At 34.1% G+C, this 56,626-nt stretch overlaps 4 protein-coding genes, 1 long non-coding RNA gene and 2 other non-coding genes across 12 annotated transcripts; 1 reads left to right on the forward strand and 6 right to left on the reverse strand.

The window, feature by feature from the left end:
* Positions 1-9,647: 9,647 nt before the first annotated feature.
* Positions 9,648-11,015, reverse strand: LOC126656343 (uncharacterized protein At4g13230). The gene is made up of 3 exons (XM_050350887.2): positions 10,840-11,015; positions 10,091-10,216; positions 9,648-10,008 (listed from the first exon to the last, which is right to left on the reverse strand). Exons 1-3 carry the CDS (start codon positions 10,957-10,959, stop codon positions 9,793-9,795), a joined length of 462 nt encoding a protein of 153 aa, XP_050206844.1. The 5' UTR covers positions 10,960-11,015; the 3' UTR covers positions 9,648-9,792.
* A 1,027-nt stretch (positions 11,016-12,042) lies between these two features.
* Positions 12,043-12,868, reverse strand: LOC126657444 (uncharacterized). The gene has a single exon (XM_050352134.2). It carries the CDS (start codon positions 12,819-12,821, stop codon positions 12,126-12,128), a length of 696 nt encoding a protein of 231 aa, XP_050208091.1. The 5' UTR covers positions 12,822-12,868; the 3' UTR covers positions 12,043-12,125.
* A 4,809-nt stretch (positions 12,869-17,677) lies between these two features.
* On the reverse strand, positions 17,678-17,750 carry LOC126658968 (small nucleolar RNA Z101). The gene has a single exon (XR_007634532.1). It is a non-coding gene; the product is annotated as a small nucleolar RNA Z101 (small nucleolar RNA).
* Positions 17,751-17,857: 107 nt separating this feature from the next.
* On the reverse strand, positions 17,858-17,937 carry LOC126658983 (small nucleolar RNA snoR14). Its single transcript, XR_007634546.1, has one exon. It is a non-coding gene; the product is annotated as a small nucleolar RNA snoR14 (small nucleolar RNA).
* Positions 17,938-28,936: 10,999 nt separating this feature from the next.
* On the reverse strand, positions 28,937-30,544 carry LOC126657145 (uncharacterized). The gene has a single exon (XM_050351785.1). The coding sequence runs from the start codon at positions 30,542-30,544 to the stop codon at positions 28,937-28,939; it is 1,608 nt and encodes a 535-aa protein (XP_050207742.1).
* Positions 30,545-47,988: 17,444 nt separating this feature from the next.
* LOC126657146 (S-protein homolog 74-like) lies at positions 47,989-48,465 on the reverse strand. The gene has a single exon (XM_050351786.1). It carries the CDS (start codon positions 48,463-48,465, stop codon positions 47,989-47,991), a length of 477 nt encoding a protein of 158 aa, XP_050207743.1.
* A 1,225-nt stretch (positions 48,466-49,690) lies between these two features.
* On the forward strand, positions 49,691-53,225 carry LOC126654827 (uncharacterized). 6 transcript variants are annotated; one of them, XR_008789587.1, is made up of 9 exons: positions 49,691-49,842; positions 50,023-50,054; positions 50,124-50,170; positions 50,613-50,729; positions 50,885-50,916; positions 51,017-51,336; positions 51,792-52,164; positions 52,588-52,644; positions 52,770-53,225. It is a non-coding gene; the product is annotated as an uncharacterized LOC126654827 (long non-coding RNA). The 6 variants fall into 6 exon arrangements; XR_007632715.2 differs by having other exon boundaries at positions 51,060-51,336; XR_007632717.2 differs by lacking the exon at positions 50,885-50,916 and having other exon boundaries at positions 49,692-49,842; positions 51,060-51,336.
* Positions 53,226-56,626: the final 3,401 nt, after the last annotated feature.

Raw genomic sequence — 56,626 nt, forward strand, 5'->3', positions numbered from 1 at the left:
CCCTCTTACGGTGCTTTCATTTATTTCTGGTGCACTTTAGTGGACTCCCAGACCCAAATTATCCCATGCACATCGTGAGTTATCAATATGTATTACTTATTTCATATATCCACTAGAAAAATATATAAACTATATGAATCATGAACCAAACCAGACATAAAGATTTGCATGATATTATACCACGAGGGGGATTAATGATGAAATATCCCAAAATCCCACATTGTTACTTTATAAGAAAGCCAATTCAAATAATTTTCTATATAAGTCAAGTGAACCTATTACTATACCAACTTAAGTTTATTACCTCTTTTATATAATACGCTTCTATAGTATATGAAGATGAATACAAACTTAAGTTTCAAAGTGGATTAGACTAAGAGTTTGATACCTTATCTAACCTTATTTGTCTAGTAGGACATAACTCAGAATTCACATATATAACAAGTTTGTCAAGAAGCGACTGGAAAGATAAGACGATTTCAAACCGAATCCATCATTAAGATTTTTAAATGTTATGGCTTAAGTTGGAAGTTAAGTTTTAGAAGCCAAATAAAACATTTCTTTGTTAAAACATTTATAAAAAAACAGCTCTCTCGCTATTTGTCTATAAAAGTTTACTAGAACCTTTCTTTAGTAATTTTTTAAAATAGATAGTACCTTTTTTAAGGGTATTGTTACATAATTTATAAACTAAATATACATGTGTTGTCAATTTAATTACGAACTTTAAAATGTCTCAATTGTATGCATGAAGTTTTTCTTTTTCTCAATTTAATACACGAGTTCATAATATGATGACATGACTACCCAAGATGATGTTCACCTCAGCAAAATCACACATATGAATGAGTTCCACGTCAGCATATGTATCGAATTGAGAGAAAATGAAACTTCAAGCATACAATTGCGACAATTTAAAGTTCGTGATTAATTGAATATATATATATATATATATATATATATATATATATATATATATATATATATATATATATATATATATATATATATATATATATATATATATATATATTATAAATTTATTTAACATCACCCTTTTTTTGTTATTATTTTAAGTGTTTTAAATTTCAAATTATATTTTTTTATTTGATTTAACTATTATTTAAATTCATCTACCAACAACTATAACTCAATTACCACATATACCATTATCTTCATATTTTATCAATTTAGTTTTGTTTTTTTTAATATTATCACATTTATCATGCCTAATTTGAAGCTGACACGGCGTAATGTTGTATGTGTCAAATAAGATAAGGTTTATATATGTGGACATATAATATCACAATATTATTTCTAAACTAATTGTATATATATTTAGCAAAAAACAATAATAAAAAAAAACTAAACTGACAAAATTTAAAATTCATGTAATATTTGCAAAGTGAATATATTATTTGTAAATAAATTTATCTTACCTATGTAAAATTAACATATGCATCCAAAATGAATAGTTTCCAAACAAAGGTTTTATAATTGTTCGATTTTGTTTGAGCGGGGGTTATTTTCAGAATTTGGAGGCTCTCTTTTAAGTTATTATTCCATGGTATTATTATTGTCACTCTATATGAACATTTTGTTTAGGTTTTTTCTAGCAGGCATTCTAAATTCTGCATGGACAAAGGAGTTATTTTTATTCATCGGAAATAACTTAGGTAAATCAATCTATGTTCATCCTTCGTTATTAACTAAATAATGTATGAATTCGGGTTCGGTGTTTATTTCAGTTTCTTGTGGTCGAATTGACTGCAATATTCCAATCACGATTGATGGAGAGAAAAATCTTATTCATGCACATGAAACTGAATTTCCTGTACTAGGTAGCAGCTCCACTTATTTAGAGGAATATTTTGCCTCAGAATTTTAGACAAATTCTGTTGCATCTTCACCGGCTGTTAACACAGAAGACTGTATCATAACGAATACGATATACTTGGAGACAAACGGTTAATTAGGACTCGTTTCCCACCCCCAAACTTGAAGAATATAACTCAAAGAAAGAAGTAGGATATAGGTTCTCGTTCTACATATGTTTTTATCATGAGAAAATGTGACGGTTCAAACAAAACAGTGGAGCAATCTGAAGTTGTGTAGACTTTTCAAATAGGAGTTAAACTAGATCTTTTTGACAAGCAACATGAGGCAACAATTTTGAACCTTATAATCAAAGGTTTAGCCATGGATTCTCAAAATCACTCTTGAAATGGTTTCTTTTTAGGTTTGTCATTTTTTAATGTCGAGATCTCTTACCTTTATTACTTGGAATTGTTGTGGTGGTATTGGTCATTTTTGTAAGCAACGTTCTATTCGATCCGCCGTTTTTCAACATAATTTGGCAATTGTGGGTTTGATTGTGTCACTATCCGATTTCACGGCATCGCAACCGGCGCTAGGAAACGGGAATGTTTGCTCCACAACCTGTAGCAATCCTTAGAAAACGACAAGCAAACATAAATGATATAAACATAAAATCGCATGATTGGAGGCAACCTAAGACTCCAACTTTCATCTCACCGCAACACGAAAAATAAATAAGGCGCGAGATAATAAAACAAAAACATTTAATATATAAAATAAAATCGTTTGAAATAGAGTGCGGAAATTCAAAACACCAAAAGTTGAAATACAACAACAGACTCTAAGTCTAAAGACTAACTGCGGACTAAGAAGTAAAACGATACGACTTTTTTCTTGAAAACAGTGCCTCCGAAGAAAAATGGAAGTCCGCGTTCTACTCGATAAAACCTGAAATTTTGAAATAATAACAGGGCCAGCCGAAACTGAGTGAGTTCTATAAATTATATCTAAATTATCAAGATTTAAAAGCAAAATATTATACATATTATAAAATTAGTACGGAAATCCTAAATCTCAAATTCTTGATATCCCATAATATCATCGAAACTCCAAGTGATCGCGGCTCCAAGAAATTAAACCATCGAGATGCTCCGCCGATCGAACACTTAAACCTTAATTAATTCCACAATCCAAGGAGTCGTGAATCCTGAGAAATTAATAATCGAGTACATCATCAACTTCACTTAATCCCTGGTTATGAAGCCCGACTAGGAACAAGAGATAACATTAACATCTAATTACCAGAAAAGACCCCGTCTAAATCTGGAATTCTAAACAACCGAACTCAGATAGGCAAAACACACATAAGGCATACAATCGATAAACCAACATACGCAAATTGAGCAAACAACAAAACGTCAAACCAAAAGAATTTATGAGTTCCGATCACGCTCCAATTTTTAACACTTATCCTTCCAAAAATAACCATTTAAAAACAAAGCCCATATTCAAAACCTTTAAACAGAAACTAGGGAGTCGACACGCTCATTTCGGCTGAAACATCGTTTCTTGGCCCGAAACCTAGATTCCCGTCAAAAGAGTACTAACATCCAAAAATATAGTTGAACTTCTGATTCTTCCAGAAATGTACTTTCACACTTCCATTTTGAGAACGAGTTCTAACTTTAAATGATTTTGAACGAAAACCATGTTATTCGCAAAAACACCAAAATACATCTCGGAGCGCGTTTAGACTCTAGGACATAATCCAAAAACAACTTTAAACTCTTTTCCATGAAAACTGTATGTTTAAACAGCCATTAAGGCTGCAAAATTGATACTTGACAAAAATGCCAAAAACTCCCTGAAATATCGGAAATCGTTAAAATTGTTATTAAAGCAAAATTCTTTCAAAAAGATTTCATAAAACTAAATAAAATATTTTTATCAAAATATTTTATCGAAATAGCCCACTGCAAAATTCTCAAATTTGGTCAAATTACAAAATCATTCCTTAATTTTTGTAAAAAAACTGCTTTAGTGCTATATCTTTAAAATGAATCAAAAAAATTCAAACCAAACCAAATTTAATCCAACTATCCAAATCACACTTCAAATATTCTAAGCAGCCCCTAAGGCACATAAATTACAGATTATGCAAAATTACAGTTTAGTCCCCTAAATTGCCAACAATGCAATTTGGTCCCTGAACTCTCCAAATCACCAAAACACACCAAGAGCATGCAAATCATGTAAAACCATGCACATCAGCCCCTAAAATTATTTCCAGCAACTAAACATGCCACAATTTAGCCAAACATGCATTTAGATCCTCAAACTTAGCATATATGGTAATTAAGCCCATAAACATACAATTCAAGTTAAAACCATCCAAACCAAGAACCAAACATGCATTTAAACCATATATAAAAGATTTCCAGAATTCATACAAACTCCTAATCACCTTGCATGTCATGGCAAAAATACCAACAAGTCACCAAACATATAAATCTTCCATTTTAGCCATAAACAACATATAAACAAGCTCTAATCATCCCTAAGCCAGCATGCACCATAAACTCAAATTTTGACATCTTATTAAAACGAAAACCGATATGCAACTATTTCAAAACTCGATTAAAACCCGATGCACCCTAAACATGAAAACACATATAAACACTTTGAAACCTAAATCAAAGCATAGAACAAACATCAAACTATAAAAAACAAATACATGTGGACAAAATCTACACGTAAATTAATCAAAACCGTTCCGATACCAAAACAAAACCATTAGAAAAACTACCGGAAAACCTATAATATTACAGATTGAAACAAAAAAAGATTTATTGGATGATTAGAAAGAGTTTGAGGGATAGATGATTGACAAAAGAGATTTATAGTGGTTCGCATCACAAATCAATCATACTCCACTACTCAAACAAAATTTGAGATTTACAATCCACTAAATGAGATTCACAAGTTCTATAAGCTAACTTCAAAATTAGTGCTTTTTAGCTAAACACCAATTATAAAATTTTCCAAATTTTATCTCTAACTTACAAAAGTTGAGTTTTCTCGAAACTAACTCTATCTTACAATGATTTAGGAGTTTACATGCTTACTCCAAAACTACAACAAAACAAACATAATTTAAAGTTGTGTGTGTGTTGTTTCAAGGTTTGTAAATCATTAACCTTGAAACATTGCAAATGAGTTTATATTTATACCCAAAACAAACTACAAACAAAGCATTTACTTTGTAGAAAATAGGCATGTCGCGCCCACTACAAGAGGAGTCCCCTCCGCAATATAAGCCATGTCAGCAATCCTTCAACGACTAGTGCCACATGTCAACTTCTCACTAGTGACACATGCCACATATGTCGCGCCCGTGACCTGTGTTTCCCGACCGTGATCCTCCAACGGTCAACTAGGGATTAATCATGTATGAATGTCGCGCCCGCTACATAGCATGTCGCGCCTATACGACTCAAGTGTAGCGCCGCTACTCTTGTTGTGTAGCGCCCGCGAAAATCCACTGGACGGCTTGAGTTCCCAAAACTCGATTCTCGCTATAAGGCTCTGAATTGAAGTGAGTGTTTCCATGTGTTCCTATACGGCTAATAATTACCCATGGTTGGCCCCTGATTTTTAGGGTTCCGATCACAAAACCCCCTGATGTTTAAAAACGATCACAAAACCCCTTGATTATTATGGCGGCGCTCACAAAACCCCTTTAGACCAAAAAATCGACGATTTTTGTAAAAAATGGTGACATGGCAGCGATTTCAAATGCCAGACCCAACAAATTCATACCCCATGACAGGTGTCAGGTGACACCTCATGAATTGTCAAAAAAACAAAGGTGACACCTCATGACTAAAAAATCCAAAAACCCAAAATACTCCCAAAAATTCAATTAAAAAATTACAAAATATCCAACCCAAACCCAATTAAACCGAACCCAATTAAATTCAACCCAACCACTACATCCCGAAACACCGGCCACCTGTCTCTGGCCGCCACTACCACCTACCTCCGGCCACCATCGTCTCAATGGCCGGAATCTTTTTCCGGCCATCTTCTTCTTCCATCTGTTCTTCATTAAGAACATACCGTCTTTTCATGATGAAGAACAGATTTGTTCTTCATCAAGAAGAACACACCCGATCTGGGTCTGTTCTTCTTGATGAAGAACATATTCGTTTTTCATCAAAGAAGAACATACCTGATCTGGGTTTGTTCTTCTTAATGAAGAACACATTCGTTTTTCATCAAAAAAGAACAGGTGGAAGAAGAAGACGGCGGACGGAAAAAAATTCTGGCCGTGGTGGGTGACCGAAAAATGGTATGGTGGTGGGTGGTGGTTAGGGGTGAAGTGGTTTGGTTAAGTTTCATAAATTGAGTTTCTTTTAATTGAACTTTTAGGGGTACTTTGGGTTTTTTTGGATTTTTTTGGTGAGGTGTCACCTGACACCTGACATGGGCTGACATGGAGTCAGAATTTGTTGGGTTTGACATTTGAAAATCGCTGTCACGTCACCCTTTTTTACAAAAATCGCCGATTTTTTGGTCTCAAGGGGTTTATGAGCGCCGCCACAAAAATTCCGAGTTTTTGTGATCGTTTTTAAACATTATGGGAGTTTGTGATCGGACCCCAAAAAGTCAGGGTTCATGGGTGATTATTAGCCGTTCCTATACACTTAAAATTAATATTAGAACACTTATAGTTGATTGTTAAAGTCAAAATAAAAGAGTATGAAAAGATAAAGATCCAACAATATGCTTATTTTTTGAATTAATGTCAAAAAAATCATAAATTTTATAAGTTTTCTCATTTTAATCACATTTTTAATTTTTTTATTTTTTGCACGAACTAGCACTTTTTTTCAAATTTATGTACGGTGCTGAGGTGACACTCATTTATTATTGTAAGATGACCTTCACATCAGCGAATTATATCAATGGAGCCATGACAACTCAAAAGAATAATTTAGAAAGGAAATTATTTGGAGAGAAGGGAAAGGAAATTTAGAGAGAGGGAGTTTTTTTTTATCAAAGGTGGGAATCGACTCTTTCGAGTCTCATTTGTTAGTTGTTAGTTACCGAGGCGTGGTTCGAACCCACAACCTCTTGATGCACTTAGAGGTGCCTTAGCCATTTAAGCTAGGCCCACATTGGCGAGAGAGGGAGTGAGAGTGAGAGTTTTTGCTAACTATATTATTGAACCTCACCATAATTTCAATATGAACACTGCAAAAATAACACCACAATATATTGACTAAAAATTTATCCACTACCATTGGTCTGATTTTAAACACATACTGACATTACATATGAGATCAGTTCGTGTTTTGTCTCCATTCGCTCGCTTCAGCGGCGGATCCTAATACTAGACGCATCCCTACGTCACCGTTTTACCCCTTTATTAATTTGTTTTTTTTATTTCCACCAATAATATTTCTCTTCCGTTTCAGTCCCTCTCGTCTTTATCTTCTTCTCTGCCTTTTGCGCTGAGTTGGCTTAAATTCACACACCTAAACAAGCAACCTTGTCTGACAGACTTCTCCTTTTCTTCCACGTGTCCTGTGATTCATCATGTCCTTCTATGATTGGTCGTTTAAGGTTATCTAGTTTCTTTTTCCGTACATTTATTTAGATTTTCCATTATTTTTATTTTTTTCCATGGTGGGCTGTTCACATGGATCTCTGGCCCTCTGCTGTTAGTTATTCTTCAATCATATTTTGCCACGTTTGCTTTTATTTTTACCTGTTAATTATTAAGTTGTTTTTTTGGTTTTATTTTTCTTGCTGATTGACATCATTTCTGCTAGATTTATGAGCTCAGGCCAAGCTGGATACAGTCAAATTATGTTAATTTATTGCTATTTTCAGTTTCAATAAGATGAAGCTAATTAATAAGTGATTATCTTCACACACTAAAATTAAATAGCAATCTTTATCGGTTCGTAATAGTACATACAGATACAGTTTGAAGAATACTTTATGATTATAATAAGGAATTTTTATCAATTCATAAAATAATTACAAGAATATATAGGCACAAAAATAATTTTCTAAATATTCAGATTTTTTTATGAAGACATTGTATTTAAAAAAAAAACTAAAAAAGGCCACTTCAGAGTGTTGGAGTCTGTAGATGGATGTTTGGTGGTATCTTTTTAGTAATTAAATTATATCATAATTCAAATGTAACTATAAATTTTAATGGTGGATTTGAATTTGATTAGGGTGGATTTGATATTATTGTGTTCGTCTCATGTGGATTTAAGGTTTGGGTGAGCATCCGGTCTCTTTGATAAAAACCAAACCAAAATCCCTCAAATCAAGTAAACTAATTTCCTTCAAGTTTAAAATTGAAAACAACCGAAAATTTTCTTTAGCCAAAATCAAACCGACCATAAAAAATTAAAAATTGAGCCAAGTTTGGTTAAAATCGATAAAAAAAATATTTGGTTATTCAATCGGTTCAGTTAATGTCAGTTTTCAAAATTCAAAACCGAAACAGAATTGAAAAAAAAATTAAAATTAAATCCGAACCGATCTCTGACTTAACCAAATTAAACTGACTAAAATTTATCAGTTTGGTTGGTTATCTCGGTTGATTCGAAATTTTGCTTACCCTTAATTTAAGGAGAATGATATGACATGAATGTTTAGGTGAATCTATATACATATTGTATTTTTAGGTTGACTTAGATATTTTTGTATTATTGTATTGATATTAAATAATTGTAATTGATTTTTCTTTGAAATTTATGACAATCTAAGAGGAACTGATTTTGGAATTAATTGCTACAATATAATCAACTGGCCAAGTGGTAAATATATACTTTTTTCTATATATATTTCATGAGGTTTTCTGAATGAGTCTCAATTATGATACACCTTTAAATTTTACATATTCAGATTAATTCCCATCCGAGTAGTGTAAGTCTCTTGCGAAGGACACACTTTAACCTCAAATTTTAAACTACTGCATATATGAGTACAGTTTGAACCCGTGACCTCACTTAAACTACGAGAGTGCTTTACCAACTTACCTGTGTTTTGGAGTTAGTAAATAATAAATATACACTTTAAAATAACCTAAGTTTCACTTAAAATCCATATACATATAATAGACGTTAATTTTTGAAATTAAAAATCAATAATCAACTCGTCAATGGTTAAATGACAACAGTCAACAATCAATATATCATTGTTTACAAAAGTGGGATTAAAATTTTAACTCTAGTCAAACAGGAAATTGCCCCAAACATTTTATTTAATTGTTTCTCTATGTGAGAACCGTAATTTGCTATTGATATTCGGATATATAGAAAGGTATACTTGGTGGCTAAAATATAAACTTTCTACAAGTTTAGTTTAAATGCGACATGTTTGTTAATTGAAATATCTTTAAATTATAATAATAAATTTTTTATTATTAAAAGAGCGTTTGTACAAATGATTGAATTACAACCTTAACATGCTGCTGAGAGAAATTCTTAGGTAGACTTAGTCCACCACGTCATCCGTGGACTAAGCCTATCACATAATGACACGTCATTAAATGATGGCAATCTTGTAATATTACTATTCAAAAATGTAAATAAGTAATAAACAAATTTACAAGATTGCCATCATTTTAATGACGTGTCATTATATGATAGGTTTAGTCCACGGATGACGTGGTAGACTGAGTCTACCTAAGAATCTCTCTGCTGCTGAACATTCACACCATTTGTGATATAATTTGTTGGTAATAATTAATCAATAAATATTATATCACCTTGAACTAAAAATACGCTACTCATAAATAATTAAAAAAAATCAAATTTGATCATTTTCCCTTTCATCATAATAAAAAAATTACAACATTTTTATTCAGCAATAAGACGAAATTGTGCACAATAATAGGTTGAAATACATATGGTAAAAAAGAAAGTGATGGAATGATAAAAATATTCAATTTTTGGAGTTCATGCTACGCTTGACAGAATCAGCATTATCTTTGACAAATTCTTTAGATTCCCCAGCTTTGCCTACAACATTATCTTTGATCTTCTGTGTGGTGTCTTTGACAGATTCCCAAGCATCTTGCACTGTTTCTTTTCCTTTCTGTGCCACATCTTGTGCTGTTTTTGTTGCATCTCCTGCTACTTGTTTTGCTTTGTTGCTTACCTACACATTCATTATATTTTCTTAATCACAGACCTAAAATACTATTAATTATTATTAATTACTCTTACTAATAAATAATTACATCTTCTGCGGTTGAAGCCGCCTTGTTTTTCACATCTTGCCCGACATTCTTTGCCTCGTTCATTCCTTGTTTCGTCGCTTGAGAAGCATGATCGGCTGCATTTGACGCCGCATTGTATGGTGTTGCCTGAGATATCCATGCATGTATTTATGATAGAAAAATAAAATAAAACAAATAAATTTGTAGCTCTCAAATTTGAGCATATAATATCTCAATTACATGAAGTTAAAGTGTTAGTTTATGCAATCCGATCACCTAAAATTGATGTGACTAATTGGAGGAGATCAAGTGTACACAATAGCCATTAACCATCAACTTCAGATGACCGATCGAGTTGCATGAATTATATGAAAAAATAAAGGACCATGCACGGCATAATTAAAAAGATAATGATAATATTGTAAATTTCTAGAAATCAAAATTTCTTTAAGTAATTAACCCTTTATTTATTAGTAATATTAGTTTAAATTGATGTACTTGCTTTCAAATTTTGTATACATTGCTTGTTGTACTTATTGTTTTAATATGAATAAATCTGTTTTGGAAACTCAAAATATCAAATGAATTAAAATTATTATCATCTTTCATCATTTTCTTTATTGTGTCACATTACTACTTTGTTCATCGTCTCATCTGGATCGCTCTTCTTCTTCGAAGGATCACTAGCTGTTTTTCGACGTCTTTCGTTTTTCTAATTTTGATAGTGATGCTAAACACACGAATGAGCTAAAAAAATAAAATTAGCATACCTGAAAATGCCTTGTTTTGATAGGAACAAAAACTCTGGAGCTCCATGGGGTCCTCATTACGAGTGCACCAATTTGGCCACACTTAGGAAAAGCAGTTGCTAAAGAGGGTAGGGTTGCCATTTTAGGGTTTGATTTTTTAAGGATGATTGTTTTGGATAATAGAAATTCATGTATCCTCTAATTTACTTGTTCTTATATATATGAGACTGAAGTGTTTGAAAAATGACATTTGGATTCATTTCAGATGCTGCTATTTAGGCTCAAATTAGTGGTTCCAAGTTCTTGCATGACCCAGTATTTTAGGTCTTTTTGTTGTGTAAAATAAATGGGTGACTTCAGTTGGTTTTATTTTAAAATAAATTAATATATTATCTTAGTCTCGAATCATGGTAAATGTTTCCGGTCAAATTTTGGAGTTGCCCAATTCATCAATGGTCTTTGATAATTGATATAGTATGATACAAATTGAAATGAATATCCATATTTTATTACAAATATTTGTGTGCACCCAGCAGAAACAACAATCACGCAATTGTAACTCATTTTTTAAGATATGTGAGAACTTTTAGAATCATCAAGATTATTTGATTCAAAAAAATTTCTTGTATTCTTATATATAGCTTATGAAATGTTTATAATATTAAAACTGGAATAGTTAATTCATATAATTATAATGTCACATCATTCATGCATTAAATTTATGATATATTTATAATATTAAAATATTTAAACGCTTGCTTATTTTTTTATTATTAGATATGCCAACATTGCAAATAATTTGTTGTTTGTGCTACACTAGGTAAATAAGGACATGGGAAAATAAAAATTGGAATACAAATGCGGTGAAACATTGTTATTTTAAGATTTTATATGTCAAAATGAAGTTTGGTGTTTGAAATGTTGAATGTCCGACATGTTTTTGAAATGGGACGTACACTTTGATTATATGATGTGTCTGTCTAGGACTTCCACGTAAACTACTATTGTGAATAATTATTCGTCAAAATCTCCATATATGACAGTTGTTTATATCGAGATTGCAAAAGTGGAAAACAAAATTAATAAGCACGTCTATAGTTTATAAGATTTTATTTTACAATTAATTGAATGTTGTTAGACTGTTGTTTATAAAATTGTCTTATTTTGTTGTAATAAAAAAAATTACATTTTAACATATAATAAGATTCTAAAAGTTTCAGTCTTTGTTAATATCTAAAATTCTAATTCACATTAAGTAAAAAAATCACACAGTTTGAACAAACAAAACTACTCTAAAGTACAAAAAGCTACTCTTCCATATCATCTTCAAACCCTAATTCAGCAGGCAACTCATGCCGGCAAATCGGACAAGAATGCCTCTGATGCAGCCACTTAACAATACAATTCTGATGATAAACATGCAAACATGGCATCCGAATCGCCGACTCGCTAACCTCAATCGCTTCGAGACAAACCCTACATTCAACACGATCATCATCCTCAACAACCACAAATTTCTCCAAGGCATCAACAGATGATTCAGTAGCCGGAGATGAAAATAGTTCATCATCTCTACTAATTATCACTAGTTCATCATCACCTTCATAAGCTCTTGACAACGTTAAATAATCATCATAATCACATTCTTGCCAAGTCGGAATCCATACGTCAACTATAATCCGACTGATATTATTATTTTTTCTCAATTCTGACTCGATTTTCTCCATAATCTCGAGATGTTCGGACTCTGGAACTCCGATGGCCGTCATCGTTTTGCTCTGTAGCGTTTTTCCTATATCGAGGACTTGTTGTGAATCACCAATGGGCATGAAGATCGAAGCTCCATCAAGCTCTCCGGGTGGTAAAGAGAGAGCTATGCCGTGATCGCGGACGAAGTATCTCCGGAGAAGGTAGGTGTTGAAACGTACTGGCATTAGGGCACCTGGTTGCTTAACTCGGTTATTTTCCGGCGCCGGAACGCCATAAACCCTATTTTCTGTCATTGTTTGCTGAATTATGAATTGATTTTTACGAAGAGAAGTGGGTTATTTATATGTAAGTGAAACTCCTTATTAGGAAGTTTTAAGTGAAATCCTTGTTAGGAAGTTTTAAGTGAAATCCTTTTCCTAAGTGAAATTGTGATTAATTGAAACCGTGTCTTGCCGGGATTACATAAGACAAATGTCAAGTTTATTTGAGCCAGCAAAAGTATGATTTGGGTTTTATGCAAAAAGGCCTGAAGAATAGAGGCCCAAGAATATTTCCACCTCAAATTTCAAAACTTCTATTTGAGAAAATTACACAGTAATAACAGCAAAAGTGAGAGTAATAGACCTTTATTAAAAAAGTCTAATGTTTTAAAAAATCCCGACCTTATAACCCTTTTTCTATCATACTCTGACGTTAAAAATTTATCAATTTTATCTTATTTCGCATTTTATCGTTTCAATTGTACTCCAACTTTTTTAATTTTTGTTAATTTTTTTACTTAAATGATGAAATCATTCAATTAACCATGTTTAAAGAAAAATTAAATTCATTTTCATTAAAAAAGTACAATTAAGTCTTTTATTTTTAAAAAGTAACTAAAAACCATTATCAAATTAAAATTAATTTAAATTTTTAATTAATTTAACTAAATCTAAATAAATTTTAAACATGTACAATTAACATATGTTATACATGAAAAACGTTTTTAAACGTCAGAGTAAAATTGAAACGATAAAATGCAAAATAGGATAGAATTGACAAATTTTCAATGTCAGAGTAAAATCGAAAAGGGGTTATAAGGTTAGTGTTTTTTTTAAGGTATTTAACCTTAAGAAAAACATAACAGAAAGACTAAGATGTAGGTTTCTTTATGACTTTAAAATTATGCTCTACCAGGGTAAATTAGTCTAATCCAAAAATAATTTGAGTTAGGAATAATTCCAACTTAATAATTCATTTTAAATAGTAGGTTTACGCAATAGGAATATATGATTATTATATATCAAATCAAAAAATTTACTATTCTTGAAAGTGTAAAAAGTAAATTATAAATTGCATATTAAGCAAAAAAGTACCATATAGAAATATAATTAAAGTTTAAATGCATCAAAAGTCACAAACTTTCGCGTGTTTTTAATATTTAACATAATCTTTTAATTTTGACAAAAAAATACACGAACTTTTAAATTTTTGTAATTAGAGACACCGACACCGTTTTTGATGTAAAACGACACCGTTTTAGATTAAAACAGCGCCGTTTTAGATTTAAAATTGCACTATTTTTTAAAAGGAAAATACACGTGGATTTAATTGCAAAAAATTGTAAAATTCATGTTAAATATATGCTAAAATTAAAAGATTATGTTAAATACCAAAAACACACAAAAGTTAGTGATTTTTGGTGCATTTAACCCTATAATTAATTGTATGGTTAGAGTATTGAATGACAATTTAATTACATTCTCCTTTCGTTATTCCAAAATTAGCATATTGGTAAAGGTGAGATTGCTCCCTCTATATAAAAAATTTCCTACTAAACAAATTTAAAAGAAAGGTAAATAGTTCAAATACAAGATTTTAAGAATGGCAGCCATTGGAAGCATTTTTCATGTAACAAAATGTGTATTTTGGGGATTTTTATGCATGTTTATGCTTGTAAATGCAGGTGAGATCAAATTCTTGGTAAAATTTGTTAAATTATTTTGATAACTTAAGATTGTATTTTAATTGTTGCTTATATAATAAATGTGTGTTTGTAGGAGAAAAAATTGCAGAAAGTCCAGGTGGAGGAGGATGGTTGGTGTGTGAGGGACTATGCTCCCAATTTGAGAATTGCAATCAGTACTGCATTTCCTCTGGATTTCCTTTGGGTGGATTGTGCCGAATGAATGGACCAACTAATGTTTGTTGTTGCAATGGCGAACTCAAGCATGTGTAACTATTTCTTTGCTAAAAATAAAACTTTGTATTAAGTTCTATGAAGTATTCTTGATGATCGATGCTTGTCTATGAGATTATGCATTTAACTTTTTAAAGAAAGAAAAAATTCGAATTATGAAATTAAACTTCCGTAAAACTTTTGAGGGTATCTCTTGTAGCTCTGGCCGTAGACCCTTTTTGAATTGAAATCGGAACAAAATGATACCGTCAAAATTGGTCCGAAACAATTTTGATATCTTTCGCTAATATTTATTAATTGCTCTAGTAGTTTCGTTATTTCTTCCGCCCAAAAATGATAGCCGTTTGGAGAAATACAATAATTATAAAAAAATATAATTAGATTGATTAAAATTTATTATTGAACTTCTCTTTTCAATTTTGTTAGGTATTAAAAATACTATTTATTTTATATTAGTATATGAAATAATTAATATGCTAATTTCCTGAAATACATGTTTCGGTAATTTATTTACACTTTTATCTGTCAAGTTTTAACTTTTATTTTCTGACTTTTTTATTTACGAAAAATTCCTTTTTTTTTTAATTTCACAAATACCTTTTTCGATTTTCAATTTTGGTTTACGGTTTTTCGGTTCGGTTGACCGAATTGACCGATTGCACAGCCCTATTTTTCAGTTTAAATAATTTATTTTCTTTTTTATAGATTTTTTTCCTGAATTTTTTTTATTTTTTTATAGTATAACAATAGTGTATATATAGTGTTTTATGGTGTTTTTATAGTGTAAGATTAGAGTATATAGTGTATTTATAGTGTATTTATGGCATTTTGTAGTTTTTTTGTGATATATACCATGAAAACATTGCAAATACACCATATACACTGTAAATGCACCACAGATATACTAAAAAGGGGCAGAAATACACCAAAAAACATAAATATCCCAAAAACACCAGAAATTCACTATAAATACACAAAATACACTAAAACGTAAATATATTATAAAATTACTACAAATGCACCATAAATCAATTTGTTCTTTATAAAATCAGTAGCAATAAACGAATCTATAAATGAGAGAAAGACAAAATAAATAATTATATGTAATAGAACAATTTATAAACAACAAATTATAGATTTACAATAATTTATTTACAAAATGTTTAAATCATTACAAAAAAACCTAAAAAATTACACAAATCTAAAAACGAGTCGAGAAATTCATAGCGCAAACGGAAGAGACGAACGGATTAGTGCGAACGGAAAAGACGAAGGGAAAAACGACCGAAAACGACGAGAAATCCATCGAAAATAGACGAACGGAAGCGCGAATGAAAAAGTAACCGGAAGAGACAAACTGAAATCAAACGAAAAAAAAGAAATGAAGAGAGAACTTTGAGAAAGAAGAAGAGAAACAAGAGTTGTTATGTAAAAATTTAACCTAAAATGAGATAAGGCTTCTATATATAGTGGACACTTTTGTAAATAAATTAGAAAAATTGGTAGCGTAGGAAATAAGTGAAAAATGGCAAAAAATGGTGTAAATAAGTTTCAAAAACATGTATTTGGTGAGAATATCCCATAATTAATTCATTTAAAGTAACAGTATATTTACTAGAAATCAATAAGACTTTCAATTTAAAATCATTTATAAAAAATGGAAGGTGATTTATAATTTAAGATGTAAAAAATAATAAAATGGTCTTTCAATTATCAATTTAAGATATACGCCTATAATCAATAATATTAAAAATAATTTAAAAATTTCATATGTCATAATTTACATTTTTATCTTTTCTGTTTGAAAATAAAATAAAATAATTTTATATTTTTTAGTTCCATCAACAATTTAATATTTCTACCCTTTTTTGTTGTTAGTCTGAGTATAAGGTCTTAACTAAAAAATTTAAATATTAACTTATTCTTTTTAACTAATTTTTTGCATTATTTAAAAATATTAAAGGTAAAAATAAATTAATAAAAAAACCTAATATATTGAATGAAAAAAATGGTAAAGAGTATTATTGTTTTCTGAATAATTTGTAAGATCATCTTCTTTCATAATATTAATACCTTCTCATTTCAAAATATTTGTTCAGTCTTTCCATATTCTGTCCTAAATACTAAGGGGTGAGCACGGTTTGAAAACATTCGGGAATTGATAAATCTCCGGAATTAAATTAAAAACGGGAGATATTAAAATGGAATCTCCATATTCATACCAATAATTAAACCGATTTGGTTTAGAAATTTTATTTTTCGATACGGTTTAATATGGAGATCCGGTTTTAGTAGTTCAGTACGGACATCACTAGAGCCATATATATCGATTTATTTATAATATGATCTCTAAATTTTATAATATATTATTTTAATTAGCTACTACTTTATTCCCTATTTTTATATTTCCAACTATCAAATAAATAATTAATAAAATAATGAAATATAACATATATATTATCATTTGATTTAATATCACTAGTTTTTGATTATTTGTTCTATTCTCAAGACAAATAAAACAATTTTTGCTAAAACTACAATGATAAAAGAATTATAAAATATTAATTGTTTATACTAATTTTTTAAAATATATATTTGATAGTTATTAGATCTTTGATAGATTTATACAACTTTCATTAAAATCAGTAGATTAATAATTTATATACACATATATTTAATATTTTGATTATTCAGATATAAGTTCGGTTCTTCTAATCGTCAAGAATCATACCAAAATAAAAAATTTTGATACTGTCCAATTCGGAAAAATTTAATAGTCAACAAGTATTTTTCGATCCTAAATACTTTTAGTTCGATTTTTGATTCAGTTTTGAAAATATTCAAAATTTGTGCATACTCCTACTAAATACAAATCTAATAAATCATCTATATCGAGCTTATTTGAAGTTTAGAATTTATAAAATTATATTTTTGAAAATTGTGTGATGGTAAGTAAAAGCATACAATAATTCAGTTCTCCAAGGTGATACCATTACACATCAATGAAATAATTCAGATGCAAATTACCCATTTATTTTTGAAAAATTGTGTGTAATGTTTTTATGAAATTTTTCTGACTTATTTTTGAAAGCATACAATATCTTCGAAAAACAATTCACAAAAAAAAAACATACAAATTTTTCATAAAAAGCAAACAATATTTTTGAAAAATTGTGTGTAATGTTTAGTCAGTGGATTGACAGACATTTGAATTTCTATCGTCACCTCGCGTCTAATCCATTCAATATCAAAAAAAAAATCATAAAAAACAAAGGCATGCACTAAATTTAGTTTTTAGTATGCAGAAAATAATTAAATGTTCTCCAAATTAGTAGGAATATCTATCTTTTAGTTTGATTGAATTACAAAATTAAAATACTGTATTTGGTCGATATATTATTATTTTAATTTTCATTTTATTATTTTTAAAAATATTATTAATAAAATTAAGTTAATTATTTAATTATGGTTATTATAAAATCAAAGGAAGAATAAATTCAATATAAAAAAAATTAATAACTGAATATATTATATTTACTTTTACAAAAACCTTAACTAATTTAATATTAATTATAAATAAAAAAATTAATATAATTATAATAAATTTACTAATTTGTTCATTGAGTAGTTACGTTACGAGCCACGTGCATAGCACGTAATGCGAAACTAGTATATATAAAAGCACGGATGGAAGAGGGACATGCAAATTTACTGAATAATCCTTTTCAATTTACTACTAAATGAAGGTTTTATAGTCATTAACTAATTAATTATTTAATTAATCACTATTGTAATTAAAATCCTAATTAGAATAGATAGTTAAATTATCTCCAATTTAGTTTTTAGTATGTAAAAAATAACTAAATTGTCTCAAAATTAGTAAAGAATACCTATCTTTTAGTTTGATTGAATTATAAAATTAAAATACTGTATTTGGTCAATATATCGAATAATTCTTTTCAGTTTACTACTAAATAAAATAAAATGAACAAATTTGATTTAACTATAAGAGTTCAAAAACTAATCCAATTTGATTTGAATAAGAACAAACAAAACTCTTAATAAAATTGCTTGGTAATTATCTATATACACACTTCATATTAGTATATGACACTACCAACGTCTTTTTTTTCTTATAATGATAATCTTAATGTTAGATTTATATGATATGATGCAAATCTGCTTTTCATGTATGAATGCATAGCTAACTTCCATATGCATATGGCTGAATACATAGTTTGACCCCTGAATTTATACCCTTTTACCCATCTAACCTCCAAACTTAACGTCTCACCTATCAGACCCCAGAACTTGTTAAATAACCCGATTTAACCCCCGAACTTGATAAATACGTAAACATTTAACCCCTCCGTACACAATTTCTTCTAGAACGTTTCAAGTGACAGGTGGACACGAAGGGTTCAATACTTACATATTTATCAAGTTCAGGGGTTAAATCGGATTATTTAACAACTTCAGAGGTTCGATAGGTGAGACGTTAAATTTAGGGGTTAGATGGGTAAAAAGGTACAAGTTCAGGGGTCAAACTATGTATTAAGCCATATGCATATTCGTTAATTCATTTGAATTAGTATAATATGCTAATGGTTTTTTTTCCTTTTAATGAAAAATAAACTACATGAGGATATAAATTAAAAGAAAAATACATTCAATTGAGTAAAATGAAATATATTTTTAACAAATTTAAAAAAGGTTCTTCTTATGCCATAATATATATTTATTACTATTTATTTGTTATTAGTGATCAGTCAATATAATTAATAATATTACTCCAACTTATAAAAATATCTCCAAATCAAATTAAAACTCTAATTAACTAAATATTGATTTTAAATATAAAAATAAATTAATATAATTATTTATGAGGTTAACTAACATAATTATTTATGAGATTAATTAATATATAAATTGACGAGTTACGTTACGAGCCACGTGCATAACACGTAATGCAAAACTAGTTTTATAAAAAGATGTTAAAAGTAAAGAGAAAATTAGATAAAACATTCTATTTTTTAAAATAATACTCCAACAAAAAAAAAAATAGAGAAAATATCTCTTTTTTTGCATCTAGGGATGGCAATGGGGAGGGGATTTCCCGTTCCCCGTGGGGACCCGCCCCTAATAGGGCGGGGAATCCCCACCAATTACCCCCATGGATACGGGGATGGGGGAAAATCATTCCCCAACCACGGAGATGGGGAGGGGACGGAGAGTATAGTCCCACCCCATGGGGATCCCCATCCCCGTCCCCATGCGGATCCGATTTATATTTATGTATATTTATATTATATTATAAGTTTTAGTATGTTATTTATAATTTTAAATAATTTAACATAATTTTTTTTATTAGTTTCTATTTAGTTATAAATATATAATATTATAAAAGGTAATATTATTTTCTATAATGATTTTTGTTCAAATATCTTATGGAAATAATAAAATTATTTATAAATTATATTTAATTGTACGGGAAATGGGGATCCCCATGGGGATGGGGACGGGGATGATTTTATCCCCATTAATTAAATGGGGACGGAGATGGGGATTTCCCATAGACGCGGGGATGGGGATGGGGATGGCTTCCCCGTCCCCACCCCGCCCCATTGCCATCCCTATTTGCACCTTTATTTCTTTACTCTATTGTCTTTTTTTTAATTATAATAATACTTATTTTTTATTATTTTTTATTCTAAGCATTTTATTTTTATTCTAATATGTATATCTCTTTTTTTTTCTCAGATTTATTTCTCTCTCTTTCCCATTTTTTCTTCTTCTTTATCACGCTGCCGCCGTTTCTTTAATGATCTGCCGTTCCTTCAAAGAGATAGTGTTTTTTAATTGTTTCTCGAAGATTGCTTTTCTTTTTATAATATGTAATAAGAATTTTTCTTATTCGGATTTGAATTTCCTTAATAATCCTTATTGTATAGCTTGTTCTCCAATTTATGATTTCGTATCTTAGTTCTAGTGTATATCATTTCTTATACGAAAGTTTTAAGAAAGATTCTTTCGCCATACTTTATGGCTTTTAATATAACTAATATTCGTAAAATAGTACAAATATGTTACACCTTATACACCAATACTTTCAATAAATTCTCATTATATATTATGATGGAACCTGTGATATTCTTTCAGTCTCATATTTATTGTCCACTTTTGGGATCAAACATTTTATATTTTTTATGAATAGCGACCATATATTTACAGTAAATTTTTGAAAGCTGGATATTATTTTAATAAGTTAATCGTAATTGCTAAAAAAGCAAAGATTTGTATTCATAAAAATGAAATTTAAAATTTTGGATACATTTATACAAATTGAATATCAAAATAAAAATTAAAATAATTGATCGTAATCGATAAAAGACCCAAATGTTTAGATTTTTAAAAAGAAAAAATTATTCTAAAACCCCCCACGTTTATCATAATTCACAGTTTGGTACCCCTTATTTGAAAATCAAACGATTTGATACCTCAGTTTTGATTTTGTCAACACTTACAACCTTCTGTTAAATATAGGTGTCAAATCGTTAACAAAATAAAATGTGAGGTACCAAATCTTTTGAAAATGAGGTACCAAATCGTTTGAAAATGAGTTATCAAATAGTTTGAAAATGAGGTACCAAATCGTTCACATAATTAAAAGTGAGGTATCAAATCGTTAACATAATTAAAAGTGAGGTACCAAATCGTTTGAAAGTAAATATCAAATTATTAACGGAACTAATAAAAGCCCCTAATTGTTGACGGAATCAAAACTGAGATACCAAATCGTTTGATTGTTAAATAAGGAGTAACAAACTGTGAATTATGACAAACATAAAGGGTATAGAGTAATTTGCTCTTAAAAAAATGAATGTGACTATTTTCTTTCTTCCAACTAAAAGAAATTATAAAATTTTGTTGAGTTAATTATGACAAAACAAAATTATTTTTCAATATCTTTTTTTAATCCAAGCAACTAATTGTTGTTTATATAAATGTAGGTTTGTGGAAGAAACGCTGAAAGTTCTGCAGGAGGAGGATGGTTGGTCTATGAAGTGCCTGTTCGCAATTTCATATAAGTAAAATTACACAAATTCTATGTAAGATTACAAATGATTGAAACTACTTTGAAAAACATTTATATAAGTAGAAGTAAGTCCGGTTTGGTTTGCTTTGGTTTGAAGTGTAAATTACCGTAATCTAATTAAACCATCTTTATAAATCAAAATCAAATTTTACTAGTTTGGTTTACAATTTTTTCAATTAAGCACTCCAAAAATTATGTTCGATGCACCATAGATTCGGTTCGTCGGGTTAAGTCCGGTCGGTTAGTATTTTAATTTATATAATTTTTATATATTTGAAATCAAATGTAGGTAGAAGTTCGATCTTTTGGTTCAGTTTGGTACACCGAGCCCTAAAACCAAACAAAAAATGAAACCCACGGTTTCTATAAATCCTAAAACGAATCAAAGCATATTAACTGCTTACTCCATTCTCAATTTCAGTTCGTTGGATTCGGTTTTTGCCCACCTCTAAATATAAAGGACGATAAAGCATACATTATTAATAGTTCAAATCTAGTAATACAAATATTATTTAACAACGAGAGAGTTATACATCATCCTTACAATTTTTCTTCTCTATTATGATAAAACAATGTACGTAAAACCATAAACATGAAAGAGAACAAATATATATAATGCGTGTATAATTCACGACTTATATTGTATCCAATAAAAGGGCCAATGGTGTACAACAAAGCGACGCTTCAATTTTTTTAAATTTATCAAAACTTTTAAAAATTAGAAATCTATTTAATTTGTCAATTTGCCGAAATTTATCCAATTTTTCAAAACAGATGAAATTATGTTTACATGGCATGTTAAGGTGACCTAAAATATAAAATTATATTTATTTGGACTGTGTAGCATCCTAATTAACAATTTTTTTTTAAGATTACTCATTCAGTTGCATGTATATATAATTAAATTTAATTTTAAAAAATTGGATAAATTTCATGCGAATTGACAATATTAGGATAAATTTATAACTTTTGAAATGTTTTGATAGATATTTAAAAATTCGAAAAGTTGACTTTTTAACACCATTAAACTTTATAAAAAAAACCCGTATCAACTCCAATTATACGTCTTATAAAACCTTTTATCGACGCTGTCGACTAAGTAGATACCATCATCTTGTGCTCGCCACGAGCAAATTCTCCCATCGACACAGTGCAACGTGACAAAAATCTGCCTTTCTTCAAGCGTAAACGCGTTAAATTCTTGAGTTCCATGAGCCCAGGTCAATTTACATCTAAAATAAGTGTTCTGCTGAAAATTCATATGGAAAGTCCATTCTTGATCTTGATTAGGGGAAAGAGTACGGCCAAAATTATCATCCGCAGAATGGCATTGAGTATGGAGCACATCTTTACTTAATCCATTAAAAATATGGATATGAAATTTTATAAATAAACTATTAGCATGGAAATTTCCCAATGTTTTTTCAGTAAACAATGCAAAGAAAAGGATAACAAAATGAAATACCTTAATCATTGTCTGGAAATTCACCTCTTACACAAAGGAATTAATTAGGATTTCTTTGAGAAAATAATTAGTAATTAATGTTTTTTCTATTAATAGTTAGGGCATGATTAGACATTATTTATTGACGTGAAAAGGAAGTAACAACCCACCGATAATTGAGAAAGAAAGATTCTCCTATTCACTAAATGTATGCTAATTTTATTTTAGTTTGTTCTCAATTAAACTTATTTTTAATGAGTATAACAATAATGTGTTATTAGTAAAAAAAAAAAACAATGGGTTAGAATAAATTACCTTGAAATTGTGTTATATAAATTAGCGCACTATTAATAACAAGTAAATAATTCATTGTATCAAGAATCATTTTTAAGTTTTTTTTTTCAAATAAACCAATGAATTTGGTTTCTAATAATAACATAATTTACTCATTCTTCGTTAGGTACTATTGAAAGAAACAATTTGGTCCGTTTTAGTCCATTTTCATGAGAAACACAGATAAGTTCTAGCAAGTCATTTTCCACTGAGAGAAAATAGGGTTGTTTTCACTGACTGGCCGGTTTTTAACCTTTGCCTATCTCATACTAAAGTCTCTAAACTTTATTTATTTGATAGCTATGTTGTCCTTAAATTTCAATTTTATAACCATATTAAGTTGAGTGTCATATAGGTATAATTTGACAGAGTTATGAAATTAATGGTAGAAACAATATAATTGTAAAGTTCGGAACTATAACGGGAGAGACACAAAAATTGAAAGACTTCTAATAAAAATTATCCAAATGAAGTAGGTATCTGATAATCATATTAATGTTTTGACATAATTGTTGGAATATGCCTAGAATTCTGTTCGCCTGGAAATATTCCGGACTCGAATTTTTGAATTTATAATTGGGATCGGTTTGAGGTTTGATACTTTAACGAACCTATGTAGATACTCGCAGGGCTTGTTTGGTTAAAAGCACTTAACCACGTGATCTAAAAAGTAATAATCTGGGAGTTATGAACTCAGGCGAGATTAATACCGAAAACTACTCCTAAATTAAAACAATCCGGAGATTGCGAGATAAAAAGCACTGGGCTTGGTTTTTGATTGATTGATTTGTTGATACAAAAATAATGAAGCTCTGAGCTATTTATAGCTCCTCATAATCAAGACTCCTAATTCAACTAAAACTAAGACTCTAATAGAAAATCACTCCTAATGAATTACAAATTCCTAAATAGAAAAAGCAATAATAAAAAGGCTTCTATTTGGGCCTGATTCCCTAGCAAGCCCACATAAAATTCTTTACCCAGTAATTTCCTGGGCCGGTGTAAACAATGCCCCCAACAAGCCTGAACCAACTATTTTTGGGCTTGTTCTTTTCCTTCTCCTCACCTGGCCCAGCAACAAAGCCCAAGACTCTGAGATTGAAAACATTCAAAGGGGTGCGCATCTATCGACTCCTCGGTACCTCCTTCGTGCCACGTCATTACCAGCTGTCACCCACGATGTCACGTTTTGGCCCCACGACCTTTCGGCTCCCTTCAATTTTGTCTTTTAAGAAAAACAAAACCTCATTTTCTCACTCACTTACTCTCTCTGCATTTGTGAAACTTCTCTCTCTAGGCAAATCTCGAGTGCTCTCCGTGTCGCTGCTTGGTAAGTAACTACCCTCGCCCTTCATATACTTGAATCGCCCCTTCACATCTTCGTCTAACTGAGGTACTCCATTCTGCAATTATCATGGCTGCTCCTAATGACGCTATCGCCGCTCAAGTGACCGACAAGATGAATGAAATCCACGCTGCTGCTCCAAATACCGATCTTCAGGTAATAGTAAAAACCAACGACGACAAAGAATGTGTCGGTCCAATACTTGTTTCGCCCAGTCATCTCTGCGAAATTGCTACCCCTTTTCACGAAGAAGTCCTACCACGATTCTCACTCGCCCACCAGTCTTCCATTTGGGTGAACACAATGTTTAGAAACTGGCCGACAGAGCACAAGGGTTATCAAGAATGGGTAAACCGATTAAAACCTCACTTCGGCCAACTGTGGAAAGATGTTGGCATATACGACATGATCGGCCTCTGCAAGGCGAGCAGACCGATAGCGAAGCATTATATCATGGGGGCTCCCCTCTTCTGGTCGTCCGCTGTCAACTGCTTCTGCTTCAAGTTTGGTATGATGACCATCACTCTCCTGGATATGGCTGCAATCTTGAACATCCCTGTAATCGGCGAACGTATCTCGCCCAACCTGGACGCCGAAATCCCTGCTTTTAAACTGACAAAGGCCCAACGGAGCTACGGTCCCTTCGTCAAACTTTTTATGGGCGAAGAACACTACAAACCAGACACCAAAGAACACATTGCATTCCTCGCCTTCTTTGTGGCGAAGTTCGTCCTCTGTACTTCATCTTTTAGAGTTACAACTGACTGCTTCACACTTGCCACTGCTCTGGCCGAAGGACGGAAATGCAATTTGGGCGAGTTCATGCTGGCTCACTTGTACAGAAGTCTGAATAAGATCGCTCCTCATGCCCAAAAACGGATCTTCCAATGCCCCAGTGGTCCACTGTGGGTCCTGCAATTATGGCTCACCCTTTACTTTCCGGAGCTCTTTGAAATCGGCCCTCATATTAAAGTCGATTTGTGTGGTTACCAACTGATCGCTGCTGGTACCCGTCTCCCTCATGTTTTGGATGTTCTGGAAGTGTTTACCAACTCCGTTCGTACCTCAGAGCTTCTTTGTCCTATTCTGACTCTGAAGTATCCCCCATCTTGGTTATACCTCGGCTGGGATAGTGACGATACAGAAGAAGCAATGGCCGACCCTAAACGGAAACTTGGAGGTCAATATTGGGGTAGCTCTTTAAAGAGCAGGAATTTAATCGCCGGTTTGGAATACAACCGCAGTAGTATAGAGGCATACTGCCCTAACTAGTGGCTCGGCAGTTCGGCTATAACCAAGGAATTCCCTGTCCTTTATTGATCTCCGTCAATAATCGCGGGACCTACAGACCTTCATTAGAAAACTATGCCGATTTGCAATTCATAACTCGCCTTAATAGAGCCTATCTTCCCCCCATATCAGAAATTTCTCGCCCTTCCACCTCACCCAAGTGTACCCCTGAATTCGATAGCTGGTGGGCTTCAGTCGTAGAATCGTGTTTCGACCTCTCTCCAAAAGAAATCCTCTCTCTTCATAATTTTTCTTTACCTCCTTTATCAAGAAACCCAACTCATGCCGATCTGTTTCTTTTGCAGGCACCGAAACGTCCCAAATATGAAGGTAACCTATTCCATCTTTTTGAAATTTCTAGGTTCGAACGTTTTTATAAATTTAAATATGACCCATTAGATCGGCCAGGCATGAACCTTAGGATGCAGTGTCATAGACGAATTGCTAGGACTAAGTTCAACGAAAAGATGAAAAAAGTTTGGAAAGATAACTACGAAAAAATATATTCTTATGAATTCTTCCTAGCCCATATTCGCCCGAAATTCAAATATAAGAGTCCACCAGTTCCTAAGTGTAACATGTCCACCCCTAATCCAATTAAACTGCCTAAAAAACGAGTAAAAAAGTCTAAGCCGATCATAAATAGCGAAGGGGTCACTTATACTGGCATCAGATGTCCCTCTGATGTCGAGGCGATAAGTGAACTGGTCAAAAATGGCTACACTAGAATACCAGGTAACAAAGATATCATTTCGCCTTTGAAACTTTCCTTTATTTCATACTAACTTGCTGTTTTCCAGTTGGCGTGCCGAAGTGGGCGAAAGGAGATGTTTATGACACAGATGGCGAAGATCCGCCAGAAGCAAAGAAATCTCGGCGCAAGCGTCCGGCGTCCAAGAAATCGTCCAAGAAGGAGCCAAAGGAGCCAAAACCGAAGAAAATGAGGGCTGAACTTTCTGGGTCTCGCCTTTTTGATCCCGCTCCTTCTGATCCTGAAACAAATCGCCCTTCCAGGAGCGCTCATTCCTCTTCAAGGGGTGATACCCAGACAGGGGACGATCACACTTGCGATGAAGGCATCTCCTTGACGGGGAACCGCTCTTCTCAAAAAACATCGTCTGAAGTCGCCCCGACGGTGTCGCAAATGCTTAACTTCTCTCCGCTCCCTACTCTGCATTCGCCACTTGGTTCAGACCTGGTGAACCTCCCGGCTCGTCTTGCTGCTAAGACTAAGGTACCTTATTCTTGTCTATTATCGCCTTAACAATGTCCCTATCAGCTAATCTTTTATTGTGGCCAAACATGGCAGATACTGGATGATTTCCCGGCGAAGCACGACGACCTGGCAGCAAAAGCAGCGGCCTTCCTTAACTCTGACAGTGAGGAAGAAGAGATGCCCACACCGGAGAGTGAGGTACAGGCCGAAGTGACTAGCGGGCCTTCTGAGGGATGGGGCGATCACCTGGACGTCGTTGGCTCTTTGAAGTCCCAAGGTGTGGCGATCTTCAAGTCACTTGAAGACTTTGGTCGTCTTAAAAAAGCCGCGACTGCTCTGGCCGATGCTCCTCCAGAGATTTTGAACGAGAAGGCTCGTAGTGCCATGGTCCAGCTGTCTGCGTCGCTACCCGCATTCCAAAAGATTTATGATGAGGCGACGCAGATCCAGACAGATCATGACCAACTGACCCTTCGGGAGGCCGAAGCAAGGGAGAAACTGGAAACGCTCAAGGCTTCCGTAAAAGCAGCCGTTTCGACCTTGACTACTCGCCGGGATCATGCCAAGGAGCTGCGTGACAAAATTTCGGCCTTGAAGCTCGAGCTGGAGACTGAAGAGAAGAGCATAGGCGAACTGGAAGCTGCCATGGACAAAAGCTTGCTCGAAGGGGTCGGTGTGAAGAAGAGCCGGAACGAGCTGAAACAAAGCCTCGCCAAGATGAAGCCGAAGGTGGATGAAGCCCGGAAGTCTTTCAGTACAGTTCGTAGTGAGCTTGGCGATATTTTTAGCCATTTTTAATTTTTTCAAGTTCAGAACAATATTCCTGTTTGATTTTCTAATTTTGTAACACTTTGAATCGCACTACTTTTTGATCGGCCTGGGGCCGTATCTTGTTTGATTTTGGTAATTTCAGTGTTTAATCGGCCGGAGAGCCGAAATTTTACCTTTATTCAAAACTTGCATTATTTTATCGTTTGATTATTCGCTTATTATCGGTCCGTAGTTGGTCCGATAGGAAATAATATTATTTCTTAAAATTATTACAAAAGGTTGAGAAAAACGGAGTACCCGTTGAAAAAACTCAACTAATGTGAACCTCTGAAACATAAATGGTATTACCAAATAATCGGCGTTTACATAATGTCGCCGAGCACTTCCGTGAATTTTAACTTTCCAGGATGCTCGGCGGAAGTTTATAAACAAAACTATTCCTCGTTGGCTCCAAATAAACGACGGTCTACGCCCTCCCAACAACTAGGGACGTATTTTTTTAGGAACTGACCGTTGATCGCCCTGTCGTGTTCTTCCCCATCAATGTTCGCCAGCAAGTAAGCGCCGCCTGTTAACTTCGAAACCACAATAAAGGGGCCTTTCCAGTTGGGGCTCCATTTGCCCAGTTGAGTATCTTTATGGCCGATAGGCAAGACTGCCTTCCACACTATGTCGCCCACCGAAAATGTCTTTCTCTTCACTCGTTTGTTGTAAGCCCTCTCGACCCTTCTTTTCTAGGCTTCGAGGTGATCTAACGCCGTTAAACGTTCTTCGTCAAGGTCAAGAGAATCAATCACCATCTTGTCGAAGTAGTCGTCTTTGGACAATTCGCTCTGGTATCTGCGGCGAGTAGATGTGACAGTTAGCTCCATTGGCAACATCGCATCATAGCCATATACCAGTCTGAAAGGTGAGGTCCCAGTAGCCGACTTCTGACTGGTTTTATTCGCCCAAACGGCTTCTGATAAAAACACATGCCATTGTCTCGGGTTTTCTTCAATCATCTTTTGAACTATGAGCTTGATTGCTTTGTTTGTGGCTTCGGCTTGTCCGTTGGCTTGGGCGTAGTACAATGTTGAATGTGACATTTTTATCTTCATTTGGGAGGCCCACCAACTTATGTCGCCTCCTGTGAACATCGTCCCTTGATCTATGGTTATGGACTCGGGCAACCCGTGTCGGTGGACGATGTATTCTTTGAAGAACTTGATCACCGCTTCTTGTGTCGGCGACTTCAAAGGTTTGGCTTCGACCCATTTGGTAAAATAGCATGTGGCGATAATCACAAAAGTATGACCGTCTGACGAGCCAGGGTATATCTTCCCTATCAGGTCAACTGCCCATCTTCTGAATGGCCACGGCTTGATAATGGAATGCAGGTCTTCGGCCGGGACGTGTTGTATTGGGCCGAATTTTTGACAAGCTTCACAACCTTTGGCATATCTTACGCAGTCCTGCTCCATTTTCGGCCAGTAAAAACCGTATTTGTGGTTCAACCACCTCATTCTGGGACCCGCCTGATGAGCACCTGCTATTCCTTCGTGTACCTCGGCCATTGCAAGCATGTTTTCTTTTGGATCGATGCACCTGAAGAGTAGCCCTTCAAAGCCTTTCTTATATAGTTCGCCGGCTAACACAACGTAATTCAGGGCCAACGTTCTCAACCTCCTATCCGTGAGATCTGGCTTTTCAAACCATTTCAGGAGCTCGACCCTCCAATCTTGGGTGACGTCCAGCTGGTAAACCGAGAATTGTCTTTCATCGATCGTGATGCCCTCGGTGTGGAGATTCGGCGTTTCCCTCTCTATAGCGTCGAACTCTCGGTTCACCTTGTAACCACTACCGTGCTGAGCTAGGTCGTTTGCAACGCTGTTATCAGCCCTCTCTGTGTATTCTATCCTCGTATCCTGAAAGCCTTCGATCAAGTGTTTCGCCTTGTTGCAATACCTTACCAACAGCTCAGACTCGCATTTGAATTCTCCTGTCACTTGTTTAATGACTAGCAAATAATCTCCTTTTACACTGATCGCCCTTGCCCCTAGCTCGGCTAAAATCTCGAAACCGAATATGAGGGCCTCATATTCTGCCTGATTGTTGGTGCATTCGAACTGGAGTCTGAATGATAACTGGTAGGATGCCCCCAAGGGCGTGACGATGTGTACTCCTGCGCCTGCCCCCTGGCTTGTCCTGGATCCGTCGAACCACATCTTCCACACGACGATGTCGAAGAACGTGACTGTTTCTTCCTTGAGGGTAATACCAGGGTGATCGGCCAAGAAGTCTGCCAACACTTGTCCTTTTACTGCTCTTTGGGGAACATACACCAATGTGAATTCGGACATTGCAATCGCCTATTTTCCAATCTGATTCCTTAGGTATGGTTTTGATAAGATATACTTAATGATATCGGTCTGGGACAAAACATACACTACGACCGGCAACATATAGTATCGCAGTTTGCAGCACGTGAAGTACAGGCATAGACACATTTTTTCTATGTCGGTGTAACGAATTTCTGTGTCCGTCAGTCCTCGGCTCAAATAGTAGACTGCTCTCTCAACCCCATCGTCCTCTTAGGCGAGCATACATCCTAGAGATTCGTGTGCAGCCGATAGATATAATAATAACGGTTTATTCGGCTTTGGAGGGGTCATAACCGGAGGTTTTGCCAAGTAACCTTTCAAATCGTCGAACACCCTCTGTTGCTCGTCCGTCCATATCCACTCATCGGTCTCTTTTCCTCTCAGCAACACACTCCAGCTGCGAAGCCGGCCCGCTGTGTTTGCTATGAATCTTCTTAAAAAATTGATTTGACCGATGAGCCTCTGGAGCTGCTTCTTGGTTTTGGATGGTTCATCATTGATAATCGCCTTGGCTTTGTTCTTGTCTATTTCTACTCCCCGCTGGTGAACCAAGAAACCCAAGAAGTTTCCAGCCGAAACGCCGAATGCGCATTTCAGAGGATTCATCTTTAACCCATTGCGTCGTATACGCTCGAAACCTTTCTGGAGGTCGGCCAGATGGATTTCGCCGGTATTTGATTTGATTACGACATCGTCGATGTAAACCTCAAGGAAGTCAAGGCCTCTGAACATTTTGTTCATCGCCCTCTGGTATGTTGCCCCCGCGTTTTTCAAGCCGAAAGGCATCACTACCCATTCGTACGCTCCGATCGGCCCGGGGCATCTAAAAGCCGTTTTGTACTTGGGCGAGATCATCTTCTAACTTCCCGGTTGCCAATCGTATGTCCCCAATCCGTAACGATCTTGTTGGGTCTTGATCTTGGTCCTCGTAGATGCATTCGGCCGATGTAATATCATACAGCGAGGTTAACTGTCTAATTTTCTCCCTCAATTCTTTATGTCGTGCTATCATTTTGAATCTCTAAGGATGGTGGATCGGCCTTTGCCCCCGAGGGTCACTGATACTTCCGATCTGAGTTAACCAGCAGGCGAGGAACGCTCGTTTCTCCTTTTGAACTGAGTGATTCTATGTTGCGCACTTCTTCATCATATAAACGTGCTTCAAGCACATTATGGTCTTCGCCGAAGGGATTGGGGTCGCCCTGCACAACCTCGGCCTCGCCGTTATTTCGCCATATGAAGAGCATTTGATGCATGGTTGATGGTATACACATATTGGAGTGTATCCAATCTCGGCCGAGTAGGATGTTGTAGTTGCTCCGGGCATTGACCACGAAAAACCCTTCTTCGGTTTCCACTCGCCCTACTTTTATTCGGAGGGTGATGTACCCTTCGGCCGGCGTTTCGCCTCCTGCGAAATTGGTCATATAAACATCGGTCGGGTCAAGCTGATCCCGCGTTATGCCTAGTTTTTTGAGCATTTTTGCCGGTAGTATATTAACGCCAGCCCCGTTATCGATAAGGACCCTGTTGATTGAAACCCCATTCAAATCGGCCTTGATGTACGGTGGCCGAATGTGCCTTGTCATCCTCGTTGGAGGTTTGCTAAGAGATACTACCGCCGTACTGTCGGCGCTGTCTCCTTCCGGGACGATCACATCGCCTTCCAACGTCGCTTTCTGCCCGGGCTTACTTCTGTATGAGTCAGGGAGCGTGACCACCTTTACACCGTATTCGTCCCTCACCACCGGGACCCAAGCTTTCAACACTCCCTTCTTGTGCGAGACGACGACCTTGCAGTCTTTGGGCAATCTTGCTTTAAGCTGGCCATCCTGATGCGATACGAGTACGTCCTTATAGGATGATCGGCCGCTGGAATCTTCGTCCTCCTCATGAACTACTGCCGTGACGGCCACATCGGTCACTTGTTTTTCGCCTTTTGGCATCCATACCTTCCTTACCTTGGCATTTCGCCTATCAGGCGATTTGGTACCCATATCGGCCTGGTTCCTTGCCCCCAATCTCTCGACTATTGGCCTATTTCCGCGCTGCTCTCTGTGAGCCGATTCTGCCCCGTGATTCGCCCGTGACTCTTGTCGCAGCCTTTGCATTCGCCTCTTCTGGGTTTTCGTCATACGAGGGGTCTCCTCCGTTGGCCGAAATATCCTCTTGAATACGTTAGTGGTAGGCCTCCGCTGTGGCTCATGCTTCTGCCACTGCTCTGTGGGCGATTTCGGTTTAAAGGTCTTGGGATGCTTCCTCGTGTTCTCGCCTCCCTTGACCTTAAAACACGTACTGCATGATGGGCAAGTCATATCTGCAGTGGGCGAGCTGTATCGCTTCCTCTTCTATTGCTGAGGTCGTCCTTTTTCTCCTCGCCACTTTGAACCGTCGGTCTCTACTCTCGGCTTGGGCCTTCTGGGGTTCCACTTGCTTTGTATCTGTCCTTGCTCTAGGTAGCTATCAAAGTGGGGCCGAACGATGTTAATAGACACGTATTTAGCATCGGCCTCTTTCTTCGTTGGGAACATAAGTTTTCCTTCGTTAATCGCCTTCTGGATCACGTTTCGGAAATTTACGCAATTGTTCGTGCTGTGCCTCCAGGAATTGTGGTACTTGCAATAATCTTTACCGACCAGCTCCTCCGACGGTGGAATTGCATGACCTTCGCTTAAGGCGATCTGTCCATCTTTCAACAAGGCATCAAATATGTCGTCCGCTTTGGTCAGGTCGAACGAATACTCCTTTTGTACCACCGCAGTTTTATTTCTCTTAACAAAGCCAGGCTTTCGCAAGGCCGAACATTCCAGGGGTTTCGTTCCCAAAAATTCGGCCATGTTGACTTCGTCTTCGGAACCGCTATCCTCACTGTCGGACACCACGGCCACGTCAAGCTGGTCTTTATAATAGGTCCCTTTAGATGCGCCTCTCCTCTGTTCTTTCTCCTGGAGGAGTCTTTCGTAGCTCGTCACCCTGTTCGTTAGCTCGAACAAGTCACGAAACCTGTGGCCCTCGAAATGCTCCCTCATGGCGAAACTCATACCTCTTACCACCATAGGTACGCAATCGGCCTCTGACATTTTGGTGGAGCACCTAGTCCTGAGGTTTTTAAATCGGCCGATATACTTTTCTGCCGATTCGCTCGGTAGCTGCGAGATTCGGGCGAGGTCGGCCAGGGTGACATCAGGTGGTGCCCTATAAAACTCCTCATGGAAGAGGATTTCGAGGTCCTTCCATGTGTCCACCGAATTGGGCGACAATCTAGAGTACCACGTAAACGCCATTTTTGTCAAGGAGCTGGCGAAAAGCCGAAGCTTACAGAAATCGTGAGCAGCTGCTTCGCCGCATTGGGCCAAAAACCGGGCGACATGTTCAACCGTAGATTGCCCCTTCTCCTCGCCCGAAAATAGACTAAACTCCGGCACTTTATACCCCCTTGGGAAAGGATATAACTTGTCGATCCAGTCTGGATATGGTTTCATGTACGATGGGCGAGGCATAGGTCGCAGGTCCACCCCGAGCCTCTCTAGCATGTCCACGAGTTGCCCCTGATTGTATATATTTGGATCGCCTCCCTCAGAGCATGACCGTTCGCCCACGTTGGGCTCCTGGGTGTTGGCTCCAGTAGCTCCCCCTTGTGGTCTAGCTTCGCCTTGTGGGTTTGACGAGCTTGCCCCCGGGTGATCGGCTCTTCCTGAGAATTCGGCCTCGTTCCTCGTCAAGAGCTTAACGGAACCATATGTATATCCCATCTTGTTGGGTTGTTGTTCGGCCGAACCACCTGGTTGACCAAAACGGCTCGGTGTTTGGTTCTGTTCGGCCCTCCTGTACCCCTGATCGGCGGTGGATTGCCCAGAAAATAATCGCCCCAGGTTTTCCATTGCCTTGTTGAGGCCGTCCAAGTTCCCTTGGATCTGCCTTTGGACCGACGTTTGGTCGGCCATGATGTTCCTCATTACCTCGGACATCTGATGCATAGCACCGTCGAACATCTGCTTATTCTCCTGCGCTATCTCGCCCCTCATGGCCGAGAAATCGGCCTGTGATAAAGAAGGGCGAGAGGGAGGAAGCTGACGTGAGTAGTCTATCGTATCATCGGTCGCGTCGTCGATCTTGTCCTTAGGCAGGTTCCCCTCGGTATCCGTTGTATTCGGCACCTTGTTTGATTGGTTCACCTGTTTGTCCTTGGCCATAGTTTCCGATCTATCCGAATCTGATTCGTCTACTATGTCCCCTTCCTTCCGTTGTTGTCGGCGTATAGACCGAGCGTGCCTGGAATCGTCCTTAAAGTCCGTTTTTGTGCTAACCATAAACTGGTCCCCAGTGGAGTCGCCAAAAGATGTTCGCCTGGAAATATTCCGGACTCGAATCTTTAAATTTATAATTGGGATCGGTTTGAGGTTTGATACTTTAATGAATCTATGAAGATACTCGCAGGGCTTGTTTGGTTAAAAGCACTTAACCACGTTATCTAAAAAGTAATAATCTGGGAGTTATGAACTCAGGCGAGATTAATACCGAAAACTACTCCTAAATTAAAACAATCCGGAGATTGCAAGATAAAAAGCACTAGGCTTGGTTTTTGATTGATTGATTTGTTGATACAAAAATAATGAAGCTCTGAGCTATTTATAGCTCCTCATAATCAAGACTCCTAATTCAACTAAAACTAAGACTCTAATAGAAAATCACTCCTAATGAATTACAAATTCCTAAATAGAAAAAGTAATAATAAAAAGGCTTCTATTTGGGCCTGATTCCCTAGCAAGCCCACATGAAATTCTTTACCCAGTAATTTCCTGGGCCGGTGTAAACAAATTCTAATTTCAATTTGTATTAGGATTTTAATTAGTGAAATATTTGGGAGAATGATAACTTTATTATCATTGGCTAATTAGGAAGTATAAGTCCAATTAGGATTAATACTCCTAATACCATATAGATTAATTATACACTATATATACCCTACTTTATTCACCTTTTAGAGTACACAAAAAACCGAACACAAAATGTGAATAAGAGAAAAAGGGGGTGTGTGTGATGTGAGGAATATAAGTTAATTCTTACCTTTTTGGGTTACTTTTTGTAGAGAGTTAAACACTTTGTGTATTTTTCTTTTAAGGGCGTATATATACTAGAGATGTTCTCTATTTGGTGATTCACCACCAATTTTGTACTCCTTTTGATGATTAGTGGATGACTCGAATCGTTCGCTCGTGGATGTACGCTTTAATGCAGAACCACGTAAATCTCTTGTGTTATTTTATTATTTTGCTATATTGTTATTTGTTGATCAAATCCATACTTAAATACCTACCGAATGGTTTCGATTCCGCTGCGCATACCAATCTGGTCAAGAACCGGTCATGACAATTGGTACCAAAGATTTAATATCAGTATCAATGTCACAACAATTGGTTTTAGAGCCAATTTGGTTTTTTAGATTTATTATGGATTATAATTATTATGGCAAAATTATTATTTGGAGGATTTCGCAAGGCGCAATTGCTTGACACAAAGAAGATGTTTTGGAGATAGAGAAGCCACCAATTTTCAAGTGCCGAAAGTCGTTGAAGACAGACTTGGGTATTAAAATTCTTAAGGAGATTTTTGTGATGGAGATGAATATGCTACTTTAAACTACAAAGAAGAAAGGTATGACTTTTCTAAACACACAATTATTTGAGGATTTTATAGAGTCTTTGTAAGATGAATGATTGGGGTAATCTCTTTATACTCTCATTAAATTCTAGTAGTGATTTGAATTTAAAAATTGCTTTTAAGAGTTTGTTGAATGAAGAGTTTGTTTGGGCATGATCAGATTTTGATAAAATCATGATATTGGAAAAGAGATTTTGTTTGATTAAGTAGCAATCTTAGACACAAGATGGATTACAACGTTTGTAATTTGGAATGGCGTCACTATTGGATCACTCATAAGTCAATTTGTTTGGAGATAATTAGATGAGGACTGAATGTTAGCGGTTACAGGCGAATCAGGTTAGAGAACCAGTCTACGCTTAAAATTGCAGCATAATTGTTTTTTATCCAAACTTTATGCAGATTCAGGTTGTTCATATCACATTTGTGCCAATTTCGATTGGTTTTCCGTCTACAACTGAGTTGATAGGGGAGTGTAGTTATGGGTAACGGTCAATACATGCAGAATTTTGGGATATTGGTTCAGTCAAGGGCAAGATGCATAATTAGGCAGTTAAAACAATAATGAATGTTCAACATGATTTCTATATGCACATGTCTGGTATCTCAATGTATAAAACTACGAGTTTTATGGGTTATTTGGCGATGAAGTGAGATTGGATGCTACTCTTGTGATGTATGCTCATTGGGTTGGTCGACTTATGAAGATTAAGGGATATGCTACAGCCTCAATATTTTTTTTTTTTGATTTAATCATTATAGGCTACTAATGACGTTTGTTTCTGTTATCAGTTTTAAGACCAACAAAATTCGAAGCTTCGTGAAATTTTGATTGATACACCCGGAGATATTAAATCTTCGAGTCATTTTGATTTCAGCAAGTTCAAGACGTTCTTGAAGCTTGTATGGTCCTCCTCAAAGAACCTCTTTTGAAATAAGTTCAGTTTGAACTTAAATTGGAGAAGGTGGAGTACAACAGTAATCACAGTTTATTGGAGAATTCAAGTCAAGGTGGAGATTGTTGGAATATGCCTAGAATTCTAATTCCAATTTGTATTAGGATTATAATTAGTGAAATATTTGGGAGAATGATAACTTTATTATCATAGGCTAATTAGGAAGTATAAGTCCAATTAGGATTAATACTCCTAATACCATATAGATTAATTATTCCCTATATATAGCCTACTTTATTCACCTTTTAGAGTACACAAAAAACCGAACACACAACGTAGAAATTAATGTGAATAAGGAAAAAAGGGGGTGTGTGTGATGTGAGGAATATAAGTTAATTCTTACCTTTTTGGGTTACTTTTTGTAGAGAGTTAAACACTTTGTGGGTTTTTCTTTTAAGTGCAAATTTACTAGAGATGTTCTCTATTTGGTGATTCTCCACCAATTTTGTACTCCTTTTGATGATTAGTGGATGGCTCGAATCTTTCGCTCGTGAATGTACGCTTTAATGCAGAACCACGTAAATGTCTTGTGTTATTTTATTATTTTGCTATATTGTTATTTGTTGATCAAATCCATAATTAAATACCTACCGAATGGTTTCGATTCCGCTGCGCATACCTTTCTGGTCAAGAACCGGTCATGACAATTGGTACCAAAGATTCAATATCGGTATCAATGTTACAACAATAAATGATATATATGCTCAATAAAATTAAAATCATTCAGTATCGTATCTGATTTCAAATTCGAATTATAAAACAATAATTAATGTAATAAAATAAACAAATATAACACAAAATTTGCGTGATTTGACAATTGCAACAATGTATATATATATGCGAAATAATTCAGCCCTCTAATAATATAAAACTCATGTATGGTCTTAGAACAAAGGACTAACTCATTCTAAAACCCCTAAAGTATACGTCATAATTTCAAAAGTCCTCCAACTTCATATTAGCTCTTTCTGACCCTTATCCTTTTGATACATAATTATTGACATCAGTAATTGGCGGGAGTTCTATGAGAATAACAGTTCAGATTGACATCTGTAAACCTCTTAAGAGAAGGATGAAGATGAAGAGAAGTCCTAGTGCTTGGAATTGGATTAATTTTCATTACGAGCGTTTACCTATGTTTTTTTTATTGAGGAGTTCTAGGCCATTCGGAAAAATTGTGCGTTAAATTTTTTAATAATCCTATCCCTAAAGAGTTATTCCTTACAGTGTGAATATACAATTTTACATGAAGAAGAGTGTTACAAAACCTGATGAGAGGTGGCTGTGTTCGTTTAGTCCTCCTAGGGTTCAGAGGTTGATAATGAAGATGATGTGGCAAATTTGAATGGAAGAATAGGAAACAATCTTTGCATTGATAATTCAAATAAAGTTGTTGAGTTTCAAAAAGGAAAGGATCATGTTAAAAAGGGACGTGGTGTAGCTGAGAATGATTTGATCAAATCGGCCAAAATCAATCCTAATTATATTTCTAAGAATTTACTTAATGAGGTAGAGGATGAGTTGGCAGCTGACCGTAAGAGAAAAAGATCCAATGTGGAGATGATTTTGGCAATTAGTAAGACTTGGTCAAGTTTTCATAATATAGATATTGATTTTCGACTCAATCAGTTACATATAGGTGGGCCTTGACATTCAAGCCTGCCTAAAGCAATGAATTGCTTAGCCTAGAATTGTCATGGACTGACCAACCCATGCGCAATTAGATTTTTTTTTCTGAGCGAGACTTTGATCGGTTTTGCTTGTGTGTAGGCTCTCCAAAGAGCCTTGGGGTTTGAAGGGTTTTGCTCGATTGATTGTATTGGTAGAAAAGGTGGCTTAATGATGATGTGGAAGAGTATGTATGATGTTGATATCGTTGAAATCTGTGAAAATTTTATCGATATTATTGTGAAAGGTACCAGAGGAGTAGATTATTGCTTAGAGGTTTCTATGGCTTTTTGGAGAGGGGGAGGAAAAGGGAGTCTTAGGAGTTATTGGTGAAATTGAGCGATTCGAGCAATCTCCCGCGGTGTGTTCTAAGAGACATTAATGATATCCTGCTCCAAGAAGAGAAAAGAGGAGGAATTGTCTAGCCTACTTGGCTGTTGAATGGTTTCCGAGAAGCGATATCGGACAGTGGCTTGGTGGATTGGGGCCTTTGGCTATTAATTTACTTGGAATAGAGGGAGAATTCCGCTGATAGAGTTGAGAAGCAGCTTGACAGAGCTCCGAGTGGATGGAGTTATTCCCGGAGACTAGAATTGCTAATTCTAAAGCTTCTATGTCATACCACTTACCGAATTTTTTGACTAATGTTGCGACTCACATGTATGAGCGAAAGTTTTCCTTCAAAGTTTATAATTCCTAGAAAAACTTTAGTGCTTGAAAGTGGTGGAGGAAGGGTGGAGCGGTGTAACACCCCGTATTTTTCCGGCTTGTTCCGATAAGTTTTTCGATGTGTTTTGGGTTGATCATTGGTGGTTTGGTTCCTTGGAACTTTATTTTGGTTTGTACAATAGTTATTTTGATGTTTGGGTTTGTTTTGAGTGTGGATCGAATTTGGGATTAAAGCCTAGAAAATCAATATATTTGGAAGTAGAGGGTGTATTACGGGCGTGACAGGAGCATCATTCGTGATACACCATCACAGGCACGATTCTATCATCTCGGGCGCGACGCGGCACTGTAGGGTTCACTGTTTTGCTATAAATAGCTTCTTAACTTGATTCTTTCAGCCCTTTTTCACCCTATCAGACCTAATGCGACCCTACACTTAGATAAACCCAATTTTTATCATTCGTTTATGATTCTTGGTGGGTTTTAAAATTGATTGGTGATTGTTTTTCTGTTTTGTGATTCCTACGCGATTTGCTTGTGGTGTTCTTCGTTGGTGTGATTTATGGCTTCATCATTTCTGGTCCAGACTCTTCCCTATAGTTTATTCTTTATTAAAACTTGTTATTATCACTCTAAGATATTGTATTCCATCTCTTATGTATTGGTGAATCGTTGTTAATGATTATTGCGTAGAATTGCATGTTTAAAGTGTTTTAATGATTTAAATCTTATAAATGATGTGGTTTATAATCTGATTAGTATGATATAAAAAGAGTTTAAAATGTTTATAATCTGTTTTGTTAATTATATGTGGATTGGCATGATTTTGGCATTGTTTTGGTTTGATAAAACCTACGATTTGCGCGTTTGGCGATATTCGAAAATTTTGAGCGCTGTGTTCATGATCATGTTTTAGAATGTTGTACCTACTGATGTTAGGTGTATATTAGGATATATTAAATTTTTTAAATCAGTTGTTATGTATTTCGATTCATTGGATTTATGATTTAAACTTAATGACATGTTTAGACAATTTCTAACAAAATTGCGATATTGGTTGTTTAAGTGAGATTGGTTATGTTAGATCCGAATTATTTTAGAATGAGGTATATAAGCATGATATATTACTGATCTAAGGTGTTTAGTTGTCGGTTCATACTTTGGATTTTGTCTGGGCATGCTTGGTGAATCTAAGGCTGGATTATTGGCTTAATATGTTTAATTATACATTGGGTTGTTATTATTATTGCTTGAGGTTATTGTTGCTGCCCATAAACATTTTTGGAACTGTTTGTATGACTTTGGTATGTTGGTATTGTTTAAACTTGTTGGGCAAACATTTCATGTTGGTTGATTATAAGATTGGAAATTCTATGACATGAATAATTGTTGGTTTGATTAATTGGTTCATATATGAGCTTATGCTTTAGATATGTATACATGCTTGTTGGAATCATTTTAATTGATTTGGCACGCTGGTGTCTACTCTAGGTGGTTTGGCCAACTGTGGCTAGTTTGAAGCATATTGTATAAGTGTTTCCTTGTCGTTAAGTTATATTGAGTTCCATGGTTTTCAAATGAATAATGTTTTGATTTAAAAGTTTCAGATTTAACTTTGATTTTATTCTGGCATATCTTTGGGCCGGGTTAGACTTGGATCGCCCGACATGTGAGATTAAGCTTGAAGGCTAATTCACTACTCTAGATTTTCACTTGATTTAAAAGTTTTAAACTAAGTTATATAAGTACTCTGGATTATATTTTCAATGGGAACTCAAGTATGCTTAACTTATGGTTTGACTCTAGTATTACTTTAAATATGGAATGTATATATATGGATGTTGTGCTTTGGATTATACTTTGTCTTGTTATTGAGATGCTAGTCCTATGTGGTGTCCAGTATTTTAGAGTTAGGGGATGAATCGTTTTTAACTTAAGCTTTGTTTCTAGACCCGTCGACTGTTTGTGCTTCAGAGTCAGAGCAGGTTTACGTTGCTTGCCAGATTATCACGTGGATTCGCAAGCTGTGAGTTTGTATCGCTAGTTACCGCTTTATTAAGTAAATTGTGTCTTTTGATATATACATATGTGTGTGTATATATATATATATGTATATACATATGTATACACACATATATACATATGTATATATATACATATGTATATATATGTGTATACATATGTATATACATATATATACATATACATATGTATACATATATATATGTTTATGAACTGTTTTTAAACCATTATGGATTTGGATTGGAACGAGCTACTCGATAGGCTTATATCGAGACTGTGTGCACCGGTAAGTACTCTGGGATCGGCAGACTAATGTCTTGCTTACGCTGGGAATTGACGAGGATTTATTCCTGTCAACTCTGGTATTCAGTGTGATACGTCGCACTGATGCTGGGATCATTTCAATACAGTAGTTCCATAATGTTATTTATATTAGTATAAAAGTGCTTTGAGGTTTTAAAGGTTTTCACTTAATAAATGTAAATAGTTGTATGAACTCATCTCAGTATATCTGACCAAGTTGTTTTCCCAGTTTTCCAGGTTTATGATTTTAAGAGCTTGGGGTTGATATCCGTTTTCTTGATTCCTTCAAAGGTTCTTTTGTTTTTAATAAAACTAGTCAAATGTTTATTCTCTTAAACCGCAGTAGAACTAGTTAGTCTTTATGATTATTGTACTTTGGTTTGTCGGATTGGTCCGACTGTTTATTTATGTTGTTAGCATGTTATACTCTGAATTCGATGTTATATAAGCATGCTGCTGGAGTCTCGGGTTTTAGCCGAGCATTTCAGATATTTAATTTGTTTATATTTGTTATATGAATTTCTAGTCTTAGGTTCGAGTCTCGGTTGCCCCTGAGAAGTGGTTTTCTTGCAGGTTTATATGATTGTATCTTTATCCGCGAGACTTGCTACATGTTTTGTTACAACCATACCCATATTCTAGCACCGGTCGCGATCCATGAAATTGGGTCGTGACAAGCGACATTTTATCTGGTGATATCCAGGATAAGTTGGCTGAAGTTCGCCATAGGCTGATTTATTGGGGAGGAAGACTGGTCCTAAATTTAAAAAAGAGACTCTTTAATTTAAAACAGTAGATGAAGTCTGCTTAAAGTGCATATGGTAGAAATGAGAATAATAAATACATGGGGCTTGTCAAAGAATATGAAAATTTGTTGATGGAGGAGGTTACATAATAAAAACAAAGATCTAAATGTCATTGGCTAGCAGAAGGAGACGCAAACACTTGGTGTTTTCATAATTCAGCTTCAGTTCGTTAAAGGAAAAATCTAGTAATCAAGCTAAAGGATGAGTTGGGAGAATGGCGGAGTTCGAAGAAAGAAATTCATGATATTTATACCTGGTATTTTCCTGATATTTCCTCATAGTCTGAGGTTTGTGTTGAGGCTTTTGATGAGATTTCCCCTATACTAGCAATGAGCAAAACGACTAGCTAAAATCTACTATCTCGTTTGGAGGTTAAAAAGGTCGTGTTCAGTATGCAAAATGACAAATCCCTAGATCCAGATGGATTTAACCCTTCTTTTTACAAAAGTTATTGGGGTATTATGGGTGAAAAAAATAGGCCAATTCCGCTATTTTTTGCTCAATCTCTCGTGGAGTAAAATTTGTAGTGATATTTTTAAAGTCGGGCATATGTAGGAAGGGATGAACGATACTACGATTGCCTTAATTCCACAAAAGAAAACATCAAAACCTATGAGTGATTTGAGACCAATTTTGCTTTGTAATGTGGTGTACAAAATTATCTCAAAAGTTACGACGAACCGAATGAAGAAACTGATGCTAGTTATTATCTCGGAGAACCGAATAAAGAAAATGACGATTGTTTCCTAATTTTTTGGAGCTACGATGGATGAAATGGGCGTTGTAAAGGATGCTCTGGATCGGTACGAGTTATTGGAGGTTAAAGGGTAAACATCTAAAAATCAAACATTCTTTTCATCAATAATGTTCCGTTGGAGGATATTGTAAATTTTTATAGTGTTATGGTTGTGGCTCAAGCGGATACTCAGAGTTATAGTTTGGGTTTGTCTTCTTTGATAGTAATATTTTCAATTCTTCAGAAGGACCTTCCTCCCATTTCTCATACATATGTACGTACAAATGATGACTCGGGTAACATGACTCTCAATCATATTATTGATGATGCTAGTCATTATTTTTTTGATTAAATTAGATAGAACGAATATAAGTACATGCTAGAGATGATTCCATTCATCACAAGCATCCTATTAGACAAATGGCTGCAAGGAAAAAATTGTGTCCTTTAAGTGATTTGTTCCTTTTTTTTATTTTGATTAATCGATAAGTGTATTACGCCACAAAAAATGATAAAACTAAACCACCAAATTTTTTGCACAAAAAATGACTCACACTTACTAGAAGCTATAATTAAGAAAGATGGAAAAAAGTCATAGGTCCGCGAATAAAATACAATCAGAATTTCTAAATAAATCTAAATCGGAATAAAAAAACTTCTATAACGACACTTAAAATGAAAAGCTGCATTTATAAATCAGTTAAAAGCCACCTAATTCTTTCTAGAATTATTGTCCAAAGAAATTCTATCATTTCTACACTTTTAGACCTCTATGTAATAGTCCAAAATATTTAAGTATTTAATTGGACCATGTGTTCAGTTTTGATTCGTCAGGATGGCAATATCGAAAATAATTTTCAAGAAATTAAAGGAATTTAATATCATATTCCAATTCTAAAGTTGGAATTTAAATTAAAAGGAAAAATGTCAAGAAAAGTCGTGAACTAGAGTTCAGGGACTAAAGTGGTAATTTAACCATATAAATCTCGAAATAAAAATTATTTCGCCAAAGTCCGCGAAATGTTTTATAGTACCTGTGGTAAAAGTTTCGGGTCAATCGGAGACCTTTTAAAATTTGGACGCGAATGCGTTTTGGACTAAATTGCAACTTTTGAAAAGTTCAAGGACTAAAGTGAAAATTAGCCAATAGGTCTCGAGAATAGTAATTAAAAGATTATTGACAGAAAATAATAATTTTTAGTTAGTATTATTTATATGAATATAAATAATACGTAAGTAATCGAGTAAAAGAGTAATTTAACCGTTTGGTTAAATTAGAATATTTAAAGAGAAATGGTTTAAGTTAAAGAAATAAAGGGTCAAAGAAGTCAATTAACCATTTATATATATAGAAGCTGATCATTCAAAGAATGATCTAGATGAATGGCGAAGACATCAGAGAAATGAAGACAAATATAACGAACGATTACGATCCGCCGCAGTTTCGTCGTTTCTTGACCAAATCGAGCGTTCTTTATATCGATTCGTTCAGAATTCGATTCTCTATCATTGTTAAGCTTCAAATCAAGGTAAGCTTGACGTTTTTATTATGAGAATTAGTGAATAAGGGTTATTTTGTTTAAACGAATTAAACGAATTGTAATCGCGTTTCTATAGTCGTTTTTAGCGAGAATTGAATTGAGTTATATGCTTAAATGATGTGGAAGCATGTCGGAAACGCCGGTGAGCAGCGAAGCGCCCGGAAAACGACATTTCCGGGGGCTGAGTGCGGTGTGCGAACGCACACCTGTGTGTGCGAACGCACACCTGCTGGTGTGCGAACGCACACCGGGCTGTGCGTAAGCACGGGACCCTTCGTGCGCTCGCATAGCCAGCTACCGCGCCTATTTGGACATTTTATCTTGTTTCGACTTAAATCTTCGACTTCAAGTACGTCGGACATTAAAAGTGAATCACGGACCCCGAAAACGAGAATTTTGGATATCAAATTTAACGAGTTCAATTAAAGTTTCGGGATATAAGGAACCTAAGTTTAAGAATCGATGAATAAGAGATATAACGAATATCTCGACTAAGTATTAGAATACGATAAAAAATTAAGAGTCGTATTTGAAATACGATTATATTAACCTAAGTTTATAACTTAGGATTTTAGTACTAGTCTACGTTTATGAATTAAAACGTACATATGATTTGAATAGGAATTGGATGTATCGTTAGGCTACCAAGCCGCCGAGCTGGAGTAATTACGAGATCAAACGATGCACGGAGCCTACGTGTTCGGGTGACGATAATACAGTTTTGGATAGCGGTCACTGTGAGTGTCATATTTACTTTTGCATATTATTACAAAAGTTATTTTCATACCTTATTAGCATTATTATCCATATATCGCATGAAAATGATGTGCTTGTGTAAGATGTTATTTTTGATGAGTTTGATTATATGAATGCTGTCGTATTCGTTGTTTTGAAGATGAGTATCTAGTGTGCGGTCCAAAGAGACCAACTACCTATTGGGTGTCAATAGGCTGTGTGATTACTGGCGAGTCAGTCTAGAGTGCCTGACTTTGTGATTAAGAATTAAGATATATTATGCATGATATGATACGAATACGATACGAGAGTGAACTCGGTTACAATGTAACCTGAGCAGTGGGTTGGACCCATCAGTGAGTTGGACTCACACTTTAAGTTTCGATACGCGAGAGCACTCGGCTACGGTGTAGTCTAGAGTCCCTGTATCTAGTGAGTTGGACTCACACTTTGAAATTAATAATGTTTGCTTGTATCATAAATTTATATACGTATTAAGCGTGTGACGCTATATTTTAATAATACTATAAGTAACTTGCAAACTCACTCAGTATTTTTCCAAATACTGACCCCTCACTCTGATGTTTGCAGGTAGACAGAGTCGGATCAGACAAACCATCTCCATTGTGCCAGAAGTCATTGGACTTGCACAAGTATGAGTTCCTAAAGCTGCAGTAGTCAGTAGGTGTCAGTATTAGATAAACATTTTAACTTCAAACAGTATTTTATATTGTAAACTCTGATATGATATTTTAGTATTTATAAATGTATTATTCAAAAGAGTTTTTCTGAAAATGTTTTATATATAATATTATATTTTTAAATGCGAAAAATTATTAGTAGTTTTAGGCTTACTACGGATTTCGGAGCTATCACTCCCATTTTCTAGCGCCGGTCTCGGCTCAATAATTTAGGTCTTGACACTTTCACACGACGAAGAACCAAAAATTTTGCCAAAACTTCAAGCAAGTAATAACTTCATTTGTATTTGTTCAGGGTTCATCCCATTTTTGATTCTTTATGCCTTGAGAAGAGTTACTTCTTTTTTGGCTCTATTTGTAATCTCCATTGACCTTTATAACCACAGCTTCTGTCCCTCATTAGTGAGGTCAGATCCTGAGGATTATCAATAAATTATGTGGCGATCTCACGTTTTAAAAAAAAAAATTTTATAAAAAATCACAACTTTTAAATAAAATTTTATTAATCACAATTTTTCAAAAGTTGCCATATAAAATTATACTCCCTCCGTCCCGTTTAAAAAGTCCCATATTCTATTTTGGGATGTCCCATTTAAAAAGTCCCATTACTATTTTAAGAATACTTTTCTATTGAATACCCCATTTTACCCTTATTTTAGTTATCTTAAAAGAGTTTTATAGAAAATTCCACTATCATTAATAGGGGCAAAACATGAAAAAACATGAAAAGACAAGAATAATTAATGTTTTCTTAATCTATGTGTAAAGTCAAATGGGACTTCTAAAGTGGGACGAAGGGAGTAAATTTTTATTTGTTTTTCAAATCTATCATTTCGATATCTTTAATGACTAAATTCTTCACTAAATCATTAATAAAAGATCAAAATTATAAATCGACATCAAATATTATTATCTTTCAATTAGAGTATGTAGGATTATGAAGTTTTAGTCAAAAAAAATATACCGAATTTTATTTTGGTGATATATTTAAAATAAAATAAAAGGTCGTACCTTTAAATACCAACATTTAAAAGTCTTAATTAAAATAAAATTTCGTGTAAAAGTCGTGACTTTTATGGAATTAACCCTTGAAAAAATCATTGTAATTAGAATTTCTTAGTTCATAAAATGTTTTGGCAAAATAATTTTTTAGATTTAGCAATCCGATCATTTTATAAAATATATGTCTCAAAATAATTTGAGAATTATGATCTCTGTCAATTTTACGAATTGAAATAAATATATCAAATTCCCAATTTAAACATGTTTTCAAGAACATAATTCTCAATTTAAACTCATATAATTCTTCCAATACTAAAATAAAGTACCAATTTTATAAAATATAATTCATGTAATAAAAAAAACATATAAATATAAGTTCAGAATATATATTATTTAGAGTATGAATATAATTGTCTCAATTTGTAGAATTCGTATTAAAATATCATTTTGCCTAAATTTTTTTATCAGCATGTAGATATCAAACGACGATAGTCTAAGTGACACAAGTATTGTAATTTGATGTGAGAAATCCTAAAAATATATCATAATAAAAAAAAATCACTTAATAAACAAAAATTTTTATCCCGAAACCATCACAATGTAGTGCAAGTAACGAAATATGTTTATTCATACAAAGAATCAAGAATGGTTGTATTTTCATTTTGACATTTCTTCCAAGTAAACTTCAATTCATAACTATTAGCATCAGGATTCATTAAAAAAACACCTTCTTCAGTCGCTTTCCAAAAACAATACTTATAATCAAAGCAATGAGCCCAAATAAACTTATACAATTGTGGCAAAAATGCCTTGAAACGCTTATGTCCTTCTTTCCATGACAATGTACAATGAAATAATGTTGTCCCCCAAAAGTTCATTCTAAAATTCCATTCTTGCTTCTGCATGGGATTCAGTTTCTGAATTCCGAGATCGGTGTCGGAAGATCGACAATGCGTTCTAATGCTTTCATTTTTGAATCCGTTCATTATGTACACATGATACCGTTGAAACATAACTACTTTATTTCTGAATTCTCTCGCTTCTATTCTTCGGGTAGCTAATGCTAGGAGAAAGATTATGAGACATTTAAATTTCTTCATTTTTTTTGCTCACTTTTGTTTATTCTTCTTTAAGAATTTATGTATAGCAAGTTTATGATTATTCTATATGTGGTATAAAAAAGAAGAATTAGGTATGTATAATTAGGATGAAAAAACAAAATTGAGTTAAAAAGAACTTAAATCCACTAATTATTTTAGTTATTTGAGATTTTTTTGTTAGACTCGAATGTGAATCCTTCATACACACTCTTATAAAACTTTACTACTTTTAATTTGTGAAATTCACTTATATGTGGATGATCCACTATAAACCGAATGTAGGTGAGATTTGTTTTTATATTTTATGTTACATTTAATTTAGTAATTTATAATTTATTGTTTTTATTATTTAAATGTGAGAGCATCAATTTTAATCAGTTAAAATAAAAATTGATGATACAGATTAAAAACTAGTTTGTAAATTTGATTAATATGTGAGGTTGCCATTATATAAAACCAATAACAAGAAACTATAATGCTAAAAAAATGTACCAAGTTTGATCAGCTAACTATTAAGTGAAAATCATAACTACCATGATCCATAAGTTGGGTTTTGCTTATAGTTTAGCGAGTATTTAAAGATTTCCATCAGCAATGAGCAAAACAAAAAGGAAAAATTATATATATGGTGTTTGGAACTTTTAAAATAGACAAAAATTATTCAAAAACCACCTACCTTTATACTTTTTTTTTCTCAGTGGCAACATAATACAGATTAAACAAGGCTTAATGGCAAAAAATATCCAAATCTTTAGGACTTATTGTAATTTTATTCAAACCTTTTAATTTTTTATGATAATATACAAATTGCATTAATTTGTTGCGATAATAGCCAAATTGCACTTTTTATGTGAATTGTTTTTTGAGGTTTTTGCCATTTCTTCGGACTTTTACTATGTTATTACTTATTATCACTACCACATAAGTCACTTTCAGCAACACTATCCTCGCAACAGTATCAATACTGTTGCAATAGTACATATAAGGCAACAGAAAGATTACGGTTAAAAACCGTTACAAAAAAATTAAGAAAATTTAAAAATATACAACATAAGGTAACATATATAGAAAACGGTTGCATTAGCATAAGAAAATGCAACAGTTTGACTCAATTTAGCAACACTTTCAAACTGTTGTCTTTTATTAACTCATATCAAATTATATTTTTAACTACAAAATTTATAAGTCCTAATATACAATAAACTACTCAATACTGTAATAAACTTTTAATCATACCTTAAAAAAACTCAAACCGATGCCAATCTCAACAATTAGTAAATAATTTAATATTTGGTTTCATTTCACTTAAAGCTTCCGCGATATTCTCTGATTTTGTAATCTCTCTTTGCCATCTTCGCCATCTCTCTTCGATTGAAGGTAAGCGATCTTTCTTTCTTTATTTTCATTTTCAGTTTCATTAGCTGATTAGCAATTTCAATTTCATCGATTGAAGGTAAGCTCTCATTTTCGTTGCTCTCATTTTCATTTTCAATTTCAATTTCAAAGGTAAACTCTCTTTTTCGTTGCTCTCATTTTCAATTTCAATTTGATTTACAGTGCGCAACCTAGGGTTTACAGATAATTTGAAGGTAATCTCATTTTCAATTCTCTTGTCCATTGGCTAAAGGTAATCTCATTTTCAATTTCATTCAACTTAGGTTTAATGGATAATTTGAAGATCTCTTCAATGTCTTCACCTGCTAAAGTAAGCATAATTTTAAATATAATTATGATTGTTTTGGTGTACTTTTGATAGTAATAATTTAGCTAAATTAGTCTATCTGAATTTGATTTTCATTTTTTTAATTATGATGTCTGAATTAATCTATTTGTTTAGATTTAATGGAAATTAAAATTATTACGGATGAATTAGTTAAAATCTCACTACCACATAATGTGCCAACGGCGGCAACAGTAGCTTAGCAGCTCTGCTTTCTGTGAGCGTATGTCTGTGATGAACATATAGCATGTTTGCATTGAAGAGTTTGAGGCTGCATCCCTATGAGCACATCTCCGTGACTTTTCATTAGCACGAGAATTAGTATTAGTGCGCCAATAAGGCGGTTACTTATAAAATAACATATTTGTCAAGGCAAATATAGAATCTGCAGAGTTTAGTTGTTATGTGTTTAATTTCTGAATTTCAGCTTTTGTGACAAAGCTCGTGGTAAGAGAGGAAAATAAGCAAAGTCTGATTAGTGAAGATTGTAAAGGTGGCTTATTACACACACAAGAAGCTCCTGCAATGGAGGCGCAAAAGAAAGGTAGTACTATTATACTTTTAATTAATTGACGATTAAGCATGTTTTTTTATTGATAAACACTCTTAATTAATTTATTTATAATTCTTTGTGTATCTAAAATATGAATGAACTTATAAATGGATCTTTACCAACTTGCGAAATTCCCATCTGCAAAGAGTTCCAAATAAACCACTTGCATTGCCAACAGGTAATTATATTTAAATATAGTTTGGTGCTTTAGATGTACTTAAGACATCCAAATTATACAATATTCAAATTTCCCTTATTGTTTATCACATTTGATTCAGCTGAAATGTTGGCATTGGAAACTGTGACATTTGCATTATGCAGATTTGGCTTCTTACAATCATACATATACTGGTTTATCAAAAACAAAGGCGAAGTCCAATTTGAAGCCAAAACTTTTGAGGAGTTGAACTTTAATGAAACCTACCGCATGTGTATTAGCCAAGAAAATTCGTCATCCGGTTTCAGGTAATTCTTGATAGGACGGCCAGTAGCAGCGGAACTGATACGACGGCCGCTTCTTGATAGTTCAAGAAGCCTAATTGGAATAAACACAGCCATATACTCTCCATCTGGTGCATCCTCTAGTGTTTTTAAAACAGTGAGTTGCAATGAAACCTTGGAGTTGCTTTTCTTGATAAACTTTATCAGTCATCACACAATTTAAGCCAATATGCAGAAGCAGAAACGCCGTCCTTTTTTTCATACATATAATAGTTAGTTTGCAGCACAAATTTGGTCCATTTTTATTCATACACATAATATTATTTTGTTATTTACAAATGACTAAATTAATTTGAATAAATAAAATTTATTAGAGGTTATTATTGTACTTTTTCCGGTGTCCTCCATCCTTTTCTTTATTATTTATAAATTACTAAATTCATCCGACTAACTAAACTTTAATAGAGGTTTATCATAGTACTTTAGTCATGGCTCCCCTCTAGCTTTTAACATTTTTCTTGCATATCATGTGACATTGAACTTAAGATCTGTTTAGTGGGATGCAGGTTATAAAGAACTTTTTCATTTCTTAAAGCATGTATTCTTTTGCAGGGTCTGTTATCCACAAAACTTGATGCTTATGGAAGACTTATTTTGGGTGATATTATTACATCTGTGAATGGGAAAAAAAAAGTTACAAATGGCAATGATTTGTACAAATAAATCAGTTAAAGTTCTCATTTTCATTGCTCTGCTCTCATTTGCGCAACACCATCTCTCTTTGCCATAATTTCTCTTCGTCATCGCCATAATCTCTCTTCGCCGTCTCTTTTTCCGTCGGTTAAAGGTAATCGCGATCTCTCTTCTCCATTTTTACTTTCATTTCATGTTCAGTGCGTGAGTTTTACAGTGCGCAATTTCCATCTCTTCAACTCCAAAGGTTTGCTGATAATTTGAAGATCTCTTCAATGTCATCACATGTAAAGTAAGTAATTAGCTTTCATACCTTTGTTTTTTTGGTAAATTCAGCACGGATTTATGTTTTGAATTTTGGTTAGTTCAGCTACTTTGTGTTGTCAAGAAGTGAAATTATGAATAAGTAATTAGCTTTCACACATTTGTTTTTTTTTTTTTTGGAAATTGGATTTCATTGTCTAAAATCCAACTTATTCTGGTGGATGAGGATCTCCTAAGGCGTTAAATATAGAATGATTTATGTGTCATCATCATTTGTTTAGTTCAGTTGCAGCTCATCATCATCATTACAAGCCATTGAATAGAATGATTTAAGTGTCATTTTGCATTGTTACAACATAACACTATGTTGCACATAAACGAAAACGTTAAAACAAAAATCTACATCGTAACAATTTGCTCATCTTTTTTCCTTGTTTTTATGGTTGAGCAGTTGAATTTACCAAATAGATTTGATATTTACAGTGCTGGCCTAATTGTTTTACAAATGGTGAGTAACAGAAACTGCTGAGTTACTTTAGTTTTTGTGTTAAATACACAGAATGCCCGGAGTCATGGTTATATCCTATTGATATCCTAAATAAGCTTAAACCAAGAAGACTTTTCTTGTTTCAGGCATTTCCAGGGTTTAAGTATGACAGTGGCTTAATACAATTCAACCGTTAGTTGGAAAAGTGTGATTATTACTTAGTAACCTGGAGGAAACTTGTAGAGCCACGTGCAAGCGCTGAACTTCGAAGAGGATTTGAGTTACTGGATTTAGACGGAGGGATAAGATGGGAGCTTCTGACATCAATTGTCTGATCCAAAGCGTGACAAAGAACAAGTATAAAAGCAGCATTGGCACATCCTTATTTTATAGAGAAGGTCTGCTGGTTTTATCTTTCATACAAACGCTGAGGATGGAATACTTTCAAGCGACACAACAAGATGGAATTTTTAATTTTAGCGAATATTTTCTGTTTTTTATTTTGTGTTTCGAATTTTAGCAAACATTAAATTGTTGTCTAGCATGAATTTTGAAATTATGTATAAGATTTATTTAAATTTTTATACAAAATAAATTAAATTGTTGCCTTTTCTATATAAGCTGTTGGTTAAAGTTTTAGTCAAATTATAGTGTTGCATAAAACAATACAAATTGTTACCTTATAAAAAAAACCATTGCCTAAAATGCAATACGAAACTGCTACAAAAGATGTTTGAAACTGTTGTTTAAAGTTTTAGTCAAACCATTGCAAATAGTATATATAAGTGTTGCATAAAATACTATAAAAACCGTTGCCTTATTAAAAAGATTGTTGCCTAAACTGCATAATTTAACTGTTGCAGAAGATGTTTATAACCGCTGCCTTTGCTATTAATTGCAACAGCTTTTTTTTCTATTACTATAGATTAAAAAACCTGCTGCAATAGCTATCAGAACCTATTGCAGCGGCCGCAAATGTAGCTGATTGAAAACCGTTGCAATAGACTTAAGACAACGGTTTTTGTACATTAAGCAACAGTTATCCACTGTTGCTGAAAGTGACTTATGTGGTAGTGTATACATCAAAAAATAATAATAACCTAATATCTTAATTGAAAAGAACAAGTTAAGCCATCAATTTGGCTATTACTGCGACGGATAAAATGCAATTTGGATAAAATATTTGATTAATTTGGATATTATTGCAAATATTTAAAAGGTTTAGCCATCAATTTGGCTATTATTGCAAATATTTAAAAGGTTTGGATAAAATTGCAACAAGTCGTAAAGATTTGAGTTTTTTTTACCATTATGCCAAAAAAAAACAAACCAATTGTACCCTTTTTTGATTTTTCGTGTTTCGATTCTATCCCTATTAAATAAAACCTCTTTTCATTTGAAGAAAAATTTAAAATAATCCTTCATTTTTAGCTTATATTCTAACTAAACGTTAATGTTATTAATAATAGTAAAAGAAATACATTCTTCCCCAAAAAATTCAACAAATAATAATAATAATAATTTTATTTAATTTATATTAATTATCAATAATTTTTTACAATCAAAAACCGTTAAAAAACCCCTTTACACAAAACAAAGCCGATTATAGAAAAAAAAAAATTAAAAACGCTCCTTACGAACCTACTGCGTGCCACTGGAGAAGGAGCTCCTTCTATGATCGGACAAGAAGCAGATGCAAGCTGCTCCATCTCCGGTGGACCGCGGTGTGGATCCAGGGCTCGAGTCCAAAAATCCATCTTACTCTTTATCGTTCAGGAAGGACTAAATCCAACCATAAACATAGCGGCTTATACATTCTTTGATCCATCAATACTGGTCCGATTTTAAAATGGACCATTGTGTGGATATAAAAATAGTGTAACAATTACTGTAACCAGAAAAAAACGTGGCTAGCTACACACATTATCTCCATCTCTTATATATTGAATCTCATATCAGTAACCTTTATCAACTGGACGTCCGATTAAACAGTGGTTATAAGCAGGTTTATGGTCATACATATGATTGACAAGAAAATTACATATGAGAGGAGAAATATTCGAATCCCATCAAGAAGAAAAAATGGTAAATGGTAGGATAAGTGCGGGACGCGGAACAAGTATTGGAAAGGGTTAATGTCAAAAAAAATCACGAACTTTACACGTTTTCTCATTTTAATCACGCAGTTTAAATTTTCTCATTTTCATACACGAACTATCACTTTTTCAAATTCATGCATGGAGCTGAGGTGGCACTCATTTATTGGTGTAAAATGATCTCCACCTTAGCGAATAGTACCAAAGGAGTCGTGACACCTCAGCACCGTGTATGAATTTGAGAAAAAATGATAGTTCGTGCATGAAAATAAGAAAATTTAAACTATATAATTAAATGAAAAAACGTGTAAATTTTGTGAATTTTTATGACATTAATCCTATCGGAAAAGTAGTGGTGAGAGAGGGTAATAATAATGGCCAGCAAATCCTCTGACAGGGCATTCAAACCCTAGACACAGCACACTGCAACCTCATGAGCAAGTTGTCATCTTTATATTGCTCCAACGACCACACCCCCTCCCTCTCCTTTTAAGTTTGCATGTGCATCGACATGTATTGTGGGACAGGGTCAATTTATGTTATTATTTGGTGCAATTAGGGTTTGTTAGGGAGCAAGAGAATTCCAGCTATTCACTAGTTATTCAACATTGATTCAAAAGACATTTACAATCTATTCGGAAAGAAAAAAAAATTCGGGACAAATTTGAAATTCTTTAAGGGTGTGTCTGGATAAAGATGGATTTGGACTGTAAATTTTTTCGACAATTTCTTTTTTTAAATTCTTTTAATTCACATACGTTTTTGGATTTTTTTTCTAAAAGATTAGGCTCCTCCTTTTCCGAGATACCTGTTGCCGCTGGCTGACTAATTTTTTTTTTTTCGGTTTTTTTTAATCTACATATTTTTTCCAAACTTTTTTCTGGAGGATTAGGCTCCTCCACTTCCGAGGTACCTGCATCCGCCATTCGATATAAACTTTTTTTCACAATTTTTTTTCGATTTTTTTTAATTCACATAAATTTTTTGACAATTGATTTTGAGTTTTTTTTTTTTGGATTAGGCTCCTCCTCTTCTGAGGTACCTGTTGTGGCCGTCCTTCATAATTTTTTCTGACAAAACTTTTTCCTAATTGTTTTTCTAGTGGACAAGGCTCCTTTTTCGAGGTACCTGTAGCCGCTAGGGGTTTGCAGTATTCTGTTAACTAAAATAATCGACTGAACCAAAATATAATTTCGGTTCGGTTTCAATATAATTCGGTTTAGTTTCGGTAATGGAATTCTTTGACATTTCTGTTTCATTTAATTTGGTTTCGGTTCAGTGACCGAACCGACCAATGCACGCCCCTAGCAGCCATCGTCCGGCTGAATTATTTTTTGAATTTAAAATTGATTATTAGTTAAATATTATATATATTGAGAGTTCCAATTTTTTTTATTATCCAATAGATTTAAAATTCATGTATTTGAAATGTAAGATTTGAAATGTAAGATTTGAAATCTCAATTTCAAATTCAAAACCATATATCCAAACACACTCTAACCGAATTCGATTTGAAACTATTCAAATTTAATCTCCAACAAATTCAAATATCAAATAAAAAATTTATAGGCCTCACAAAATTAAACGAGACTAATTGAATATCTTATAATTATATTAATTTTTATACTTTTAAATTTTAATTTAAATCGTTTTAATTAGTTAAATTTCATATTTTATTTAAAAGAATTGAATGCATCGCATATGATAATTATCTGGCAAAATGAATTTATTTATCAATAATTATAGCTCGTTTTTTTCCAGATGTACCATAATTTTTTAAAAATTATCAATTTGTTGCATTATATTATAAATATTGTCAAATATATTCACACCTAATTTGTAGCTGACTCACGCGATGTTGTACTTTCCAAATAAGATAAATTTTAGATACGTAAACATAAAATATG

Source organism: Mercurialis annua, linkage group LG7 (assembly GCF_937616625.2).
Source record: "Mercurialis annua linkage group LG7, ddMerAnnu1.2, whole genome shotgun sequence".
NCBI lineage: Eukaryota > Viridiplantae > Streptophyta > Magnoliopsida > Malpighiales > Euphorbiaceae > Mercurialis > Mercurialis annua.

What these genes read in the sequence shown, in the direction of transcription:
- LOC126656343 (XM_050350887.2), bottom strand. Translation starts at nt 10,959, where the DNA reads ATGGCAACCCTACCCTCTTTAGCAACTGCTTTTCCTAAGTGTGGCCAA. An exon ending in TCAAAACAAGGCATTTTCAG is followed by an intron (nt 10,217 to 10,839) that starts GTATGCTAATTT and finishes TGGATATCTCAG; the next exon opens with GCAACACCATACAATGCGGC. An exon ending in CGGCTTCAACCGCAGAAGAT is followed by an intron (nt 10,009 to 10,090) that starts GTAATTATTTAT and finishes ATGAATGTGTAG; the next exon opens with GTAAGCAACAAAGCAAAACA.
- LOC126657444 (XM_050352134.2), bottom strand. Translation starts at nt 12,821, where the DNA reads ATGACAGAAAATAGGGTTTATGGCGTTCCGGCGCCGGAAAATAACCGA.
- LOC126657145 (XM_050351785.1), bottom strand. Translation starts at nt 30,544, where the DNA reads ATGTCCGAATTCACATTGGTGTATGTTCCCCAAAGAGCAGTAAAAGGA.
- LOC126657146 (XM_050351786.1), bottom strand. Translation starts at nt 48,465, where the DNA reads ATGAAGAAATTTAAATGTCTCATAATCTTTCTCCTAGCATTAGCTACC.